The sequence below is a fragment of the Cibotium barometz genome, chromosome 38 (genome assembly GCF_041138505.1).
Source record: "Cibotium barometz isolate CiBa-2024 chromosome 38, ASM4113850v1, whole genome shotgun sequence".
Classification (NCBI taxonomy): Eukaryota; Viridiplantae; Streptophyta; class Polypodiopsida; order Cyatheales; family Cibotiaceae; genus Cibotium; species Cibotium barometz.
Window position 1 is genome coordinate 47917014 of NC_141083.1, and position 72089 is coordinate 47989102.

General features: G+C 46.4%; 1 protein-coding gene across 8 annotated transcripts; it reads left to right on the plus strand.

Annotated features, from left to right (window-relative positions):
* Positions 1–298: 298 nt before the first annotated feature.
* Positions 299–59117, plus strand: LOC147616815 (UDP-galactose transporter 1-like). 8 transcript variants are annotated; one of them, XM_086777870.1, is made up of 9 exons: positions 305–704; positions 1335–1445; positions 1842–1942; positions 57307–57458; positions 57575–57824; positions 57943–58150; positions 58238–58469; positions 58591–58756; positions 58876–59117. In XM_086777870.1, the coding sequence occupies exons 4-9, from the start codon at positions 57348–57350 to the stop codon at positions 58890–58892; spliced, it is 984 nt and encodes a 327-aa protein (XP_086633996.1). In that variant the 5' UTR covers positions 305–704; positions 1335–1445; positions 1842–1942; positions 57307–57347; the 3' UTR covers positions 58893–59117. The 8 variants fall into 8 exon arrangements, with proteins under 8 accessions (XP_086633994.1, XP_086633990.1, XP_086633996.1 ...); XM_086777868.1 differs by having other exon boundaries at positions 299–704; positions 1332–1680; positions 58591–59117; XM_086777864.1 differs by having other exon boundaries at positions 299–704; positions 1335–1680; positions 58591–59117.
* The last annotated feature ends 12972 nt before the right edge of the window (positions 59118–72089 follow it).

A 72089-nucleotide genomic window follows, 5' to 3' on the forward strand; every position in this document is an offset into this window, starting at 1 on the left:
TCAACCTTAGCAAATAACTCTTTAACGCCTTTTTGCAAAATTAATTTATGATTTTGCATTTTTCACTCATCGTAAGAGCCTTATTCCCTCTCACGTGGCCAAACAAGAGAGAGAAAAGGGGTGAAAGAAAAAGGAAGATTTTTGGATTTTTGAAATTTGAAATGAAAATATAAATTTTCAAGCTTAGGAAAGTATTTTTTTGTTGTGTGGATGGACTCGTTTAATTGAAGATACCAAGCCTTGGTTTAAACTTTATTGTTCCCAAAAAAAGGAAAAAAAGAAAAAAGAGGGCTATGCATTTTAATTATTGATTATGATGGTTTGAAACATTTCGAATACACCTCAGACGCGGAAGCAGTAGCACAACTAACTTGCCCCGACTCTCTCCTTCCCCACTTCCTACCCGCTCCAGAGCATATTTTGCATCCTACCTCCCCCGCAGCAGAATTCCTCGCACAGAGCGAATGATCTTGGCGTGACGATAAATTCCAGAGAATTGCCGCCTCCATATGCAATGCATCTGCATTTTGCATATGCTTTGCTTTAGTGAGTCGGGCGAAGTCGCAGGGTTGTTTGGGCCCCCTCTATAAAGGGGCTAGATCAAACCTCTCTATCTCTCTCTCTGTGTGTGTCTGTGTGTGCGTGCGCGCGCGCGCGCCTAGAAGGGTGATCGATCCGGCATCGCAACATTGCAGCAAAACCAGGTAAACCTTCCGTTCTAAAACTTATCAGCATTCTATAAGCTCTGCCAGGAGGTTAGTTTTATGCACTCTCAGTGTTACGTCAGGGTCTCCTGCGTTAAGATGGCACTTCTCCTGCATCGGACTGTTGTATCATTAGCAGAGCCCATGCGCTTGCCTCTGTTTCTTTTTGGGTATTTTTTTCTTATGTAAGGAAAAGAAAGGGGGAGCAGAGGGGGCGAGGGGGTGCGGGTTGTGTGTGCATTGAAAAGATGAAATCAGAGGTTCTGGGCATATGGCCCTGCGATGAATCTTTCATACGCCACGAGGTGAAGATTCTTCATGTTAAGGTGCTGCATTTATGACAGAACCTAAGATTCTGCATGTAAAGGTGCTGCATCTAATCTTGTTTGTAGTCAGCCCTAGAACAATGATTAATGGTGTTCGGATCCACATACCTTGTGCAGCCCGAAGTAAAGTTGCACAAGATAGTCTTGCTAACAGGTAGTTTATGCTATGCATAATTGAGTAGATGGCTGGAGATTTCATAAGTAGAATCTTGTAGGTTTCGCTTGTCATTATAGCGTTTGACTGAACTTTCCACCATGACTGGGAAGTTCGAAGTTTTTAAATTGCTACATGTCACTGTAGCAGGTAGCAAGCTCAGGTGGGTGCAAATTTCAACTATTGATGAGCATTAACTACGTCAGAGCTTCCTTGCATGTAAAATTAACTGGGGACAAAGGCCTGTGGAGAACTCCCTTGGTGCGTGCCTTGCAAGCGATAGACCATGAGTTTGGGAAGCTTCCTTGCTTCTATTTGAATGAGAAGGGCTAGAAACTGAAGGATTTTTAGGCCTTTTTGTGGGAATATGCCTGTCAACTGAGGGGAAAACCCCTCCACACAATTATGCAATATGCTGATCAGCAAGATTTGGGTGATTGCTGGACTGGTCATATGCTGATAAATAAAATGTTTCCAAGCTGAAGTGCCAACTTGGGTGGGCTTTTGGCTTAGCCTGCCGCCCCTCTATTGTCCATTGTGGTGCATATCTTGAGTCTTGGTGTTGTGGCTGCCTTTTCTGCCCTTGAACTTCTTGTGCTTGCTTTACTGGTACATATGTTTGCTGCCGATGCTTACCTCTTGGTTCTCACTTCGCAGTTCTTTCACATCGAGGATTGTTGTTTGCTGAAAGGGGAACAAACCTATGCAGCCTAGAATTTTTCGGGAAAGAAACGAGGATTCATCTGGCTATTGGGCTTGTAAGTTATGATGCAATGCTATGTCAAAGCTTAGATATGTGAAGTTTATGCGTGCACACTGCACAAGCCAGGAATGGCAAATGAAGGCCTGCTACTGGTGTTCAAAGGACAGTGTACATTATGTAAAATTTATATTTATATAGAAGGCCAATGCCAACCAACTATCTATTTGTTGTTAACTCAAGCTGCTGACAACGATGATTTTTCCGTCAGCATCTGATGATGCAGTGACATCCATTGACATGCCCTCCTGCTGTGGTGCAACAATGACATCAGGAACTGCAGATATGTTCTCATGAACTGGCAGCAACCACCCCTTAAGCCAAAGATTCCACCAAACTCCTTCAATGGCGTGAAGACTCTCCCTCATGTACTGGGCTGGAAAGTTCCTCCTTCCGTGGACGACTGCCGCCTTGGCAAAAACCTCCCACTGCGATCAGCTTGTGCATGCATTCCACATACTCATGGTGTTGGTTCTTGGGATTATGTGATGGTCTCGTGAGATCCCAAAACAGAGGCTCTTGTGTCCTTACGGAATCTTATACCCTTGATGTGTGACTTAACCAAGAGCGGAGACATGTGCACACGTATCTTCTCTACACTCATCCTCTGATTTTGAAGAAACTGCCTCATTAGACTGCTCCTTTGATGTGCCCTGATACCGCTTAGCTCGGATCTCCTTTGGAGAGAATAGTTTCTGTGATACTCATCTACTAGAAGTGTTCTTATCTTTTGGCACCGTCTTGCCCTTGCTGTTGGACTTTCTGTTGGAGAGAATAGTTTCTGTGATACTCATCTACTAGAAGTGTTCTTATCTTTTGGCACCGTCAGTCCCAGACTTGAAAATCTTCAGCATCTCAAGGGTTGTAGTAAGATGAACCGTTCCCAAGAGATCATAGGGCCGATGTGCATGAACATCGGCATGCAAGGATGCCTTCAAGCCATCCACAAAGCACCCAACTTGCTTTGACAGCCATATGGTACTTGGGAGCATGAGTGGAGGCTTCCAAAATGGGCCAGGTACATAGTCACAAGGGACGGGGGACGGTGACGGGGGACGGGGACGGGACGGGGGACGGCCATAAGTAGGGAACGGGGACGGGGGAGGGAACGGCACTCAAAAAATACTTTTTTTTAAAAATTTTCTACTCTGCACTTATTCTACTTTGGAAGCACATCAAAATGAGCACAAATTTACACTAAAATGCTAAGATTTTGAGTCATATTAATAATTAAGTAGATACAAAATGAGTCAGGACTCAGGAGTCAGGACTCAGGAGTCAGGACTAAGCCTTAAGGAGGCAAAATACAAGGACGGACTCAAATGAGTCAATGACAAAAAAGTGCTGAAGACTAGAGGCTAGAGGCTAGAGCTAAGTAGTAAGGCCCATGAATCATGATCCATGAATGATCATCCACGTGAAGTGCTCGCCTCATGGTCATGGGTAGCTTGTGCGGCTGCCAAAGAAGCATCAAGCTCATCCTTAGTCTCATCCTCACTGGCATGCTGCTCCTGCACCTCATCCTCCCGTTGCTCTTCTTGTTGACTCATCTCCCACTCGGTGAAGGAATCTGCCTTCTTGGTCATGCTCTTGCAAAGCATTCGCAAGTTTGCGCTGACGAAGACAAGGTCATTGGCACGCTCGACCCCGCGTCGGTTCCTCTTCCTAGAGGCAATGTGGCTGTAGGTACTCCAAAGTTGCTCCAGGCACGAAGTCTTTCAACTTCTCTATCATGCGATCCATGGCCTCGTAGACCTTGCCTATGCATGGCTGCATAGCGTCTACAATCCTCAACAGGTGGACTATGGGCCTCACCATAGCATTTGTGGTCTTCACACGCTCCCACCAAGAGGCGTCATCCGCCCGTAGCCTACACTCTTGGCCAGTGTTTGTATGGGACTGTTGCATGGCGACAAACTCGTCGCTAAGGAAAAGCCCCCTCAAAGCACCACTACAATCCTTCAACCGGCCCAACATGAGAAAGTTGTAGGCAAACCGGGTGTTGGAATATTTGAGGAGAGAGAGACAGGACCTCTTGTTGAACTCATGCCGAAGTCTTTGGTGGTTGAGGACAAAGGAGACCATGGTGTTGGCCTCCTCAATGAGCGGGCTGATCCATGGTAATGCCCCGATGTCCTTGAGGAGGTTGTTTAGGCAATGAGCCATACAAAAGGACACCGTGACATGTCCATACATACTTTGGAGAATAGCTCCCGTTGCCCTATTGGAAGGCTCCCCATCCGCAACAAAGCCCACTACATGCTCAGGGCCAACGATCTCCATGGTGGTAGCCCACTCCGCCGCAAGCACATCCGCGCTCTTCCCAGTGCCGGATGCATCATGAGATGAGATGAAGTACATCTCTCCATGGGAATATGCAACCATGCCGTGAATACTCCTCCTGCGGGTGTCACTCCATCCATCCACAATGAGGGAGACTCCGTTCCTCTCCCATTGCTGCTTTGTGTTGTCGGCCGCTTGCTCTACAAGCGCTTCTCCTTGTCGAGCAATGTAGTGCGCAAGCTCTCGGATGAGGGGGGCGTATAGGTTGAGCCATACTCCCCAATCTTCTTAACCATTACCTTGAAGTATTCCGACCTATTCAAGAAAGTAATTTACTAATGAGAAGGAGACTAGGATGATGAAAACATGAATGATGAATTGGCAATGATCGATTGCACTTACCTAGCCACTTGAAAGGCAATGTGGTCGTGGAAGAAGAAGCGGGCCACCGCCATATCCACCTCATCCTTCAACTTGGGGTTCCAATTCTCCCCAAGTGTAGATTGTCGCCGTGGGCCACGTAATGATTGAGAGGCCGTGGAGATGGAGGGTGCCGGTGTCGTGGATGGAGTAACATTCCGACTTGATGGCGAAGGTGATGGTGTGCATGATCCCGATCCACCACATGACTCCATGGTAGAGGCTTGAGTTCCTCTCCCCATCGTCGCGGGATCCACGGCCACTCGTGGTGTCCTTCTTGTCGCTTCGACCGCTTCGTAGACGCTAAGCTTGTCAAGAAGTTCCCGTCTCTTCTCGGGCGTGACATTCGTGCAAAACCTCACCTCATGCCCACTCTCATGCAAGAGGTGGGCTCGCACTTTGTCGGCGCCACCCGTTCGTCGGTACGGGCAAAGCTTGCATACCCATGGCCGAGAACCGCCTCCATGAACGGATGTGGTGTAGTTTACCTCCTCCCACCATGTCCATCCCGTTGTCCTTCTACGAGAAGCCCCGGCACGTGAGGAGGATGCCATGGTTGAAGATGGCTTGCCGCTTGACTCTTGAGCCTTGAGGAATGAGAGAGAGAGAGAGAGAGAGAGAGAGAGAGAGAGAGAGAGCCTTGAGGAATGAGAGAGAGAGAGAGAGAGAGAGAGAGAGAGAGAGAGAGAGCCTAGAGGCTTGGAAGTTGGAAGACTCAAGAGGCTCTAGGGAGAGGTGAGAGCCTAGGTCCTAGAGCTTGGAACTTGGAAGTTGGAAGAGACTCGAGAGAAGATTCAAGAAGCTTGAGCAATGAGCAATGAACTTGTGTGTGCTTGTAGTCTTGTAGAGGTGGGCTCTTATATAGATAGGCAAGAGAGAGAGGAAAGCCTCAAGGGCAAGAGAGAGAGAGGGCCAAGGCCCAACAGCCATAAACGGCTAGTAGAGCCCAAGCCCAACAGCCATAAACGGCTACGAAGGCAGGCAGGCGGCAGGCAGGCGCAACGGCCAGAAACGGGCGCAGGCGACGCAGGCGCAACGGCTATCTGCCGTCCTCGCACAGGTCGTCCCCGACAGCCGTCCCCCGTCCCTGCGCCGTCCCCTGTGCCGTCCCCTGTTTGAAACGCCCGTCGGGGGACGTCCGTCCGTCCCCGTCCCTGCGCCGTCCCGTTTCGGCGTCCCAGCGTTCCTAGGCTTCGTCCCCGCCGTCCCTTGTGACTATGGCCAGGTAGTCGGCTAGCAATTCACCCTGTTTTTGAGTAAAGCGTTCCCATTACTTCTTCAAGTTGTGATGGTAATCTAGGGGAATAGACTGCTTTGAGACGGCCTTGTGGCATTCCTCCCAACAAGTGTACCCCGGCCGCCATGGTACTATGTGATATCTACGAGTATGCACGGTAGTGCTAGACATCAGATAGCAGCCGCGGGATGGGAAGAGTTGGACAGTGTAGGTGACACCTGGCACCATAGTTGTTAAGTACAATACCGTATGAAAAAATACGGTATGATATAAAAAAATTCTTATCGTACATTCTTTAAAAAAATACTTACAAACTTTAGTATTTTCAATTTCAAAGAGAAGATAAGTTGTCACAAGACTCAAACCAAAATTCCATTAAAACCAAGTTGAAAACATACATAGATGTGAGGCTAAAGCCTAAATCATACAATGTGAGGCGCTCTAGGCGCATGTAGCCGTAGTAGTAAGTACAAAAAGTGGTGCAAAAAAAAGGAAGGCTAGAGGGTTGGGGCTAGAATCTAGATGGAGAGGTGATCACTATCAAAATCAGAGCTCTCGCTAGGATCATCTCCATTAGAAGAGTGCCCATCGGAGCGCTCGTAGAAGTCACCCTCGTTAAGGATGTTGCCTTCGTCATCAAACTCGAGCTCTCTAAGCTCCTGCGACAAGGCAATCGGAGCGTTCTCATTTGCAAGAGCGAAGGAAGAACTACCGGAACCTCATCGTTTGTTTTAAAAAATTACTTATAAACTTAGGTATTTTCAATTTCGAGGTACGGAGTATTTTATAAAGGAGGGAAGCATCATAGTACAGAGGAAAGCTCAAACAGCCATAGACAAGCAAAAACAAGACCATTACTTCAAAAAAAATTTTTTTTTTTGAAAAAACATTTTTTTGAAAAAAAAAATTTCAAAAAGAAAACTTTTTTTCCAAAAAAATACATACTGTGACACAAAGTTGGGGGTTTAATTGTGGTCACGTCTCAAATCCAAAAGTTGAAGAAGGGGAGGTGGTCTCGGTGTCAAAGAAAGCAACAGGAACAAACTCTCATCCTCTATCTTCCTAGATGAAAACAAAAATGTAGACATCGAAGGTGAGATTGTAGTCCAAAAGAGGAAATAGGAAAGGCTCTGGGAAAGCAATAATTTGAGCCAAGCGATTAGCTCCAAAAGTGAGGGCAAGTCTTTGTTGGAAGAAAATCTTTCGGCTCAATACGATGTGAATTGAAGTGAAAGGGGTATATTTATATGGCTCATTTGGACGATCGGATGGTTGGGTCGCATCATTTTCAAGAAAATAAAGATCAAAAGATTTGAAGACTTTCTCACAAACCAATAAAACTTTCTAAAGTAAATAATATGCTATGATCAAATAGCTATAACTTTTTCTATGCTACTTAGAATAGAGTCTTGAAAACATCAATGGATAGAGCTTGAAAAAACAAAGATTTTGATATAAGTTTCATCAAAGTCAGAGAAACGAGCACAAAGTTATGATTGTTTTAATGAACAGTAACCAAAATTGTCTACACTTGAGGCAACGATTTTTCCCACTGGAGAAGTAGGTTCCAAGATACATGGTGGGTTGAGGTCGCCCAAGGAAGTAGAGGATCCTCTTATAATAGATCTGGAAATAAGCTACTCATGTAGACACACTAAGCTCCGAAGCGAAGAAGGAAAAGAAGGGAAAGATCGAGAAAGAAAGCAAAAGCTTGATTCATGAAGCAAAAAAAAGACTTCCAATTGGAGAGAACTACAAGAGTAGGAGAGCCTAATGCTCAAGGGAGACGAAGAAGGCATAGGAGGAGTTGGATACAAGGCTATGGCATAGCTACAAGGAGAAAAAATGAGGTGCTTGAGAGGGAGGAGAGGCCTCTTTTATAGAGAAATTCTCACCCTCCTTCACCCTGTTACATTTCCAGCCAGTAGATTCCTTCATCCCTGGTGACATAAGGACATGGGTCACCATCAATTGTCCTTTTGGGTACATTTTGACAAGGTCTCATCTAAAGATGCACATGAATCTTTTGAAATTGAAAAAGTCAAGAGTCCTCTCACATGGAGCCCATAGGAATCCTCTTTTTTTCACATGTCAACATTCTCTATATTCCAGTTAGGATTTCTAGAAGGATTCCTCTTGATCCCACACTTTTCCACACTCTTCCATACTCCTCCACATGCCCTTCATGTGTTTGGCATGTGGTCTCCATATTATTTAAGTATCTTATTGAGTCCATGTAGACATTTGGTCCACTCTAAATACATGACTCATTTCTATTTTTCCAATACAATCTAATAATATTTTACTCTCAAACCACTCTATTCCCATACCAAGGTATTTATAATTCATACACATGGTATTTACAATGATTCACTCCACTCATACTCACATCCACAATCATTCTACTAATTATTCTAATTAGTACTAAGTCCATTTTTTCTTATTACATGAGATAAAGTAGTCGTTATCAAATGATTGACAAGCCGCAACGAGATTAGCCGCTAAAAACCGTCTCTCGCCACTAGCCTCTTCATCACACTTCTCTGTCTCTATGGCTAGCTTCTCATCACATTGTAGGCCCTGCAAGATTCTCCCACAAGTTTTCACCTTATTGTTATTTTGAAAAAAAGATATCAATTTTTGTTGTCACATCTTCCCCTCCCCTCAGATTCCCAAATTTGTCTTGGGGGTCTCTTGGCCATGGTATCCGAGAGTAAAACATCTTTAGCCGGTATTCATTGGCACGTCCAGGAACCTCTTGACCATTTGCATCTTCCAAAAGATAGATGTTGTTTTTGAATTTTTTCTTTATCCTAAAGGGACCCTCCCAACGTCGAAGAAGCTTCTTATCTAGTCGCTTGTCTACACGACCATCAAATCTCATGACTAAGCTTTCTTAAGTTCTGGCTTCTTCTTTTCTTTGTAAGAGCGTCATGTCTTGCCTTGTGCCGTTATTGGGCTGTCTTCAAATATTGAAGTGCTTGAAGCCGCTTCTCATCCAAGGTCTCAATTATACTAGGCGTTGGGTCTGAGTTTCTTCTTCATTACTTGAACGTGCAAAAGATGTGCGAAGACTTGTGATTTTCAATTCTATTGGCAAAATGGCCTCCACTCCATACACTAGTTGAAAAGGTATGAAACCAAGAGAGAGCTTAGGAGAGGTTCTATAAGGCCATAGGACCTTTGATACATGCTGTCAAATTCCCAAAGGATCTCCTCGTAGAACGTTCCTTGTATAAGACTCGAAACCTGCAAACAACCAAACAAACATGACGAGGATGTAGACCTAACTCACCTCCCAACCTCGACAGCCATGGGCAAGCCCACAAGTCTTAGCTGTCTCCACCGAGCTACGAGCTGAGCTAACTAGATGGACGAACCGTGACTAACCTTGGCCACTCTTTTATAGGCTCTTGGCCGGTCATTGGGCGTCCACACTTGGGTGCCCGCCCGTCCATACTTGGGTGCCCGCCTGTTAGTCTATCCCTAACTCAGCTCGCCAATCAGCCTGCCTAGCTCCAAGCTTCCCTTAACCTCGAAGCTAGTCTTGTGTGCGTGTAGCACACGGTAGACACACACTGTGCACATGACATACTTCCCTTCCTGTAAGAGCTCACTCCTAAGCTCACTAAAAAGCCAAGGTAATCTCTCTGAAGAGTAGTCAATGTCTCCCATGTAGCGTCCTCCTCAACACGATCCTTCCACTTGATCTTGTATTCCGTGATAAGCATATTATGCAATCTTCTTTCACGAAATCTAAGAATCTTTTTAGGTTCGTGTGAAACAAATGTCATGTCCTTGACATCTATGATTTCTTGAGGAGTAACTAACTGGTCTGTTTCTCCCAGTACTTCCTTAAGTCTACTGACATGAAGTATAGGATGAACTTTCACATGAGAAGGTAAATCCAATTCATATGCAACTGAACCAATCCGTCGTGTTGTACGAAATGGTCCCCAGTATCTAGGGGATAATTTCGGAGATCGACCTGTCCGTAAAGTCTCAGAATCTTTCGGAACTCGTAAATACACCATCGTTCCTTCAAAGAACTCTCTAGGTAAACGATGTCTATTAGAATAAAATCTGTCTCGATCTTGAGCACTTCTAATAGATTCCTTCGCAACTTGTAACATTTTTTGCATATCTTGCAAAAAATTACGTGCTGCATAACTTGCATCATGTTGAAGTCCTGAGAATCCCACTGTAACATGTGATCTAGGTTGAAAACCATACATAAGCATGAAAGGACTAAAACCTGTACTCGTATGCTTAGTATTGTTATATGCAAATTCTAACATAGGAAGATAATCCTCCCATGAACTGTGTCTTTTGGATACATATGCTCGAAGCATATCCTCCAAAATCTGATTCACTCTTTAAGTCTGGCCATCAGATTGAGGATGATATGAGGAACTTAAATTCAAAGTCGTTTCCAACTTCTCAAAAACAAGTTTCCAAAAATCACTCGTAAACTTAGTCCCTATCAATGACTGTCCTGCGGTAATCCGTATAGTCTAAACAATTGCTCGATAAACTGCCTTGCTAATTGCGTAGCTGTAATGGTTTTACGGGTCGGTAAAAATCTAGCTATTTTTGTCAAGCGATCTACCACAACCGATATAGAATCGTGGCCTTGATGTGTTCTTGGCAATCCGGTAATGAAATCCATGGAAATACTTTTCCATTTATTACTTGGGATTTGCAAAGGATGCAACAACCCAGCCTGTCTAAAGCGTTCAGCTTTATTTGCTTGACAAACTTGACACTTGAGAACATAATCTTCTACATATCCTTTCATCTTTGGCCAATAAAAAGTGTGTTTCACTAACGATAATGTCGTGTGTACCCCAGGGTGTCCAGCAGAAGGGGCGTCGTGACACTTCTTTTACGAATCTTGGACCTAATGTCTGGGATCTGTGGTACACAAATTTTGTCATTACGGAACAGTAAACCATTCCGAATCAGGCACTAGCCTCCTACACCCTGAATGGTAGGCTGCTCAGTCATCGAGTCTTGGTCAATCAACGAGCTCCCGTCTTGGATCTTGTGCCAAAATGGACCAAAATAACTATCAGTCTTGCAAAGTCCTCTCAATGACTGAAATAAGTCAATAGAAATCTCGGTGAACGACAAAGTATTCACCTCTCTAATTCGACTAAGCGCATCTGCAATACTATTCATGGACCCTTTTCTATAACGAATCTTAAAATCTTAAAATCTTGCATTAATTCAGCCCATCGAGCTTTCCTTCCTCTCAAATCATCCGCATCACACACATACTTGATTGACTGATGATCAGTCAATACCACAAACTTGGAGCCATATAAATAATGTCTCCAAACCTTGAGAGCGTGAATCACAGCATAAAGCTCCTTCTCAAGGGTTGGCCAACGAGAGGAGTGTCGTCTAGCTTTTTACTTTCAAAAGCAACAGGTCTACCATCTTGAAATAGAGTAGTCCCGATGGCATAGTCACTGGCATCAGTTTCAAGAACATAAGGCCGACTAGGATGGGGTAATGCTAAGATAGGTGCTTCCTTGACTTTATCTTTCAAAAGTCTGAAGGCTATATCCAGATCGTTATTCCAAGTGATAGGCTGATTTGACTTACGTCCACGACCTTTCAACAAGTCGGTCATCGATAGTGTGAGCTGAGAGTACTCCCGCACAGATTTCCGAAGAAAAACAACAAAACCGAGAAAAGAACGAAGTTGTTTCACTGTTCGCAGGATAGGCAGTCCAGAACCTTTTGAACTCGGTCATAGTCAATGCTCAATCCATCTCTAGTGATCTTGTGTCCCAAGTAAATGATGTCTAGCATGAAAAACTCACATTTACTTAATTTAGCATATAGTCGATTCTGTCTTAAAATAGTTAAGACAATCTTGAGGTGTCTAGATCCTCAAGAGTACGACTATATATCAAAATATCATCCAGGAACACCACCACAAATTTTCCCAAATGTTCACGAAAAAGATCGTTGATCGTTTGTTGGAAAGTAGCTGGAGCATTGGTTAACCCAAAAGATAATACGAGAAACTCGTAATGGCCATACCTAGTCCGAAAGGCGGTTCTTTTCGACATGCCTTTCATGAATACGTATCTGGTGATAGCGAGTACGTAAATCTATCTTCGTGAAATATTTCGCTCTTGCTAACCGGTCAATTAAGTCATCTGATCTATGATTCTCTATTCAACTCTAAAGTTTTTGGCTTACATGATCTTCTCCGAGTTTATGGAGAAGTGAATGGCCATAGAATCCACATTCTTTGTCACGTGCATCCCGCACTTGGATGCCACGTAGACATTTCTGTACAGAAGGTGCAGGACCTGGGATGGTGAACTGGTCCCATGTGAGCCCAGTCTGGGACGAGTCAGCCAGGGATCCATCTCAGTCGTCCGAGGTCAGGTGTGCATTGTCCTGCACAGGAGTCTAAGGTTAGGTGTGCACTGTCCTGCACATGAAACAATGCCAGTCCGCGCTGTGAGTCTCCCTCTAGAATGATGTCAGTGGTTCTGTGTATCTGGTATGGTACCGGATGCCAGATCACTGAGTAGATTATGTTTAGGACAAGGGGCCAGCCCATAGGGCTACCCCGGAGCTTAGTATGGGCATGGGAAGGGTGTGAAACCATCCCCATGAGGGCCAGGAAGGCCCAGGCTAGACCCCCCAGCCATAGAAGGGCTGTGGGACAGTCCTTGGGCAAAGATAAGGCTATTTTCAGGAGCATACAGCCTTTAAATGGCTGTAGGGCATGTATGGGGCAGCCCATACAGGCTGCCCAGCTTCGGGATTGTGGGCAAGAGGTGTGCCCAGCCCTTAAGAAGCAGGCGCCTGATGTCCAGCCAGGCAGGAAGTGATGCGCAGGATTTATGGGAATTTTTCCAGCATTTTATGGGATTTTTCAGCATTAAATGCTGAATATCCAGTCGTGGGACATATTTGATGCTGGCCGCCTGCCCTTATGCTGGCCGACTGCCCCTGAAGGGTAGTATAAATAGAAGAGAGCCATAATCCCATCATTCATCTCAGTTTTCACCAAGTGCTCAAGCCAATCAAGGGCCAGTCAAGCCAAGGAGATTGCCAAGCAAAGGGGTGGACTTCTGAAGGTCAAGGGCAGGATTTTCCAGCCAAGAAAAGGTCAAGTTTTCTGTATTTGTTTTCAGATTTACATCATTCTAATAAAGCAAATACACCATCCGTGGTGGGGGCCCTATAGAGGGTAATTGGGACCCAATACTGTGTCCTCTCCATCTCCCCCTTCTCTCTCTATTTTCTGCACATCTCCTTTCAGTTTGTGCGTTAATTCCGTCGCGAAAAGAGTGCTGATTTCTGAGTTTTGAAGTACCGATCCTTCTCCGAAGCTTCCGCATATTACAGTGGTATCAGAGCCTACTTCAAGGACAAAGATTCAGCAAAGAAAACCAGAAAATTTTTTCGCTTGTGTGGTTGGTTTTTAGACACCGGTGGACTACCCCTTTCGGAGTGACTCCTGTCCCTCGAAGGACGGTTGGTTTTTAGCCTCCGGAAGTCACCCACACAGAGTGGATGGTCAGATTGCGTTCTGGAAAGGAATTGCATTTTCCCGCTATGGCGAGTTTCGGCGACGAGAGAGAACCAGAACCATGGGACCAAAGTGCACCAGGCAGCCCAGCTAGGGCACCCGGCTTGAGTGTCACAGACATGTTCCAGCAGATGATGCGAGCAATCGTCGCAGACCAGACTGCCAAGTTGGATGAGCAGAAGGCGCGGATCTTGGCGCTGGAGGAGCGTTCTCGCTCTCCAGCGTCGCGTTTTCCATCTCCTCCTCCCTCTCCTTCCGTATCCCAGATACCAGATCCTCGTCCTCACAGGGACCCTCTCGCTGGGTCACAGCCGCAGCCAAGCTCCTTGCTTGAGATGCAGATGCGTGCATTGGAGATCCGACAACGAGAAGACGACGCCATGCGACGCGTGGAACACGAGCGTTACCTCAGAGCTTTGGACGCCAGATTGACACCGGCGGCGCCCTCGAATCATTTTCCCGAGAAAATGAATTTCAGTAAGTATAATGGTAAACTCGATCCCACAACTCTTTATTCATGGTTACATCAATTTGAAGCTTACTTTGCCGCAGTTAGGAAAACAGATACTGACAAAGTGATCTTAGCTAGTTGGTACTTGGAAGGTGAGGCCATTCCTTGGTGGACTCAGTGGGCTCATGCCCACACCAGAGCAGGTATGGCAGCCTATGTGTGGGACGAGTTCGTCCGCGACCTTAAGCAGCGGTTTCTACCGCCCCACTACCTTGAGCGACTCGAAGACGAGTTCGGGGGAGCGCATCAGAATGTGCAACCAGTTCTTCAGTTTGCCAATAAAATTTCGAGCTTGTGTCTACAATTAGGCTTATCTGATTCGGACAAGAAAGGGCAGTTTTTGTATGGCCTGGACACGCAAATCCAATGGGAGGTGCGTATGTTTAGGCCAGCCACCTTTGAGGATGCACTCTCGCTTGCGCATAGTGCAGAAATGAAACACAATGGTGGCAAGCCCAAGACTTCCCAGCCGGCTTCCCCTAAGGCTAACGCCTCGGGGGGCAAAAGCCAGAACCAGACGGGATCTTCCCTAGGACAGAGCCCGGGAGCCTCTGGCTCCAAGAACTCGAACAATGCGTCTAAGCTTACTCCAGACCAGAAAGCGGAGGCAGGCAAGACAGGTGGCAAGTTGAGTGCTGAGGAGCTTTCTCAGTACAAGAAGGAGGGTAGATGTTTCTTTTGTCACATAAAAGGACATACTTCTCGGGATTGTCCGAAGAAGCCTCCAAAGGCCGCTGCCGCCTCCACAGCTTCCGTGGTGAGCACAGCTCCCACACAGATCCCAGCGGCTAACCCTAGTTCTTCAACCCCCGGTGCTTCAGTTGGAGCAATTATTAGCCGGGAGCTCGAAGATAAGCAGAAGGGCGCCCATGACCAGGAGTATGAGCGCAACGAATTGCTCAAGTCCTTTGGCTACATAGGTGGCCAGAGAGTCGTTGTCTTGTTTGACAGCGGCAGCACGGAGGATGTGGTCACGGAACAGGCCGCTAGGCGTGCCTGTTTCGAGCTGACTCCGGTGGACAAACAGGTTGAGGGTTTTAGCACAGGTATGACAACGAGCGTCAAGTATGAAGCTCTAGGTGCTAAGTTAGTGATTCAGGGCATAGAGTTTGTGCGTGACTTTATGGTTGCCCCTCTTGTAGGAGCAGACATAATTTTGGGTATCCAGTGGTTTCACAAGTTTCTTCCTGATATGAGCTGGCCGACTGCTGTCGGACCAGCCGACTGGGCCTGAAATTCACACATCGTTGGTCGGGCTGTGTTTCTCCATGGACTGAGGTGCCGGCTGCAGCCGACGTCATCTGGCACAGCCGACATTGCCCTCCCTGCAGCCGACAGCACCTTCTGGTTCTTCTCCAAGCCTTGCTTCAACCTACACTGCCAAAAGTGCTCTGTGCTCCATCATCCTGACTCTATCTGGTTCATACTCTTTATCTGGCTGCCTCTTCTGGATCAGCGTCTGAAGATTGTCCATGGCATTGATCATGCACATGACATTCTTCTAGACCCTGGCAGCTCACACAATTTTGTTAATTACAAACTTGTACAGAAATTGGGTCTTGACACAACACCCAGCGATCATACCTATGAGGTACGCCTACCTGCGGGTCGGCAAGTATGGGATCGAAATGTGGAAATGCTACCGATCCGGATTCAGAACTACAAAGATATTCTAGAATGCTATATTATGCACCTAGAACATGTAGACTTGTTATTAGGGATTGAGTGGTTTAAGACTCTTCAAGTCCAGATAGATTGGTCTAGTCATATTTTTTCTTTCGAACATAGGAACACCCAGTATAGTATCTTAGGTGATTGTATACATCATGAACCTCTTGTAAATACAGTTGATTTTGGCAATATAATGGATTCTTCTTTGTATACTGCTTTCCATTGTGTATTGATTCCACTTTCTTCATTTCTCATACCTTCTATGGATGTCAATGAATTAAGTGTATTTAAAAGCAAAGAATTACAGAAGATACTTGATTCGTTTCAAGATGTATTTCCTAAGGAACTGCCATCGGGCTTACCACCTGAAAGGGCAGTAGATCATCGTATTGACCTGATCCTTGGTGCTCACCCTGTTAGTATTTCACCTTACAGGATGAGCCAAGCCGAGGAAGATGAGTTGGCTAAACAACTCAAAGATTATTTAAGGATGGGCCAGATCCGTCCAAGTAAATCACCTTGGGGTGCACCTATGTTGCTTAGGAGAAAGAAGGACAACACCTGGAGAATGTGTATAGATTACAAGAGATGAACCGTTATCCTCTCCCTAACATGTACTAGGACGAGAAAGTACAGTAAACTGACGTACTTGTCAAAGACAACTGGTTAGCTGTCTTTGGCTTGGGTCCTACGTTGGTCTTTGCACCCTTTTGCTTCGGGCACTCCTTACGCATGTGTTCTTTTTCTTTGCAGATGAAGCAACGTCCCTCCTTCTTGAGCTTCAAAGCCTTAAGGAGATGTTTCTTCTTTGCTGTTGTCGAAGTTGAATTCTTCGAAGGTTTGTCCGAAGACTTTTCTTCAGTCGTGCTAGCCATTGGTGCGGAGAACTTCCTTTTGTGCTTGTTCCCTTGCTCGGTAACGGGTTTAGACTTGGAAGAGACCATTGTATCATCATAGATACGAGCGGAATGAATGGCCTCGTCCAAAGTTTTGCATTTGTTGTTTTTAACTTGTAAACGGTATGAGTTGGGTAAATGGGCTACGAAAAACCCCAAAAGAGTTGTGGGATCCATCTTCGTAGCTTTCATCTGCAAGTTCTTAAATTTCTGGAGATAGACCTCATAAGTGAGGTTCTGCGAGGTCATGGTCAAAGTAGTAAACCGGGCAACATTATAGTCATCCTCTTTCTTGAGGAATTCTTTCTTGAAGATGTCTTCGAACTGTGCCCAAGTCGTTGGTTTAGGGTTGAGTTCCTTCCACCAAAGCAAAGCTTTGCCTGAGAGGAAACCTGCTGCTAATTGGATCTTTTTTCCATTGTCATATGGATGGAACTGAAAATGGACTTGCTACTTATGTAGCCAAGTGTCCACTATCTCCTTGGTATATTGCTTTTGCTCGCCCCCAAACTGTTTCGGAGTAATATTGGGGCCTAAAGCAGATGCCAAGGTATCCATACCCGAAAGAGTAGATAGGGTAGTGGTCAACAAAGAGATGGAGTTCTGTAAAGCCTGCATCTGCGTGGCGATTTGTGCTTGACGTTCCGAGGAAGAAGCTTCGAGAGCAACTTTAAACTCTTGGAAATCTGATTTTGACACATAATCGTCGAAAAGATCGGCATCGATGTCTTCCGTAGCTGGCAGGTCTTCACGTTCGATAAGGGGCTCCAACTCGGATTCTTGGGTCGACATCTTGAAGAGGGCAAGGTGAGAGAAAAAATTGATCTTGCACAAATAAGAGTGCTAGAGAACTTGAGAGCTTGAGAGCTTGAGAACTTGAGAGAGGTGTGGCAAGAAGCCCGTTTAAGGAGAATATATAGGCTTCCCCAAAAGCTAGCTTTAGCTTTTGCTTTTGTGTTTTTTTTTCAAAAAAAATAAAAATAAAAATAAAAATATAATAATAATAATAATAATATATATATATTCTGTTTTCTTTAAAAAAAAGAAAAAAAACACTTATAAAGCAAGACTTGGGTTTTTTAAACCCTTTACTAAGGTTTAGCAAAAAAAACGAAAGCAAAGGTGAATTTTTTTTTTGTTTATAAAAAAAAAAACAAAAGCAAGAAAACACCCGACTATGCTTTTCGCTTTTCGCTATTTTCTACGCCCCTATTCTTCGCCTGCCTACATGCGCCGCTTGCACCTGCACAGGTGTACCCGCTTGCAATCGGCTGTCGCTTGCGCACGTGCTTGGCCGCCTGCACCTGTGCCTTCTCATGCAGCCTGTGTACCACTTGGCTTCGCAGTCGCCCTCTTGGCGTACCTGGCCGACTGCACCTCCTTGCATGTACCAGCCCGGCTGCCAGCGCCGGTTGGAGTTTTTGCCTGTGCCTGCTTATATACGCATGCGTAAACGTGCCTGCTTATATACGCATGCCTGCGTGTACCAGATGCGCATACCAGTCTGACTGCGAGCGACTGGAGTTTGCTGCATGTGTACACCCACGTATACATGCCTGCGTATGATTGGGTCAAAGCGCTTTCGGCTACCTTCTTCCCGCATAAGGGTTGCGCAACCACTCAAGTGCTACGCATGCAGTCAATCGCCACACAGTCATAAAACTTTCTCTCTCTCTCTCTCTCAAACTGTTCATACAGTTAAAAACACACAACCAGCCTTCTTCTTTGCAAAGCAAACAACCCAAACAAGACCAAAACCTTCTTCACGGGTCCCACGATGAAAAAGCTGTCAGAATATGCAGCGGAAATGATAACCAAACTTGGGTAGACAAGAGCAAGTAGACTGCAGAAAATAAACAGCACAAGAAACACAGAGAGATAGGTGTGTAAACTCTTCTCTATACACAAGATCCCGGAAAAATTGAATGAGAAAGTGGTGGGGGTTGAGGGGCTATATATACATCCCAGATAGGGCAGTCGGCCAGCAGAAATAGTGCCCACGACTGAAGAAAAAATCCCACGACTGCATAAATGCAGTCGGCCAGCATCCAGATGTCCGCGACTGATCAAAACCAGTCGGCCAGCAGCCCTGAAGCCCACGACTGCAGTCGGCCAGCACTGGGGTGCTCCTGGCATCATCTGGCAGCCCTCCCACCACTAGGAAAAATGGGAAAAAATAGGGAAAAAATACGGGGAGTGTGGAAAAATGATAAAACACCTCATAAGGGCGGGCACACCCACAACAAAGGCCCTGGTGTATATAGACAGGAGATGACTTCTAACACCCCCTCTCAGCTCCTGGCTGTGAAACCAACCCAAGGGAGCTGGAGTGCTGCCTGAGCGTAGCCTGAGGTAGAGACTTCGTGAAGAGGTCCGCCGCATTGTCCTCCGTCGAACAATAAAGTAGCAAGATGTCACCAGCCAAGATCTTCTCACGTACAAAGTGATACTGTATCTCTATATGCTTGGTCCGGGCATGGAAAACCGGGTTCCGAGCAATAGCTATACAACTCTGGTTATCGCACTGGATGACTGTGGGCTCCCTGTGGAAACCCAATCTCGCCTAGCAGCCTCCGCAGCCATACAACCTCACAAGCAGCACCACAAGCAGCCCGATACTCTGCCTCTGTCGAAGAAAGGGCAATAGTAGGCTGCCTCTTGCTGCTCCAAGAAATTGCTCCTGAGCCGAGGGTAAAACTGTATCCTGAAGTAGATCTCCTCGTGTTTGGATCTCCTCCCCAATCTGAGTCACTCCAACCTTGGAGCTTGACTCCATTCCCTCCTGTGTAAAAGAGTCCCAGATCCTTCGTACTCTGCAGATACCGCAAGATCCGCAATCCTGCGTCCCAATGAGTCTTCAATGGCGTCTGCATAAAAGAGCTCAACAGCCCCACGGAGAAGCTCAAGTCCAATCTGGTGTTCAGCAACCAGATCAATGAACCAACCAACTTCTCGGTATTGCGAGGCATCAACTGGCTCACAAGGATCTGTAACGGTTAACTTTGTGTTCGGGTCCATCGGCGAAGTAATAGGCTTGCAGTTCTCCATCCCAAAGGCCTCAAGCAACTCATGAACATACCGCTGCTGAGAGACGAAAAATCCCCTCTGGGTCTGCCAGATCTCCAATCCCAAGAAGAAGTGGAGTAAGCCTAAGTCGGTCATCTCAAACTCCTTTGACAAGGCAGCCTTCGTCGCTCCAATGTGCTCCACATGACCGCCGGTGAGAATGAGATCATCCACATAAAGGATGATAAGTGTGACCATGCCGCGTTCCCGAAAGAGATACAGGTTCGGATCTGCAACCGATCTCTGAAATCCAGTCCGAATAAAGAAGGAATCAATCTTCTGATTCCAAGCCCTGGGAGCTTGCTTAAGACCATACAAGGCCTTACGTAACCTGTAAACCATCCCTTCCGATCCTGGAACAATAAAGCCTGGAGGTTGTTCAACGTTCACCTCCTCCTGCAGGTCACCATTAAGGAACGCAGATTTTACATCCATCTGGTACACGGGCCACCTCTGAGAAGAAGCAAGGGCAAGAACGGTCCGAATCGTGGTCATCCGTGCTGTCGGTGCAAAGGTATCCTCGTAGTCGATGCCTGGCCGCTGAGCATAACCTTTAGCCACAAGCCTGGCTTTGTGTTTGTCCACCGACCCATCAGACGCGTATTTGGTCTTAAAGACCCATTTGACGCCAAGGACTGACCGCTTCGACGGCCTCGGTACCAACTCCCAAGTGTTGTTCTTCTCGATGGCATCAAGTTCCACCTGCATGGCTTTCCTCCAAGTATCCTGTGAAAGGGCTTCCTTTACGGAAGTGGGCTCTTTGTCCTGCATGATACGAGACATCAAAGCATAGTTCACCTGAAGAAGCTCCGCCGTGTTGCTTTTATCTCGGACTCGATGTGATCTTCGAGGGCCGTCCTCTGTGGTCCACTCGGAGGGTAGCTCCGTGGCACCTGACTCCCGAAGGGTGTCTAACAACCACCTAGGTACTCGAACAGATCGTGGAGCCTCCTGTGATCACGGGGGCTCAACTCCAGCTGCGGGCTCAACCTCCTGTGATGACTGAGGTGGATCAACTGGAGTGATAGACTGGGAATCATCATCAGACTCCTCTGGATCTCCAAGAAGTGGCGGCTCCTCGACTGTGGACATGCTCGTCAAAGACCACATCCCGGCTGACAACAATCTCGTTCCTCTCTGGATCATACAACCTGTATCCCTTGGAAAGAGAGTTATACCCCACAAATACCAGCTTGCGGGACTTGGAGTCAAGCTTCCCCCTCTGCTTCTTCGGAACATGTACATACGCGTCACTCCCAAAGACACGGAAGTGCGAGACATCGGGTTTCCTGCCAAAATATGCCTCAAATGGAGTCATATGGGGTACAGAAGTCGTCGGAGAGCGGTTAATGGTATGGACAGCCGTTGCCACAGCCTCACCCCAAAGTGGACGAGGAAGATCACGATGCTCCAGCATGGTCCTCGCCATCTCCACCACAGTCCTGTCCTTACGTTCAACAACTCCATTCTCCGAAGGCGATCCAGTATTGGCCAATTCCCTTTTGATGCCATGGTCTGCACAAAATCTGAAAAATACAGTCGAGGAGAATTCACCTCCTTTATCAGCCCTGAGAGTCTTAACCTGATATCCAGACTCTTTCTCCACCATCACGTGCCAATCCTTGAACCGAGCAAAAGCCTGGTCCTTCTGGGAAAGAAAGTAGACCCACGTGAATCTGGTACAATCATCAACAAGCAGCATGAAGTAGAGAGATCCTCCCAAGGATGGAATCTGCTGTGGTCCACACAAGTCAGTGTGAATCAGCTCCAATGGTTTCGAAGCCCGCCTGGAAGCCTGCTTCGGAAAGGATTCCCTGTGTTGCTTACCACGTATGCAAGAACTGCAGCGTCCTTGCCTACTACCAACATCTGGAAAGCCAACCACCATCTGGTCCCGGAAGGCACGCCGCAAAGCATCCACATTTAAGTGGCCAAAACGAAAGTGCCACAAATCTCCGACCTGAGAGCCTGTTAGTGAGGAGAGTGCAGAGAGCTTGTAGATGCTATTCTCTACACCGCCTTCCCAAACAACTTTGCCTGTCTCACGGTCCCTTAGAGCAACTGAATGCTCCTCAAATTCCACCCGAAAGCCAGTCTTGCATACCTCATGCACTGACAGAAGATGAAAACCCAGAGCAGGGACATAAAGAACACGGGAAGCATGCTTGCCCCCCTTTCCGTTGGGAATAATCTCCATTCGGCCCTCACTATGTATCGGAATAGTGGAGTTATCGCCAATAAAGATACGACCTGACTGCCGTTTCAGATCCAGAAAGAAGTCACGGGATGGAGTCATGTGCCTGGAAGCACCACTGTCGAGAATCCATTCCCGGGTATCCTTCACGGTGAAGCCAACTGCCTCCTCGCTCGAAGATGATGAAGCATTGGAGTCCACCATCTCTAAGTGCACAAATGCCGGAGTCTTCGCAGCTGAGGCTGAGGAATCAGCACTCTTCCTTGTCCGCTTAGGGCACTTCCTCCAGTAGTGGCCTTTCTCGCCACAATCATTACAAGATCTTTCGGCCTTGAGCTTCTCTCGTTCTGGATCAGGCTTCTTCTCAGAAGACTGCTTCGGTGAAGCCTTCCCTTTGCCCTTGTTGGTATTACGGCCTTTCGACCGTTGGCCAGTTAAGGCCTCCGAACCTCCGCCGTGAGGAGGGTTCGTGAAACGTTCCTCCTGGTCCAAGACCATTGGCACAAGCTCCTCCCAAGTAATGGTGCTGAGCCTGCCACTCGTGATCAACGAGGAATAGAAAGCAGAATACTGACCAGGCAAGTGGGAAAGTAACGTGATGGCCATATCTTCGGATGATATCTCTTTCCCAGCTTGAAGGACTTCCTGTTGAAGGGCCTGCAGCTTGTTGATGTGTTCCCGCATCGTCGAAGACTTTGCAGGGTTCATAACCCGCATCTGCACTTCCAAGGATATCCGTTTCATGGGTGACACCCTGTTATACAAAGAAGCCAAGTGCTCCCATATGCCTCTCGCCAGCGTCATGTGCTTCACATGGTTGATCACTTGTGGTGTGCAATTGAGGAAAATAAACGACCGGACCCTTGCGTTGACTCGATCCCACATGTGTGCCTGTGCCTCTCGGTCCTTCCTCGTCGATAATAACTCCCCTTCCTCAGCTTCCGGCCGTGGCACCCCTATGATAATAAAATCAGCAAGGTCATATGACTCCAGAACTGACTCCATCATGATCTTCCAGATGCCGTAATTGGACCCGTCCAACTGACGATCCACTGGGAACGTGGGGAGAGTCGGAATCTTCACGTGCTTCTCAGCCATCTCTAGTAAATCTGCCATCGCGGAGAGTAACCTGAAAGGGTGGGTGGGTGGGAAAAAAAATCTGAAAATCTGCAAGTGGCTGTCCAACACCTTTGCCCGCCTTCCTCTTGCACCTTCTCTTCCCGTTCAGCCCGAAACAGTCCACCAATCAGCAACCTATTGCTCCCCCTCTTGCTCAGAAAAACGCCCAAGATCTCCTAGAGCCTAGGGCTCTGATACCATGTCAGAATATGCAGCGGAAATGATAACCAAACTTGGGTAGACAAGAGCAAGTAGACTGCAGAAAATAAACAGCACAAGAAACACAGAGAGATAGGTGTGTAAACTCTTCTCTATACACAAGATCCTGGAAAAATTGAATGAGAAAGTGGTGGGGGCTGAGGGGCTATATATACATCCCAGATAGGGCAGTCGGCCAGCAGAAATAGTGTCCACGACTGAAGAAAAAATCCCACGACTGCATAAATGCAGTCGGCCAGCATACAGATGCCCACGACTAATCAAAACCAGTCGGCCAGCAGCCCTGAAGCCCACGACTGAAGAACATCCAGTCGGCCAGCACTGGGGTGCTCCTGGCATTATCTGGCAGCCCTCCCACCACTAGGAAAAATGGGAAAAAATAGGGAAAAAATACGGGGAGTGTGGAAAAATGATAAAACACCTCATAAGGGCGGGCACACCCACAACAAAGGCCCTGGTGTATACAAATAGACAGGAGATGACTTCTAACAAAAGCTACATACTGAATCTGAAAAAACAGCAGTATGCACAGAAAAAACATCAAGCTTCTTGAACTCATACCTTTTCTTCGACCTCTTTTTCTCTACCTACCAACTTGCTCATTCATCGGGCTCGCTCTGATACCACTGTCAAATCCCCAAAGGATCTCCTTGTAAAACGCTCCTCGTATAAGACTCGAAACCTGCAAACAACCAAACAAACATGACGGGGGTGCAGGCTTGACTCATCTCCCAACCTCGACAGCCGTGGGCAAGCTCACAAGTCTTGGCTGTCCCCACTGAGCCACGAGCTGAGCTAACTAGATGGACGTACCGACCAATCTCTACCTCGTGACGTCCCATACCGCTAAATCCCTCCACTTGCTTATCTACCGAGGTCAATAGGAAACGAGTTGGCTGAGTGGCTTGTTTTGTGACCACGTCTTTCGTACTACCGTTGTCAAATAAGACAATGACTCTCTGGCCACCTATGTAGCCGAATGTCTTGAGTAATTCATTTCGCTCTTGCTCTTGGTCATGGTTGCTCTTTTTGTCAAATCCCCACGGATCTCCTCGTGATCGACCTTGGTTCGAGACTCGAAACCTGCAAACAAACGAACAAACAAACAACAAGGGGGTGCAGGCCTGACTCACCTCCCAGCCATGACACCCGTGGGCAAGCCTACAGTCTTGGCTGTCCCCACCGAGCCACGAGCTGAGCTAACTAGGATGACGTATCGACCAATCTCCTTCTCGCGATGTCCCATACCGCCACGAAGCTGCCCTCGCGGGCCTCGAGATCGCTGCCGGCCTCGGCTGCATAAAGCAGGTGCACGTCTGCACTAGATCCAGGCTCCAAGACCATAGAGCTCTCACAAACTCGCGAGACTCTCTATATCCCAATAACTAACCTTGGCCATCCTTTTATAGGCTCTTGGCCGGTCATCGGGCGTCCGTACTTGGGTGCCCGCCCGTCCGTACTTGGGTGCCTGCCCGTTAGTATATCCTTAACTCAGCTCGTCAATCAGCCTGCCTAGTTCCAAGCTTCCCCAAGCCTCGAAACTAGTCTTGCGTGCGTGTAGCACACGGTAGATACACACTGTGCACATGACACTTCTGCTCATCTTCAAGCTCACGGGTGACAATGGCACCAACTGTAGGATTGGGAGTTGGAGGACTAGTGAAGGGGTCGGCATGGGAGATTGGCTTTGTTGAGCTGGGAGTGGTGGTTTGTGTAGGGGTCTTCTAAGGGTGCCCGAGAAGTATGTCCTTTTGTATGACAAAAGAAACATCGCCGCTCCTCCTTATATTGTTTGTGCTTCTCGGGACTGAGCTTACAGTTAGAATTTGTGCATCTCAGTGTTTTGGAATTGGACCTTTTATCTGGGCATATGTATTTTCTGATATTTGTCTAGTCATGCCGGAGCTGTTCAATCTTGGTGGCAAGATGTGAGCAAGTGAGCCAGTGATCAATAAATCATCAACACATAAGACAATCAAGCAAAGCAAAGCATCCTCAGCAAAGACATAGAGATTGAAGTTTGCAAAGCATCTCTGGAATCCAAGGGAAAGAAAGAATGCATCAATCTTATCATACCACGCCTTGGGTGCATGTTTCAAACCATAAAGGGCTTTGTGCAATCTGTACACCTTACCCTCATGTCCGAGAACCTGAAGCCTTGAGGTTTTTCAACATACACCTACTCATGTAAGTCACCTTTATGAAAGCGAGACTTGACATCCATTTGGTAAACCGGCCAGTGCTCATGAGTAGAAAGAGCAAGAACTGTTCGGATGGTGGTGTATCTAGCTGTAGGAGCAAAAGTTTCCTCATAATCCACACCCTCAATTTGAGACCTGTGGCAACAATCTGCAAGGTGTTGGCATTGATGATGTCAAGGATGGAATTATCAAAGTAGACTCAATCTGAAAAACTAAGAGGAGATTGCTGGAGAGCTTGGAAACATGAAGCACATCCCGAATGGTAGAAGGTTGGCTTGGGGAAGAGTTAAGTCGCACATTACCGACCGAAGAGGCCTCCAAGTTGGAAACATCACCAATAGACGACATCGAAGAGTTGGGATGAATGTCATGAAGAATGGTCCTATCAAGAGTCATGTGAGTAGTACACTCACTATCAGCCACCCAATTTGTAAGATGTGAGGTGGAAGGAACATGAGAGTCAAAGGGGAGCTCCTCAATACCGATGAAGACAGTCTCTTTGGCGGAAGAGGATTTTTTAGTTTGGTTGGTGGATGAAGAGGTTTGATTGGGAGCAGAACCACCTTCTCTCTTCTTCTTGTCACTATCAGCCACCCAATTTGTAAGATGTGAGGTGGAAGGAACATGAGAGTCAAAGGGGAGCTCCTCAATACCGATGAAGACAGTCTCTTTGGCGGAAGAGGATTTTTTAGTTTGGTTGGTGGATGAAGAGGTTTGATTGGGAGCAGAACCACCTTCTTGTGACAATCGGGCTGAATGTGATCTTTAAGACCACAATAATGACAAGTAAGCTCCTTCTGAGCGGCGTCACCTTTCTTGCTCGTGGAAACCTTGGGTTGCCATTTGCTTTTGCCCTTAGCATGAAGAAGGGTCTCGGAAGTACCTTGGTTGGTTTTCTTTCTCATGGCTCTATCTTGAAGCATCCCAACAATGGTATATAGATCATGAGTAGAAGGAAGAAGTGATATAGTATCACAACAAGCAGAGAAAGTCTAGGGCAATTTGGCGAGGAGCCGATTGACAAAGTCCTCATCGGTAGCTTTGCTCCCGAAAGAGACCAACTGCTTCTGAATGGTTATTAACTTCGTAACATAATCCGTGATGTTAGCAGTATCGACGATCTTCAGGTTGGAGAGTTGATTCTTCAAGGCTACCTTCTGAGCAGAGTTCGATACCTCCTCTGAATGGTATCCCACAATTCTTTTGCAGTTTCCTCATCATTGTTGTCCAATTGATGAGCAATATTGGGTTTATGTTGAAGAAGATAAAGGCATGAGCCCTTGCATCTTTGTCAGCGTAGGCATCAATCTTAGCCTGAGAAGAAGTAGCATCGAGAGAGACATTAGTACCAGAAACAATATCCCATAGCCTATGATATCGAAGGAGAGTCGTCATTTGTAGTGCCCAATCAAGATAATTGGTTCCATCTAAGATGGATTCCTTTGGAAGTTAAGGAATGGATGAAGAGATGACAGTCAGACTGTCAGTGTAGAAGCCATGGAATCCCCCTCTTGAATTTACAGGAGAAAGGTTGCAAGTAGGTTTCCGGGGGTGGCCCACTCCCCCCTAGATGCTAGGTGAGGGGAAAGAAAGATGCGGAAGTGTACTCATACCGGAGATCAAGGCACACGGGTGAAGACGGGAGTTGACCCAACGCGTGATGAAGTAAGGGAGGGAGAGGCTAATGGAGCAAGCGTACGATGATGCTGCTAGTCCGGGGTAGGAGTACAACGCTGCAGAGTGCTGTTGCAGTAGAAACGCTGATTTGTGTGATGAAGTAGATCTCTGAAAACGCAAGTGCCGCCAAGGCAGTAGAGGAGAAAAAACGCAGGCTGAAAACTCTTCTTGCTGATCAGTGTAAACATAGAAGCTTTGATACCATGTGAGAATATGTGAATGTGAAGTGGAAGTAAATAAAGATCAAACAAGTGAGAGTAGACAGCCAAGAGATATCCAACACTCGAGCTAGAGACTGAAATATTGAATGTATTGAATGAATGTTGAATGAAATATGAAGGTACAATGGCCATGCTTATATACATCTCATGTAGAGCAGTCGGCCAATAGCATTGGAGGACAAATGTCCACGATAGATAAAAATGCCTAAAATAGCCTTAAAAATATGGGAGAAATCCCTAAAAATATCAAATAAATATATGGATAAAAAGGAGATAAAATGGAGTAAAAGAGAGCTAGCGATGTCATGTCCAACTCTTCTCACTATATAAAGGGCTCTTCCCTTCATCACTTGTAATCCAATTCATTCATTCAGAGGCACATATGCTCTACACCACTTGGTATTGCCATTGTAAAGCCTATTGCTACATTATATGATGTTCATTGTTCGTTTTCTCTCTCTCTTTGCCACTCTCCCTGTAATATGCGGAAGCTTCGGAGAAGGATCGGTACTTCAAAACTCAGAAAACAGCACTCTTTTCGCGACGGAATTAACGCACAAACTGTAAGACAATGTGCAGAAAATAGAGAGAGAAGGGGGAGATGGAGAAGGACACAGTATTGGGTCCCAATTACCCTCTGTAGGGCCCCCACCACGGATGGTGTATTTGCTTTATTAGAATGATGTGAATCTGAAACAAATACAAGAGTACTTGACCTTTTCTTGGCTGGAAAACCTGCCCTTGACCTTCAGTCCTTCACCCCTTAGCTTTAGCACTGTTCTTGGCTGTCCTGGCCCTTGGTTGCTTGGAGCTCTTGGTGAATTATGAGATGCTTCTAATGAAACTATGGGCTGGGCTTTTATACTTCCCAAAACATGCAGTTGGCTGGTTTACTGCTCAAAGCATCGGCCACTGGATTGGCCTTTCCTGGAAGGTACTCAATCATGCCACCAAACTGCTGGAATATCTGACTCCAGCGGTGCTGTCGATCACTCCACTGTGCACTTGGCATTGTCTGAATCCAGCGCAATGCCTGATGGTCAGTGCGAACCTCGAAGTCACGGCCATACAGAAAATGTTTCCAATGTTTCAAGGCCTGAATGACTGCTAGGAGTTCACGATCGTAGACTGAGTAATTCTTTTCGGCGGGCAGTAACTTACGAGACATGTAAGCTACTGGATGACCATTCTGTTGCAATACACCTCCAATTGCGATGTTACTCGCATCGGTGATCACCTGAAATGGTTCGTCCCACGAGGCAAGGGCTAAACAAGGCGCTTCAGACAAAGCCACCTTGAGGTTCTGGAATGCCTCCAACGCTCGTGGAGTCATTCGAATCTTTTGCCTCCTTGTTTTCACTCCCTTTAGCAGATCGGTGAGGTCTGCCGAGAGATCAGAAAACTTGTCAATGTGGGTGGAATATGCCTGGCATATACCCACGAATGATCTAATGTCATAAGCAGTCTGAGGTACTTCCCAGTTAACAATCTCGGCCACTTTAGCCGGATCAAGTCGAATGCCTTCGGCACTGATTATATATCCCAAGTAATGTACCTGGAACAGATAAAATTCTGACTTCTTTTCATTGATATAGAGCTCGTTGCTTTCCAGCAACTTAAGGACTTTCTCCACATCAATGTCATGCTGCTCAACTGTAGCTGAAAATATGAGTATGTCGTCCAAAAATATGAACACACACACTCCAATCAACTCCCGAAAAACACGCATCATCATGCGGTTAAATGTAGCTGGGGCGTTCGTCAAACCAAATGGCATGACCACAAATTCATAGTGGGCCCGTTCTGTACGGAAAGCTGTCTTGGGGATGTCCCCCTCAACAATCCGAACCTGGTGGTACCCACTCTTTAAATCCAATTTAGAGAACACCTTAGCTCCATTCAGCCTCTCGAGAATATAGTCAATTCGAGGCATCGGGAATCTGCTTTTAATAGTCAGCTTGTTGAGTGCACGATAATCGACACACAACCGAGAAGACCCATCTTTCTTCTTGACAAACAAGATCGGTGCTGCAAACGGCGACACGCTGGGGCGGATGAAGCCAGCTTGCAACAATTCTTGGAGTTGGCGGTCCAACTCCGATTCCATTGCCTTAGAAAGGCGATACGGAAACTTGCTCGGGGGTTCCGAGCCTGGGAGGAGGTCAATCTTGTGATCCTCCGGTCTGGACGGGGGAAGCTGGGGAGGGAGACTGTCCCGAAGAAAAATCTTCTGGAACTTTTCATGGAGAACCGAGTACTTCTCGGAAGCACTGGCCACCGTCTGGGCTGTCTGGATGTAAATCATCGCACACTGTGCGCCTTTCCTGACTGCTCTCTTAGCCTGCAAGTGGCTTATGAGCGGAAAGTTTGGAATACCTGGCTCACACTTAATGGTCACAGGGGTGTTTGACACATTCCGATCAATCTGGAACGTGTGCTTGTCCCACTTGACATCAGGGAGAAACTTGTGAAACCACTGGATCCCCAAAATTATGTCTGCTCCTACAAGAGGGGCAACCATAAAATCACGCACAAACTCTATGCCCTGAATGACTAATTTAGCACCTAGAGCTTCATACTTGACGCTCGTAGTCATACCTGTGCTAAAACCCTCAACTTGTTTGTCCACCGGAGTGAGCTCGAAGCGGGCACGCCTAGCGGCCTCTTCCGTGATCACATCCTCCGTGCTGCCGCTGTCAAACAAGACAACGACTCTCTGGCCACCTATGTAGCCAAAGGACTTGAGCAATTCGTTGCGCTCATACTCCTGGTCATGGACGCCCTTCTGCTTATCTTCGAGCTCCCGGCTAATAATTGCTCCAACTGAAGCACCAGGGGTTGAAGAACTAGGGGTAGCCACTGGGGTCTGTGTGGGAGCTGTGCTCACCACGGAAGCTGTGGAGGCGGCGGCGGGCTTTGGAGGCTTCTTCGGACAATCCCGAGAAGTATGTCCTTTTGTGTGACAAAAGTAACATCTACCCTCCTTCCTGTACTGAGCAAGCTCCTCAGCACTCAACTTGCCACCTGTCTTGCCTGCCTCCGCTTTCTGGTCTGGAGTAAGCTTAGACGCATTGTTCGAGTTCTTGGAGCCAGAGGCTCCCGGGCTCTGTCCTGGGGAAGACCCCGTCTGGTTCTGGCTTTTGCCCCCCGAGGTGTTAGCCTTGGGAGAAGCCGGCTGGGAAGTCTTGGGCTTGCCACCATTGTGTTTCATTTCTGCACTCTGCGCAAGCGAGAGTGCGTCCTCAAAGGTGGCTGGTCTAAACATACGCACCTCCCATTGGATGTGCGTGTCCAGGCCATACAAAAACTGCCCTTTCTTGTCCGCATCAGATAAGCCTAATTGTAGACACAAGGTCGAAATTCTATTGGCAAACTGAAGGACTGGTTGCGCATTCTGACGCGCACCCCTGAACTCGTCTTCGAGTCGCTCAAGGTAGTGGGGCGGTAAAAACCGCTGCTTAAGGTCACGGACGAACTCGTCCCACCCATAAGCTGCCATACCTGATCTGGTGTGGGCGTGAGCCCACTGAGTCCACCAAGGAATGGCCTCACCTTCCAAATACCAACTGGCTAAGATCACTTTGTCAATATCTGATTTCCTAACTGCGGCAAAGTAAGCTTCAAATTGATGTAACCATGAATACAGAGTAGTGGGATCGAGTTTACCATTATACTTACTGAAGTTCATTTTCTCGGGAAAATGATTCGAGGGCGCCGCCGGTGTCAATCTGGCGTCCAAAGCTCGGAGGTAATGCTCGTGTTCCACTCGTCGCATGGCTTCGTCTTCTCGTTGTCGAATCTCCAATGCCTGTATCTGCCTCGCAAGCAAGGAGCTTGACTGCGGCTGTGACCCCTCGAGAGGGTCCCTGTGACGAGGATCTGGTATCTGGGGTACGGAAGGAGAGGGAGGAGGAGATGGAAAACGCGACGCTGGAGAGCGAGAACGCTCCTCCAGAGCCAAAATCCGCGCCTTCTGCTCGTCCAACTTGGTTGTCTGGTCTGCGATTGCTCGCATCATCTGCTGGAACATGTCTTGTACACTCAAGCCGGGTGCCCTAGCTGGGCTGCCTGGTGCACTCTGGTCCCATGGTTCTGGTTCTCTCTCGTCGCCAAAGCTCGCCATAGCGGGAATCTGCAATTCCTTTCCGGAACGCAATCTGACCATCCACTGGCTGTGTGGGAGACTTCCGGAGGCTTCCGGAGGCTAAAAACCAACCGTCCTTCGAGGGACAGGAGTCACTCCGAAAGGGGTAGTCCACCGGCGTCTAAAAACCAACCACACGAGCGAAAAATTTTCTGGTTTTCTTTGCTGAATCTTCGTCCTTGAAGTAGGCTCTGATACCACTGTAATATGCGGAAGCTTCGGAGAAGGAATCGGTACTTCAAAACTCAGAAAACAGCAGTCTTTTCGCGACGGAATTAACGCACAAACTGAAAGACGATGTGCAGAAAATAGAGAGAGAAGGGGGAGATGGAGAGGACACAGTATTGGGTCCCAATTACCCTCTGTAGGGCCCCCACCACGGATGGTGTATTTGCTTTATTAGAATGATGTAAAACTGAACAAATACAAAGTACTTGACCTTTTCTTGGCTGGAAAACCTGCCCTTGACCTTCAGTCCTTCACCCCTTAGCTTTAGCAAACCCTTGGCTGTCCTGGCCCTTGAATGCTTGGAGCTCTTGGTGAATTGTGAGATGCTTCTAATGAAACTATGGGCTGGGCTTTTATACTTCCCAAAACATGCAGTCGGCTGGTTTACTGCAGACCCACGACTGAGTCTTGTAATTAAATGTGTTCACACTTTAATAAAGTGTTTTTCACACCTGTTTGGAGCCTGTCCAGCCTGCGCATGACCCCTGGACAGCCTCCTGGCTGCTGGGCATTCAACGCAGAGGTGTGGGACTGCCCCCCACACCTGGCCGCCTTCTGTCCAGGGCTTATACCCTCTGTCGGCTGCCTGTCCAGAGGGTCTGGAGCTGGCCGACTGCCCCTCCAGCCCTTGCCTTGGCTGGTGGGCATAGTCTTGGGCCCTCCTGGCCCCTTGGGGGTGGTTCTATGCCTCCCCCATGCCCATACTAATTATGCCAATGCAAACACCTACACTGGGGTAGCCCTATGGGCTGGCCCCATCTCTACATGCAACCTACATGCCTACAGAGGCCTGGCATCCAGTTGGAAACCAGATACTCAGCACATCTGACATCATTCCAGAGGGAGACTCACAGCGCGGACTGGCACTGCTTCTTGTGCAGGACATTGCACACCTGACCTTGGACTCATGTGCAGGACAATGCACACCTGACCTCGGACGACTGAGATGGATCCCTGGCTGACTCGTCCCGGACTGGGCTCACATGGGACCAGTTCACCATCCCAGGTCCTGCACCTTCTGTACAGAATGTCTACGTGGCATCCAAGTGCGGGATGCACGTGACATCCCCTTCTGCTTAACTTGACGGAAGCTGCATAGCCTCCAAATAATCCGTCAATAAAGCCGGATAATCTTCGAAAAATTCTTTGTCGAGCCATACCGCTTCCTGAGTTCCTCGGTCTTGAAACTTCGTGAGGAACTGTCGTAGTCTTCGGCCTGAGCCATGCTTGAAACGGTGCAGAAGGATCTGTTCTGGAACCATTACTTCGGCTTCATCAATGATGTCTGGTTCCGCTTCGTCTTTGACCTCTGAAGGGGGTGGACCTGCATATGGCTTCAACCAACTGACATGAAATACATCGTGCATAGTCCAACTCGGAGGTAGCTTTAACTGCATAGACACCTCATTAATCTTTTTCCGGATGGGGAATGGTCCGAAGCTCCTGAAAGACAACTTTGGGCATCGCTTGCCCACCTGCTTTAATCTTTGCTTCATAATCCGAAGATATACCCAATCTCCTTCCGAAAACTTCATGTCCCTTCGGTCTTTATTGGCCTGTCGAGCGTAGGCCTCTTGCGCTTTAGCCAATCTGTCTTTAACGGACTCTAGGATCTCCTGGTAAGACTCCGTCACTCTGTTCGCCTCCGGTACTGAAGACGACGTCCTGGTTAACAACGATTGGAAAGGCCTTCCAAACGCTGCCTCATATGGAGTCCTGCCAATAGCTGAAGAAAAAGAGTCATTCAGAACAGCTTGAACTAAAGGCAAAAACGATTCCCACTTACCTTGCTGATCGTGGACATAACACTTCAGCACATCGAAGGCCAACTGGTTGTATATCTCTGTCTGGCCATCTGTCTGTGGGTGGAATGCACTGGAAAAATTCAACTTAGTACCAAAATTATCAAACAATGCCCTCCAAAAGTGACTGGTAAACTTGGCATCTCGGTCTGACACTATGGTCCTAGGAATCCCACCAATCGGGTACCAATGCCGAATGAAAAGCTGGGCAACATCCTCGGCGGTCACATTGGCCCTGCAAGGAATAAGCATCACAAATTTGCTGAACCTGTCAACAATAGTCAAACACTGTGTATTACGCTTACTCGGACTGGGAGGCAGATTTGTGACAAAGTCCATCGAAATGTCTTGGAAAGGACCCTCAGGAATTGGCAAAGGCTGTAACAACCCTATCTTCTTTCCACGAGGAGCTTTCACCTTTTGACAAATGTCACAGCGTTGTACATAAGTAAACACATCACGCCTCATCTTTGGCCAATAGTATTGCCGTTCTAACTTCTCCAGAGTCGAATTCATGCCCCTATGACCACCTGTAATGGCGTCATGGGCATCATGGAGAAGAGCTGCCCGGAATGTTTTCATGACACACAGTCGGCCTTTGTAGTAAAGCCAACCATCGCGTATCAGAAAATGGCATGGTCCTGTGGCATCCAATGCCTGTTCCCACTGTGTACCGAATTCCTCGGAATCCGCGTACGTGTGCTTCATGGCTTCTAGTCCAGTACCAACAAGGTCTAGTCTAGTGGTCTGAATCGCAGCTACTTGTCCCTTCCTGCTCAAAGCATCGGCCACTGGATTGGCCTTTCCTGGAAGGTACTCAATCATGCCACCAAACTGCTGGAATATCTGACTCCAGCGGTGCTGTCGATCACTCCACTGTGCACTTGGCATTGTCTGAATCCAGCGCAATGCCTGATGGTCAGTGCGAACCTCGAAGTCACGGCCATACAGAAAATGTTTCCAATGTTTCAAGGCCTGAATGACTGCTAGGAGTTCACGATCGTAGACTGAGTAATTCTTTTCGGCGGGCAGTAACTTACGAGACATGTAAGCTACTGGATGACCATTCTGTTGCAATACACCTCCAATTGCGATGTTACTCGCATCGGTGATCACCTGAAATGGTTCGTCCCACGAGGCAAGGGCTAAACAAGGCGCTTCAGACAAAGCCACCTTGAGGTTCTGGAATGCCTCCAACGCTCGTGGAGTCATTCGAATCTTTTGCCTCCTTGTTTTCACTCCCTTTAGCAGATCGGTGAGGTCTGCCGAGAGATCAGAAAACTTGTCAATGTGGGTGGAATATGCCTGGCATATACCCACGAATGATCTAATGTCATAAGCAGTCTGAGGTACTTCCCAGTTAACAATCTCGGCCACTTTAGCCGGATCAAGTCGAATGCCTTCGGCACTGATTATATATCCCAAGTAATGTACCTGGAACAGATAAAATTCTGACTTCTTTTCATTGATATAGAGCTCGTTGCTTTCCAGCAACTTAAGGACTTTCTCCACATCAATGTCATGCTGCTCAACTGTAGCTGAAAATATGAGTATGTCGTCCAAAAATATGAACACACACACTCCAATCAACTCCCGAAAAACACGCATCATCATGCGGTTAAATGTAGCTGGGGCGTTCGTCAAACCAAATGGCATGACCACAAATTCATAGTGGGCCCGTTCTGTACGGAAAGCTGTCTTGGGGATGTCCCCCTCAACAATCCGAACCTGGTGGTACCCACTCTTTAAATCCAATTTAGAGAACACCTTAGCTCCATTCAGCCTCTCGAGAATATAGTCAATTCGAGGCATCGGGAATCGGCTCTTGATAGTCAGCTTGTTGAGTGCACGATAATCGACACACAACCGAGAAGACCCATCTTTCTTCTTGACAAATAAGATCGGTGCTGCAAACGGCGACACGCTGGGGCGGATGAAGCCAGCTTGCAACAATTCTTGGAGTTGGCGGTCCAACTCCGATTCCATTGCCTTAGAAAGGCGATACGGAAACTTGCTCGGGGGTTCCGAGCCTGGGAGGAGGTCAATCTTGTGATCCTCCGGTCTGGACGGGGGAAGCTGGGGAGGGAGACTGTCCCGAAGAAAAATCTTCTGGAACTTTTCATGGAGAACCGAGTACTTCTCGGAAGCACTGGCCACCGTCTGGGCTGTCTGGACGTAAATCATCGCACACTGTGCGCCTTTCCTGACTGCTCGCTTAGCCTGCAAGTGGCTTATGAGCGGAAAGTTTGGAATACCCGGCTCACACTTAATGGTCACAGGGGTGTTTGACACATTCCGATCAATCTGGAACGTGTGCTTGTCCCACTTGACATCAGGGAGAAACTTGTGAAACCACTGGATCCCCAAAATTATGTCTGCTCCTACAAGAGGGGCAACCATAAAATCACGCACAAACTCTATGCCCTGAATGACTAATTTAGCACCTAGAGCTTCATACTTGACGCTCGTAGTCATACCTGTGCTAAAACCCTCAACTTGTTTGTCCACCGGAGTGAGCTCGAAACGGGCACGCCTAGCGGCCTCTTCCGTGATCACATCCTCCGTGCTGCCGCTGTCAAACAAGACAACGACTCTCTGGCCACCTATGTAGCCAAAGGACTTGAGCAATTCGTTGCGCTCATACTCCTGGTCATGGGCGCCCTTCTGCTTATCTTCGAGCTCCCGGCTAATAATTGCTCCAACTGAAGCACCGGGGTTTGAAGAACTAGGGGTCGCCGCTGGGGTCTGTGTGGGAGCTGTGCTCACCACGGAAGCTGTGGAGGCGGCGGCGGGCTTTGGAGGCTTCTTCGGACAATCCCGAGAAGTATGTCCTTTTGTGTGACAAAAGTAACATCTACCCTCCTTCCTGTACTGAGCAAGCTCCTCAGCACTCAACTTGCCACCTGTCTTGCCTGCCTCCGCTTTCTGGTCTGGAGTAAGCTTAGACGCATTGTTCGAGTTCTTGGAGCCAGAGGCTCCCGGGCTCTGTCCTGGGGAAGACCCCGTCTGGTTCTGGCTTTTGCCCCCCGAGGTGTTAGCCTTGGGAGAAGCCGGCTGGGAAGTCTTGGGCTTGCCACCATTGTGTTTCATTTCTGCACTCTGCGCAAGCGAGAGTGCGTCCTCAAAGGTGGCTGGTCTAAACATACGCACCTCCCATTGGATTTGCGTGTCCAGGCCATACAAAAACTGCCCTTTCTTGTCCGCATCAGATAAGCCTAATTGTAGACACAAGGTCGAAATTCTATTGGCAAACTGAAGGACTGGTTGCGCGTTCTGACGCGCTCCCCTGAACTCGTCTTCGAGTCGCTCAAGGTAGTGGGGCGGTAAAAACCGCTGCTTAAGGTCACGGACGAACTCGTCCCACCCATAAGCTGCCATACCTGATCTGGTGTGGGCATGAGCCCACTGAGTCCACCAAGGAATGGCCTCACCTTCCAAATACCAACTGGCTAAGATCACTTTGTCAATATCTGATTTCCTAACTGCGGCAAAGTAAGCTTCAAATTGATGTAACCATGAATACAGAGTAGTGGGATCGAGTTTACCATTATACTTACTGAAGTTCATTTTCTCGGGAAAATGATTCGAGGGCGCCGCCGGTGTCAATCTGGCGTCCAAAGCTCGGAGGTAACGCTCGTGTTCCACTCGTCGCATGGCTTCGTCTTCTCGTTGTCGAATCTCCAATGCCCGTATCTGCCTCTCAAGCAAGGAGCTTGACTGCGGCTGTGACCCCTCGAGAGGGTCCCTGTGACGAGGATCTGGTATCTGGGGTATGGAAGGAGAGGGAGGAGGAGATGGAAAACGCGACGCTGGAGAGCGAGAACGCTCCTCCAGAGCCAAAATCCGCGCCTTCTGCTCGTCCAACTTGGTTGTCTGGTCTGCGATTGCTCGCATCATCTGCTGGAACATGTCTTGTACACTCAAGCCGGGTGCCCGAGCTGGGCTGCCTGGTGCACTCTGGTCCCATGGTTCTGGTTCTCTCTCGTCGCCAAAGCTCGCCATAGCGGGAATATGCAGTTCCTTTCCGGAACGCAATCTGACCATCCACTATCTGTGTGGGAGACTTCCGGAGGCTTCCGGAGGCTAAAAACCAACCGTCCTTCGAGGGACAGGAGTCACTCCGAAAAGGGTAGTCCACCGGCGTCTAAAAACCAACCACACGAGCGAAAAAATTTTCTGGTTTTCTTTGCTGACTCTTCGTCCTTGAAGTAGGCTCTGATACCACTGTAATATGCGGAAGCTTCGGAGAAGGATCGGTACTTCAAAACTCAGAAAACAGCACTCTTTTCGCGACGGAATTAACGCACAAACTGTAAGACAATGTGCAGAAAATAGAGAGAGAAGGGGGAGATGGAGAAGGACACAGTATTGGGTCCCAATTACCCTCTGTAGGGCCCCCACCACGGATGGTGTATTTGCTTTATTAGAATGATGTGAATCTGAAACAAATACAAGAGTACTTGACCTTTTCTTGGCTGGAAAACCTGCCCTTGACCTTCAGTCCTTCACCCCTTAGCTTTAGCACTGTTCTTGGCTGTCCTGGCCCTTGGTTGCTTGGAGCTCTTGGTGAATTATGAGATGCTTCTAATGAAACTATGGGCTGGGCTTTTATACTTCCCAAAACATGCAGTCGGCTGGTTTACTGAAGACCCACGACTGAGTCTTGTAATTAAATGTGTTCACACTTTAATAAAGTGTTTTTCACACCTGTTTGGAGCCTGTCCAGCCTGCGCATGACCCCTGGACAGCCTCCTGGCTGCTGGGCATTCAACGCAGAGGTGTGGGACTGCCCCCCACACCTGGCCGCCTTCTGTCCAGGGCTTATACCCTCTGTCGGCTGCCTGTCCAGAGGGTCTGGAGCTGGCCGACTGCCCCTCCAGCCCTTGCCTTGGCTGGTGGGCATAGTCTTGGGCCCTCCTGGCCCCTTGGGGGTGGTTCTATGCCTCCCCCATGCCCATACTAATTATGCCAATGCAAACACCTACACTGGGGTAGCCCTATGGGCTGGCCCCATCTCTACATGCAACCTACATGCCTACAGAGGCCTGGCATCCAGTTGCAAACCAGATACTCAGCACATCTGACATCATTCCAGAGGGAGACTCACAGCGCGGACTGGCACTGCTTCTTGTGCAGGACATTGCACACCTGACCTTGGACTCATGTACAGGACAATGCACACCTGACCTCGGACGACTGAGATGGATCCCTGGCTGACTCGTCCCGGACTGGGCTCACATGGGACCAGTTCACCATCCCAGGTCCTGCACCTTCTGTACAGAATGTCTACGTGGCATCCAAGTGCGGGATGCACGTGACATCCCCTTCTGCTTAACTTGACGGAAGCTGCATAGCCTCCAAATAATCCGTCAATAAAGCCGGATAATCTTCGAAAAATTCTTTGTCGAGCCATACCGCTTCATGAGTTCCTCGGTCTTGAAACTTCGTGAGGAACTGTCGTAGTCTTCGGCCTGAGCCATGCTTGAAACGGTGCAGAAGGATCTGTTCTGGAACCATTACTTCGGCTTCATCAATGATGTCTGGTTCCGCTTCGTCTTTGACCTCTGAAGGGGGTGGACCTGCATATGGCTTCAACCAACTGACATGAAATACATCGTGCATAGTCCAACTCGGAGGTAGCTTTAACTGCATAGACACCTCATTAATCTTTTTCCGGATGGGGAATGGTCCGAAGCTCCTGAAAGACAACTTTGGGCATCGCTTGCCCACCTGCTTTAATCTTTGCTTCATAATCCGAAGATATACCCAATCTCCTTCCGAAAACTTCATGTCCCTTCGGTCTTTATTGGCCTGTCGAGCGTAGGCCTCTTGCGCTTTAGCCAATCTGTCTTTAACGGACTCTAGGATCTCCTGGTAAGACTCCGTCACTCTGTTCGCCTCCGGTACTGAAGACGACGTCCTGGTTAACAACGATTGGAAAGGCCTTCCAAACGCTGCCTCATATGGAGTCCTGCCAATAGCTGAAGAAAAAGAGTCATTCAGAACAGCTTGAACTAAAGGCAAAAACGATTCCCACTTACCTTGCTGATCGTGGACATAACACTTCAGCACATCGAAGGCCAACTGGTTGTATATCTCTGTCTGGCCATCTGTCTGTGGGTGGAATGCACTGGAAAAATTCAACTTAGTACCAAAATTATCAAACAATGCCCTCCAAAAGTGACTGGTAAACTTGGCATCTCGGTCTGACACTATGGTCCTAGGAATCCCACCAATCGGGTACCAATGCCGAATGAAAAGCTGGGCAACATCCTCGGCGGTCACATTGGCCCTGCAAGGAATAAGCATCACAAATTTGCTGAACCTGTCAACAATAGTCAAACACTGTGTATTACGCTTACTCGGACTGGGAGGCAGATTTGTGACAAAGTCCATCGAAATGTCTTGGAAAGGACCCTCAGGAATTGGCAAAGGCTGTAACAACCCTATCTTCTTTCCACGAGGAGCTTTCACCTTTTGACAAATGTCACAGCGTTGTACATAAGTAAACACATCACGCCTCATCTTTGGCCAATAGTATTGCCGTTCTAACTTCTCCAGAGTCGAATTCATGCCCCTATGACCACCTGTAATGGCGTCATGGGCATCATGGAGAAGAGCTGCCCGGAATGTTTTCATGACACACAGTCGGCCTTTGTAGTAAAGCCAACCATCGCGTATCAGAAAATGGCATGGTCCTGTGGCATCCAATGCCTGTTCCCACTGTGTACCGAATTCCTCGGAATCCGCGTACGTGTGCTTCATGGCTTCTAGTCCAGTACCAACAAGGTCTAGTCTAGTGGTCTGAATCGCAGCTACTTGTCCCTTCCTGCTCAAAGCATCGGCCACTGGATTGGCCTTTCCTGGAAGGTACTCAATCATGCCACCAAACTGCTGGAATATCTGACTCCAGCGGTGCTGTCGATCACTCCACTGTGCACTTGGCATTGTCTGAATCCAGCGCAATGCCTGATGGTCAGTGCGAACCTCGAAGTCACGGCCATACAGAAAATGTTTCCAATGTTTCAAGGCCTGAATGACTGCTAGGAGTTCACGATCGTAGACTGAGTAATTCTTTTCGGCGGGCAGTAACTTACGAGACATGTAAGCTACTGGATGACCATTCTGTTGCAATACACCTCCAATTGCGATGTTACTCGCATCGGTGATCACCTGAAATGGTTCGTCCCACGAGGCAAGGGCTAAACAAGGCGCTTCAGACAAAGCCACCTTGAGGTTCTGGAATGCCTCCAACGCTCGTGGAGTCATTCGAATCTTTTGCCTCCTTGTTTTCACTCCCTTTAGCAGATCGGTGAGGTCTGCCGAGAGATCAGAAAACTTGTCAATGTGGGTGGAATATGCCTGGCATATACCCACGAATGATCTAATGTCATAAGCAGTCTGAGGTACTTCCCAGTTAACAATCTCGGCCACTTTAGCCGGATCAAGTCGAATGCCTTCGGCACTGATTATATATCCCAAGTAATGTACCTGGAACAGATAAAATTCTGACTTCTTTTCATTGATATAGAGCTCGTTGCTTTCCAGCAACTTAAGGACTTTCTCCACATCAATGTCATGCTGCTCAACTGTAGCTGAAAATATGAGTATGTCGTCCAAAAATATGAACACACACACTCCAATCAACTCCCGAAAAACACGCATCATCATGCGGTTAAATGTAGCTGGGGCGTTCGTCAAACCAAATGGCATGACCACAAATTCATAGTGGGCCCGTTCTGTACGGAAAGCTGTCTTGGGGATGTCCCCCTCAACAATCCGAACCTGGTGGTACCCACTCTTTAAATCCAATTTAGAGAACACCTTAGCTCCATTCAGCCTCTCGAGAATATAGTCAATTCGAGGCATCGGGAATCGGCTCTTGATAGTCAGCTTGTTGAGTGCACGATAATCGACACACAACCGAGAAGACCCATCTTTCTTCTTGACAAATAAGATCGGTGCTGCAAACGGCGACATGCTGGGGCGGATGAAGCCAGCTTGCAACAATTCTTGGAGTTGGCGGTCCAACTCCGATTCCATTGCCTTAGAAAGGCGATACGGAAACTTGCTCGGGGGTTCCGAGCCTGGGAGGAGGTCAATCTTGTGATCCTCCGGTCTGGACGGGGGAAGCTGGGGAGGGAGACTGTCCCGAAGAAAAATCTTCTGGAACTTTTCATGGAGAACCGAGTACTTCTCGGAAGCACTGGCCACCGTCTGGGCTGTCTGGACGTAAATCATCGCACACTGTGCGCCTTTCCTGACTGCTCGCTTAGCCTGCAAGTGGCTTATGAGCGGAAAGTTTGGAATACCCGGCTCACACTTAATGGTCACAGGGGTGTTTGACACATTCCGATCAATCTGGAACGTGTGCTTGTCCCACTTGACATCAGGGAGAAACTTGTGAAACCACTGGATCCCCAAAATTATGTCTGCTCCTACAAGAGGGGCAACCATAAAATCACGCACAAACTCTATGCCCTGAATGACTAATTTAGCACCTAGAGCTTCATACTTGACGCTCGTAGTCATACCTGTGCTAAAACCCTCAACTTGTTTGTCCACCGGAGTGAGCTCGAAACGGGCACGCCTAGCGGCCTCTTCCGTGATCACATCCTCCGTGCTGCCGCTGTCAAACAAGACAACGACTCTCTGGCCACCTATGTAGCCAAAGGACTTGAGCAATTCGTTGCGCTCATACTCCTGGTCATGGGCGCCCTTCTGCTTATCTTCGAGCTCCCGGCTAATAATTGCTCCAACTGAAGCACCGGGGTTTGAAGAACTAGGGGTCGCCGCTGGGGTCTGTGTGGGAGCTGTGCTCACCACGGAAGCTGTGGAGGCGGCGGCGGGCTTTGGAGGCTTCTTCGGACAATCCCGAGAAGTATGTCCTTTTGTGTGACAAAAGTAACATCTACCCTCCTTCCTGTACTGAGCAAGCTCCTCAGCACTCAACTTGCCACCTGTCTTGCCTGCCTCCGCTTTCTGGTCTGGAGTAAGCTTAGACGCATTGTTCGAGTTCTTGGAGCCAGAGGCTCCCGGGCTCTGTCCTGGGGAAGACCCCGTCTGGTTCTGGCTTTTGCCCCCCGAGGTGTTAGCCTTGGGAGAAGCCGGCTGGGAAGTCTTGGGCTTGCCACCATTGTGTTTCATTTCTGCACTCTGCGCAAGCGAGAGTGCGTCCTCAAAGGTGGCTGGTCTAAACATACGCACCTCCCATTGGATTTGCGTGTCCAGGCCATACAAAAACTGCCCTTTCTTGTCCGCATCAGATAAGCCTAATTGTAGACACAAGGTCGAAATTCTATTGGCAAACTGAAGGACTGGTTGCGCGTTCTGACGCGCTCCCCTGAACTCGTCTTCGAGTCGCTCAAGGTAGTGGGGCGGTAAAAACCGCTGCTTAAGGTCACGGACGAACTCGTCCCACCCATAAGCTGCCATACCTGATCTGGTGTGGGCATGAGCCCACTGAGTCCACCAAGGAATGGCCTCACCTTCCAAATACCAACTGGCTAAGATCACTTTGTCAATATCTGATTTCCTAACTGCGGCAAAGTAAGCTTCAAATTGATGTAACCATGAATACAGAGTAGTGGGATCGAGTTTACCATTATACTTACTGAAGTTCATTTTCTCGGGAAAATGATTCGAGGGCGCCGCCGGTGTCAATCTGGCGTCCAAAGCTCGGAGGTAACGCTCGTGTTCCACTCGTCGCATGGCTTCGTCTTCTCGTTGTCGAATCTCCAATGCCCGTATCTGCCTCTCAAGCAAGGAGCTTGACTGCGGCTGTGACCCCTCGAGAGGGTCCCTGTGACGAGGATCTGGTATCTGGGGTATGGAAGGAGAGGGAGGAGGAGATGGAAAACGCGACGCTGGAGAGCGAGAACGCTCCTCCAGAGCCAAAATCCGCGCCTTCTGCTCGTCCAACTTGGTTGTCTGGTCTGCGATTGCTCGCATCATCTGCTGGAACATGTCTTGTACACTCAAGCCGGGTGCCCGAGCTGGGCTGCCTGGTGCACTCTGGTCCCATGGTTCTGGTTCTCTCTCGTCGCCAAAGCTCGCCATAGCGGGAATATGCAGTTCCTTTCCGGAACGCAATCTGACCATCCACTATCTGTGTGGGAGACTTCCGGAGGCTTCCGGAGGCTAAAAACCAACCGTCCTTCGAGGGACAGGAGTCACTCCGAAAAGGGTAGTCCACCGGCGTCTAAAAACCAACCACACGAGCGAAAAAATTTTCTGGTTTTCTTTGCTGACTCTTCGTCCTTGAAGTAGGCTCTGATACCACTGTAATATGCGGAAGCTTCGGAGAAGGATCGGTACTTCAAAACTCAGAAAACAGCACTCTTTTCGCGACGGAATTAACGCACAAACTGTAAGACAATGTGCAGAAAATAGAGAGAGAAGGGGGAGATGGAGAAGGACACAGTATTGGGTCCCAATTACCCTCTGTAGGGCCCCCACCACGGATGGTGTATTTGCTTTATTAGAATGATGTGAATCTGAAACAAATACAAGAGTACTTGACCTTTTCTTGGCTGGAAAACCTGCCCTTGACCTTCAGTCCTTCACCCCTTAGCTTTAGCACTGTTCTTGGCTGTCCTGGCCCTTGGTTGCTTGGAGCTCTTGGTGAATTATGAGATGCTTCTAATGAAACTATGGGCTGGGCTTTTATACTTCCCAAAACATGCAGTCGGCTGGTTTACTGAAGACCCACGACTGAGTCTTGTAATTAAATGTGTTCACACTTTAATAAAGTGTTTTTCACACCTGTTTGGAGCCTGTCCAGCCTGCGCATGACCCCTGGACAGCCTCCTGGCTGCTGGGCATTCAACGCAGAGGTGTGGGACTGCCCCCCACACCTGGCCGCCTTCTGTCCAGGGCTTATACCCTCTGTCGGCTGCCTGTCCAGAGGGTCTGGAGCTGGCCGACTGCCCCTCCAGCCCTTGCCTTGGCTGGTGGGCATAGTCTTGGGCCCTCCTGGCCCCTTGGGGGTGGTTCTATGCCTCCCCCATGCCCATACTAATTATGCCAATGCAAACACCTACACTGGGGTAGCCCTATGGGCTGGCCCCATCTCTACATGCAACCTACATGCCTACAGAGGCCTGGCATCCAGTTGCAAACCAGATACTCAGCACATCTGACATCATTCCAGAGGGAGACTCACAGCGCGGACTGGCACTGCTTCTTGTGCAGGACATTGCACACCTGACCTTGGACTCATGTACAGGACAATGCACACCTGACCTCGGACGACTGAGATGGATCCCTGGCTGACTCGTCCCGGACTGGGCTCACATGGGACCAGTTCACCATCCCAGGTCCTGCACCTTCTGTACAGAATGTCTACGTGGCATCCAAGTGCGGGATGCACGTGACATCTGTAATATGCGGAAGCTTCGGAGAAGGATCGGTACTTCAAAACTCAGAAAAACAGCACTCTTTTCGCGACGGAATTAACGCACAAAACTGAAAGACGATGTGCAGAAAATAGAGAGAGAAGGGGGAGATGGAGAAGGACACAGTATTGGGTCCCAATTACCCTCTGTAGGGCCCCCACCACGGATGGTGTATTTGCTTTATTAGAATGATGTAAAACTGAACAAATACAAAGTACTTGACCTTTTCTTGGCTGGAAAACCTGCCCTTGACCTTCAGTCCTTCACCCCTTAGCTTTAGCAAACCCTTGGCTGTCCTGGCCCTTGAATGCTTGGAGCTCTTGGTGAATTGTGAGATGCTTCTAATGAAACTATGGGCTGGGCTTTTATACTTCCCAAAACATGCAGTCGGCTGGTTTACTGAAGACCCACGACTGAGTCTTGTAATTAAATGTGTTCACACTTTAATAAAGTGTTTTTCACACCTGTTTGGAGCCTGTCCAGCCTGCGCATGACCCCTGGACAGCCTCCTGGCTGCTGGGCATTCAACGCAGAGGTGTGGGACTGCCCCCCACACCTGGCCGCCTTCTGTCCAGGGCTTATACCCTCTGTCGGCTGCCTGTCCAGAGGGTCTGGAGCTGGCCGACTGCCCCTCCAGCCCTTGCCTTGGCTGGTGGGCATAGTCTTGGGCCCTCCTGGCCCCTTGGGGGTGGTTCTATGCCTCCCCCATGCCCATACTAATTATGCCAATGCAAACACCTACACTGGGGTAGCCCTATGGGCTGGCCCCATCTCTACATGCAACCTACATGCCTACAGAGGCCTGGCATCCAGTTGCAAACCAGATACTCAGCACATCTGACATCATTCCAGAGGGAGACTCACAGCGCGGACTGGCACTGCTTCTTGTGCAGGACATTGCACACCTGACCTTGGACTCATGTACAGGACAATGCACACCTGACCTCGGACGACTGAGATGGATCCCTGGCTGACTCGTCCCGGACTGGGCTCACATGGGACCAGTTCACCATCCCAGGTCCTGCACCTTCTGTACAGAATGTCTACGTGGCATCCAAGTGCGGGATGCACGTGACATCCCCTTCTGCTTAACTTGACGGAAGCTGCATAGCCTCCAAATAATCCGTCAATAAAGCCGGATAATCTTCGAAAAATTCTTTGTCGAGCCATACCGCTTCATGAGTTCCTCGGTCTTGAAACTTCGTGAGGAACTGTCGTAGTCTTCGGCCTGAGCCATGCTTGAAACGGTGCAGAAGGATCTGTTCTGGAACCATTACTTCGGCTTCATCAATGATGTCTGGTTCCGCTTCGTCTTTGACCTCTGAAGGGGGTGGACCTGCATATGGCTTCAACCAACTGACATGAAATACATCGTGCATAGTCCAACTCGGAGGTAGCTTTAACTGCATAGACACCTCATTAATCTTTTTCCGGATGGGGAATGGTCCGAAGCTCCTGAAAGACAACTTTGGGCATCGCTTGCCCACCTGCTTTAATCTTTGCTTCATAATCCGAAGATATACCCAATCTCCTTCCGAAAACTTCATGTCCCTTCGGTCTTTATTGGCCTGTCGAGCGTAGGCCTCTTGCGCTTTAGCCAATCTGTCTTTAACGGACTCTAGGATCTCCTGGTAAGACTCCGTCACTCTGTTCGCCTCCGGTACTGAAGACGACGTCCTGGTTAACAACGATTGGAAAGGCCTTCCAAACGCTGCCTCATATGGAGTCCTGCCAATAGCTGAAGAAAAAGAGTCATTCAGAACAGCTTGAACTAAAGGCAAAAACGATTCCCACTTACCTTGCTGATCGTGGACATAACACTTCAGCACATCGAAGGCCAACTGGTTGTATATCTCTGTCTGGCCATCTGTCTGTGGGTGGAATGCACTGGAAAAATTCAACTTAGTACCAAAATTATCAAACAATGCCCTCCAAAAGTGACTGGTAAACTTGGCATCTCGGTCTGACACTATGGTCCTAGGAATCCCACCAATCGGGTACCAATGCCGAATGAAAAGCTGGGCAACATCCTCGGCGGTCACATTGGCCCTGCAAGGAATAAGCATCACAAATTTGCTGAACCTGTCAACAATAGTCAAACACTGTGTATTACGCTTACTCGGACTGGGAGGCAGATTTGTGACAAAGTCCATCGAAATGTCTTGGAAAGGACCCTCAGGAATTGGCAAAGGCTGTAACAACCCTATCTTCTTTCCACGAGGAGCTTTCACCTTTTGACAAATGTCACAGCGTTGTACATAAGTAAACACATCACGCCTCATCTTTGGCCAATAGTATTGCCGTTCTAACTTCTCCAGAGTCGAATTCATGCCCCTATGACCACCTGTAATGGCGTCATGGGCATCATGGAGAAGAGCTGCCCGGAATGTTTTCATGACACACAGTCGGCCTTTGTAGTAAAGCCAACCATCGCGTATCAGAAAATGGCATGGTCCTGTGGCATCCAATGCCTGTTCCCACTGTGTACCGAATTCCTCGGAATCCGCGTACGTGTGCTTCATGGCTTCTAGTCCAGTACCAACAAGGTCTAGTCTAGTGGTCTGAATCGCAGCTACTTGTCCCTTCCTGCTCAAAGCATCGGCCACTGGATTGGCCTTTCCTGGAAGGTACTCAATCATGCCACCAAACTGCTGGAATATCTGACTCCAGCGGTGCTGTCGATCACTCCACTGTGCACTTGGCATTGTCTGAATCCAGCGCAATGCCTGATGGTCAGTGCGAACCTCGAAGTCACGGCCATACAGAAAATGTTTCCAATGTTTCAAGGCCTGAATGACTGCTAGGAGTTCACGATCGTAGACTGAGTAATTCTTTTCGGCGGGCAGTAACTTACGAGACATGTAAGCTACTGGATGACCATTCTGTTGCAATACACCTCCAATTGCGATGTTACTCGCATCGGTGATCACCTGAAATGGTTCGTCCCACGAGGCAAGGGCTAAACAAGGCGCTTCAGACAAAGCCACCTTGAGGTTCTGGAATGCCTCCAACGCTCGTGGAGTCATTCGAATCTTTTGCCTCCTTGTTTTCACTCCCTTTAGCAGATCGGTGAGGTCTGCCGAGAGATCAGAAAACTTGTCAATGTGGGTGGAATATGCCTGGCATATACCCACGAATGATCTAATGTCATAAGCAGTCTGAGGTACTTCCCAGTTAACAATCTCGGCCACTTTAGCCTGATCAAGTCGAATGCCTTCGGCACTGATTATATATCCCAAGTAATGTACCTGGAACAGATAAAATTCTGACTTCTTTTCATTGATATAGAGCTCGTTGCTTTCCAGCAACTTAAGGACTTTCTCCACATCAATGTCATGCTGCTCAACTGTAGCTGAAAATATGAGTATGTCGTCCAAAAATATGAACACACACACTCCAATCAACTCCCGAAAAACACGCATCATCATGCGGTTAAATGTAGCTGGGGCGTTCGTCAAACCAAATGGCATGACCACAAATTCATAGTGGGCCCGTTCTGTACGGAAAGCTGTCTTGGGGATGTCCCCCTCAACAATCCGAACCTGGTGGTACCCACTCTTTAAATCCAATTTAGAGAACACCTTAGCTCCATTCAGCCTCTCGAGAATATAGTCAATTCGAGGCATCGGGAATCGGCTCTTGATAGTCAGCTTGTTGAGTGCACGATAATCGACACACAACCGAGAAGACCCATCTTTCTTCTTGACAAATAAGATCGGTGCTGCAAACGGCGACACGCTGGGGCGGATGAAGCCAGCTTGCAACAATTCTTGGAGTTGGCGGTCCAACTCCGATTCCATTGCCTTAGAAAGGCGATACGGAAACTTGCTCGGGGGTTCCGAGCCTGGGAGGAGGTCAATCTTGTGATCCTCCGGTCTGGACGGGGGAAGCTGGGGAGGGAGACTGTCCCGAAGAAAAATCTTCTGGAACTTTTCATGGAGAACCGAGTACTTCTCGGAAGCACTGGCCACCGTCTGGGCTGTCTGGACGTAAATCATCGCACACTGTGCGCCTTTCCTGACTGCTCGCTTAGCCTGCAAGTGGCTTATGAGCGGAAAGTTTGGAATACCCGGCTCACACTTAATGGTCACAGGGGTGTTTGACACATTCCGATCAATCTGGAACGTGTGCTTGTCCCACTTGACATCAGGGAGAAACTTGTGAAACCACTGGATCCCCAAAATTATGTCTGCTCCTACAAGAGGGGCAACCATAAAATCACGCACAAACTCTATGCCCTGAATGACTAATTTAGCACCTAGAGCTTCATACTTGACGCTCGTAGTCATACCTGTGCTAAAACCCTCAACTTGTTTGTCCACCGGAGTGAGCTCGAAACGGGCACGCCTAGCGGCCTCTTCCGTGATCACATCCTCCGTGCTGCCGCTGTCAAACAAGACAACGACTCTCTGGCCACCTATGTAGCCAAAGGACTTGAGCAATTCGTTGCGCTCATACTCCTGGTCATGGGCGCCCTTCTGCTTATCTTCGAGCTCCCGGCTAATAATTGCTCCAACTGAAGCACCGGGGTTTGAAGAACTAGGGGTCGCCGCTGGGGTCTGTGTGGGAGCTGTGCTCACCACGGAAGCTGTGGAGGCGGCGGCGGGCTTTGGAGGCTTCTTCGGACAATCCCGAGAAGTATGTCCTTTTGTGTGACAAAAGTAACATCTACCCTCCTTCCTGTACTGAGCAAGCTCCTCAGCACTCAACTTGCCACCTGTCTTGCCTGCCTCCGCTTTCTGGTCTGGAGTAAGCTTAGACGCATTGTTCGAGTTCTTGGAGCCAGAGGCTCCCGGGCTCTGTCCTGGGGAAGACCCCGTCTGGTTCTGGCTTTTGCCCCCCGAGGTGTTAGCCTTGGGAGAAGCCGGCTGGGAAGTCTTGGGCTTGCCACCATTGTGTTTCATTTCTGCACTCTGCGCAAGCGAGAGTGCGTCCTCAAAGGTGGCTGGTCTAAACATACGCACCTCCCATTGGATTTGCGTGTCCAGGCCATACAAAAACTGCCCTTTCTTGTCCGCATCAGATAAGCCTAATTGTAGACACAAGGTCGAAATTCTATTGGCAAACTGAAGGACTGGTTGCGCGTTCTGACGCGCTCCCCTGAACTCGTCTTCGAGTCGCTCAAGGTAGTGGGGCGGTAAAAACCGCTGCTTAAGGTCACGGACGAACTCGTCCCACCCATAAGCTGCCATACCTGATCTGGTGTGGGCATGAGCCCACTGAGTCCACCAAGGAATGGCCTCACCTTCCAAATACCAACTGGCTAAGATCACTTTGTCAATATCTGATTTCCTAACTGCGGCAAAGTAAGCTTCAAATTGATGTAACCATGAATACAGAGTAGTGGGATCGAGTTTACCATTATACTTATTGAAGTTCATTTTCTCGGGAAAATGATTCGAGGGCGCCGCCGGTGTCAATCTGGCGTCCAAAGCTCGGAGGTAACGCTCGTGTTCCACTCGTCGCATGGCTTCGTCTTCTCGTTGTCGAATCTCCAATGCCCGTATCTGCCTCTCAAGCAAGGAGCTTGACTGCGGCTGTGACCCCTCGAGAGGGTCCCTGTGACGAGGATCTGGTATCTGGGGTATGGAAGGAGAGGGAGGAGGAGATGGAAAACGCGACGCTGGAGAGCGAGAACGCTCCTCCAGAGCCAAAATCCGCGCCTTCTGCTCGTCCAACTTGGTTGTCTGGTCTGCGATTGCTCGCATCATCTGCTGGAACATGTCTTGTACACTCAAGCCGGGTGCCCGAGCTGGGCTGCCTGGTGCACTCTGGTCCCATGGTTCTGGTTCTCTCTCGTCGCCAAAGCTCGCCATAGCGGGAATATGCAGTTCCTTTCCGGAACGCAATCTGACCATCCACTATCTGTGTGGGAGACTTCCGGAGGCTTCCGGAGGCTAAAAACCAACCGTCCTTCGAGGGACAGGAGTCACTCCGAAAAGGGTAGTCCACCGGCGTCTAAAAACCAACCACACGAGCGAAAAAATTTTCTGGTTTTCTTTGCTGACTCTTCGTCCTTGAAGTAGGCTCTGATACCACTGTAATATGCGGAAGCTTCGGAGAAGGATCGGTACTTCAAAACTCAGAAAACAGCACTCTTTTCGCGACGGAATTAACGCACAAACTGTAAGACAATGTGCAGAAAATAGAGAGAGAAGGGGGAGATGGAGAAGGACACAGTATTGGGTCCCAATTACCCTCTGTAGGGCCCCCACCACGGATGGTGTATTTGCTTTATTAGAATGATGTGAATCTGAAACAAATACAAGAGTACTTGACCTTTTCTTGGCTGGAAAACCTGCCCTTGACCTTCAGTCCTTCACCCCTTAGCTTTAGCACTGTTCTTGGCTGTCCTGGCCCTTGGTTGCTTGGAGCTCTTGGTGAATTATGAGATGCTTCTAATGAAACTATGGGCTGGGCTTTTATACTTCCCAAAACATGCAGTCGGCTGGTTTACTGCAGACCCACGACTGAGTCTTGTAATTAAATGTGTTCACACTTTAATAAAGTGTTTTTCACACCTGTTTGGAGCCTGTCCAGCCTGCGCATGACCCCTGGACAGCCTCCTGGCTGCTGGGCATTCAACGCAGAGGTGTGGGACTGCCCCCCACACCTGGCCGCCTTCTGTCCAGGGCTTATACCCTCTGTCGGCTGCCTGTCCAGAGGGTCTGGAGCTGGCCGACTGCCCCTCCAGCCCTTGCCTTGGCTGGTGGGCATAGTCTTGGGCCCTCCTGGCCCCTTGGGGGTGGTTCTATGCCTCCCCCATGCCCATACTAATTATGCCAATGCAAACACCTACACTGGGGTAGCCCTATGGGCTGGCCCCATCTCTACATGCAACCTACATGCCTACAGAGGCCTGGCATCCAGTTGGAAACCAGATACTCAGCACATCTGACATCATTCCAGAGGGAGACTCACAGCGCGGACTGGCACTGCTTCTTGTGCAGGACATTGCACACCTGACCTTGGACTCATGTGCAGGACAATGCACACCTGACCTCGGACGACTGAGATGGATCCCTGGCTGACTCGTCCCGGACTGGGCTCACATGGGACCAGTTCACCATCCCAGGTCCTGCACCTTCTGTACAGAATGTCTACGTGGCATCCAAGTGCGGGATGCACGTGACACTCCCTCTCTCCTTGTTTTGCTTCTGCATTGTGCAACTTTATCATGGTATCAATCGCTTAGGTACTGGCTTCAACACGGCGATCCTCCCCTCCTGCAAGAAGGTTTGCATTTTTTTCTGGAGTAGAGAGGTACCTGCGTTTTCCATCTTGGTGCTGCATTTTCTCTAAGAAGGCTGCATTTTCATCAAGAGGCTTTGTTTTCCTTGGTGGCTGTGTTTTTTCAGCGGGCGGCTGAATTTTTGCTTGGTACCTGATTTTTTTTTCTTCTCCTCTGCTTCCTTTTCTATCAGTGATTGGTTGCTGGTGGTGTGTGGGCTGCATTTTCAGCCCTAGACAGCAGTTGGTGGTCCTCTTCATCGCGTGCACAGCGCTACAGACTTGTGGCATCTTCAGCCTACCTCTTCTTCAATGGTTCTACCTATGTTGTGGGTGTTTTCCAGCAAGTTTTGGTGGTCTGTTTGCTACTGTCCAGCCCCTTTCTCTCTTAGTTTTAAGAGGGGGCTGCTTGATCCTTGTACCTCGTTCCGTTGGAGAAGTGTTGGAGATTGTGGAGTGCTGAGATCATGAGTGGCGCAAAGGCTTGCTTGCAAAGGTGTGCTATTGCCGTGGATATGGGTTCCCTCTTGGAGGAGGCATCTATCCTTGTTTCTCAAGAGCAGGTAAGGTTCCCTCCTAGTGGACAGGATCAGGTACTTGCTACAGTGCAATAGGCAGGACAGTGTCACTGCTACTCTTGTGCAAAGTAGGCTCATTTGGCTAAGGATTGCAAGACCAAAGGTACAGCCCAAGCCATGGCCAAGTTTTCAAAGACGGGCAATGATCATATACAAGATTATGACTCTGATACTTCTAGTGTCACCAAGGTTGCACAAGCCAGGGAGGACTTGGATGATCAGCTTCTATAGTTATACAGATAGTTTTTCCCCATGTGCTTCTAGCCAGACGAGGCTTGTGGAGCTGTTAGCAGCTCCATTTCTGGTGCATGGGAATCGTGAGTTGCAGTTCCAAGCATGAAAAATATCTGGTGAGACAAGTTCATTTTTTGGAGCTATGGATTGGATGTGTTCCACGTATATTGCTTGGTGTAGCAGAGATTATGGACTGGATGAGTTCTAAGTTCATTGTTCGAGGTTTTCTAGGATGTAATGTGTTCACCATTGACTATTGAGGTGAATGGAGTTCATTGTACGGTGGTGTGGGAATCAGGAGCCAAGTAGATTTCTTTGTTGTTCAGGGTGGCATTTTGTTTTGAAGAGATAGGTTTGCAGGTGCATCTTCTGCGGTGCATTCAATATCTGGCCGGTATTGGGGTGCCCATGGTCGCATCTTTTTATCAATTTTCTTCTTTCGACTTTTGCACACTATGAGCTGCAGAGGGGGTATTAGAATTTGTGCATCTCAATGTTTTGGGATCTGGACCTTTTATTTGGACGCACGTGTATTTTCTCATATTTGTCTAGTCGTGGCTATTTTTGCTGCAGTCGGCCAGCTCTGTGAGGGCAGTCGGCCAGCTTCACTTCTCACTATATAAAAGGCTCTTCCCTTCATCACTTGTAATCCAATTTATTCATTCACATGCACATATGCTCTATACCTTCTATTGGTTGGTCTTGCCATTGTAAAGCCTATTGCTACATAATATGATGTCCATTGTCTGATGTCTCTCTCTCTTTGCCACTCTCCCTTTCTCCTTTGTTTTGCTTCCGCATAGTGCAACGTTATCACTTACCACTTGTCCTGCCGTCGTGAGCCTTCTGGTCTGGAGTAAGGTGAGGTGCATTGTTTGAGTTCTTGGAGTCGAAGGCTCTTGGGGTTGACCTTGATTGGGTCTAGTTTTGGCCCTTGCCATTGGCAGCTGCTGCCTTGGTCACTCCGGGCTGGGAGGTCTTTGGTTTTCCACCATTACATTTCATCTCGGCACTTTGCACAAGCGAAAGTGCTCGATCAAAAGTGTGTATACGCACATCCCGTTGGATTTGCGTGTCTAAACCGTACAAGAATTGACTTCTTTTGCCTCTAATAATTTTTGCAACTGTAAAGCCATGCGAGTGACTTTATTGGCAAACTGGAGGATTGGCTGTGCGTTTTGGTGTAATCCCCGATACTCATTCTTGAGACGCTCAAGATAGTGGGGTTCTTGACGATTGCACAAAGTAGTGGAGAGAGAAATAAAGAAAGAAAGAAAGATATATTAACGTCTACGAGAGGCCAAAGTCGGCCTATGAGACAAAAAATAATACAACTGTGTTCTTCCGGTCATCGGAAGAAAAGAAACAAAAGAAAAAGTGTGCATGTGTCTGGATACAACTGTGAATCATCATGGATTGGTGGAGCCCATATACAAACAATATAAGGGGGGTGGGGATGTGGATGGAGAGAGAGAGAGAGAGAGAGAGAGAGAGAGAGAGAGAGAGAGAGAGAGCAAAGACAAGTGCACTCGATTGGGTCCCAAATACCCTTTGAACGGCCCCCACCAAGGACTTGTGTATTTGCTTTATTGAATGATGAAAAAGATTGACTTCTTGGAGATCTTCGTTGGCTGGAATCTGCAGCCTGAAGATGACCTATTCTTGACCTTCAAGTTCACCTTTGCTTCAAACTCCCCTTGATTGCCTGTTTGCTAGGCGATTGGGGTCTGGCCGTTCCCATGGGCTGGCGGGCTGGCCGACCATGGCACTAGACCCCATGAGCTGGCCGACTGGCTGGAGATGCCCCCCAACAGGCTGCCGCCTGGTTGCCCAGCCCTCCTAGGCTGGTTGCTTGGGCATGGGGGCCTCTTGGCCCCTAGGGTGGCCCACAAAGGCTGCCCACCTTGTAGGCAAGGCTTTGAAGCCTTAATGGCTATGGGCCACCCCTTTGTCTACCTGCCCACATACAAGTGTATGTATGCAACAAGCTCCTATTCCTAACACTTTACCCCATGCAAAGCCCGATACACCTCTACATCATTCCAAAGGGTGACTCACAATACGGACTGGCATTGCTCCATGTGTGGGACATGCACACTTGACCATGACCATGTATGAGACTTGTACACCTAACCCTAGACGCTTAGAGTAATCCTTGGCTGACTTGTCTTGGACTAAGGCTCACAAGGTGCTAGTAACCACTCTAGGTCCTGCACCTGTTGTATAGATATGTCCACGTGGCATCCTAGTGCGGGATGCACGTGACACCTCCAACTTCAAACACGAATGCCGTACAACTATTACATTCTTTGAATCTAGTACCCCAGTGGTATTTGATGATAAGTAGGAGGGCGAGGCTAAAGGGTAGACGAAAGCTCTCATCCACGCTTATGGCACAACAATGACATAGGCAGCTTTGAGGATGCCATCTCTTCGGAGTTGGCTGCAAAGATGAGTTGTACATTAGTGTCTCATAATCTAGTCGTGGATAGGTTCACACCTGGTCTCCGCACACTCATAAAGCTCAACGGTTTAAGTTCAAAAGGCCACATTCAAGCGAGATTTCATTGTTTCACCACTTTTGAGGTGTGACATGATTCTCGGTATCTAGTAGAAAGAAAGATACAATACTCGAGAGAGATGTTTGCACGACTCAATGTGATTGATGACGTCATGGTTGAAAGCTTCAGCAAGTACAATGCTTTTATAGCCTTAGAGGCTCCTTTGAGTGACATCATAGCTTATGTCAAACATGTATATAATATCTAGATATTATTCCACTCTAAGAGTGGGTTCACACACTAACTCACATAAGTGAGTAGTCACACACATAAAAGAACAATAGCCTTTTTAGGGATTGTTCACACACAAACACACGGGGGTACACACTGAGACTCCAATATACGCAACATTATCACCTGGACGTTGACAAGGTTTGTAGCACCTCTTACAAATCTGCTGAAGGACGTGAAGATGCATCACCAAAAAGTCTCTCTTACGGGCAAAGCGCTTGAGGCCTTTTATGCATTACATAAAGAAGCCTCGAAAGCACCACTCCTCAAGTTGGTATCATGGGATGACCCATTCGAGGTTACACTGACGTTAGCAACCTTGGCATTGGCATTGGCATTGTGTTATAGCAAGAAGGCAGACTAAAGTCTTATTACAGCCGCAAGCGGAATGACTCTGAGAAGAATTATTCGGTGTATGATAAAGAGCTTTTAGGGGTGATCACAGCTCTCAAGCATTGGAAACCTTTCCTTTACGGAAGGGCAACAATTAGGACATATGATTGAATACGTCCCTGGCAAGATAACCTTGTTGTCGAAGCTCTTTGTTGTAAGTCAACCATTTAGACTTTGTAGGGGTCGACTATGCTAGAATTTCAAGGAAAAGATTTGGATAGCATGAAGGCATAGTACGCGGATTGGGTAAAATTTAGGTCTCCCTACATTTTCGCCCTCAATTCAGAATCGTGTCATTATATAGTCCTCGATGGCTTGTTATTCTACCAAAACTAGCTATGCATACTAAGGGAGAAAAGAAAGGTACTTCTTCATGATGCCCATGATTCTCATGTTGGGAGTCATCAAGGTATCAACAGTACCTTGGAGAAGTTAAAGCGTTTATTCTATTGGCCAAAGATGAGAAGAGATGTCTCTACAAGTATGTCCAGGCTTGTCAAATCTGTCAAAAAGTGAAGGTTCCACACTTAGAAGGCCAGGTGGCTACAACCTTTGTCTATTCCCGGGGGACCTTTTCAGGACATTAACATGGACTTCGTAGGTTCTCTTTCAACAGCTATGGGAACCAGGAGTACACAGTGTTTGACCATTGTTGGCCGGTTCATATTCTCAGCCAAGCACCTTAGTGCTTCAGTCCCAAGGCAACCCAAAGCTTGCTTCAGCATTCAGCCTTCGGTAGTGCATCTCCCTCAACAGATCTAGGTATGCATGAGGCTCTTGGAAGTGGCTTCAAAGTTGTCTTCAACCCATTTGATGGTTCAGCAGACGTTTGGTCTACATCTCCTTGCGTTCGGCATTCTCCATCATCATTCTCAGTAAGTTCGAAGCTAATGACAAAAGTGTTTCTTTGTTCGAGTCTCAGAACAAGTCCGCTCGTCTCTTACCCCGGCTTGAAAAACAAAAAATTCTCAATAAGTTTTTTTGCATTGTAACAAAAGTTCTCCAAAGTAATAAAGCAAATACTCCTGCTTGCGGGAGGGGGCCCTAAGTGGGTAGATTGGGACCCAATCTGGTGTCGTCTGTGCATTCTCTCTCTCTTCAGCCTTAACTCCTGCGAATAAAGATAAAAGTTGCGTTAATGATCGTACCATGTAACATGTTACAACATCTTGCCTCCAAAACTCTAGGCACTCTTGACCACTTGGATCTTTTCGGGGAAACCTTTTGCTGCAGATACTTTTTAATTACAAGCATTTCATGTTTAAAAAATTGGCTACTTGGTGCAGGCATGTGAGAGAACATCAGATATTTACTTCTTACAAGCATAATGGAAGAAAAGCCTACAAATGGCTTGGGACATATTGGTGCAGTTGCAGCAGTTCTCCAATGGTGGTGTTTCAATGTTGTTGTCATTGTGATGAACAAATGGATATTTCAGGTTTATTATTATAAAGACTATTGTCATGTTTATGTTTTGATACAACACACATTTGTTCGTTCTTGGTCACAGTTTGGGCCTAATGAGCTGTCTCTCTTTGATCTTGCTGTAAGCAGAAGCTTGACTTCAAGTACCCTCTTACCGTCTCTTCAATACACTTCATATGCTCAGCAATTGGAGCTTATGTTGCCATTAAGGTTTTGAAGCTGAAGCAATTGATCGAGGTTGATCCTGCAGATCGTTGGAGTCGCATTTTCCCAATGTCCTTTGTATTCTGCATCAATATCGTTCTTGGCAACGTGAGCCTGCGCTATATTCCTGTGTCCTTCATGCAGACAATCAAGTCCTTCACTCCAGCTACAACAGGTTCACGTGTTGTCTCGTGTTTCCTCTTGTTCAAAGGGTAGTTTCTTCCTCCTTTGTTACTCTGGGTTAGTTTCTTATAGACTGCAATGGTGCTAAGAAGAGTGATGGTTGAATGCAGTGATTTTGCAGTGGTTTGTTTGGGGTAAGAGCTTCGATCGACGCGTATGGTTATCGTTAGTGCCCGTGGTAGGCGGCATTATGTTGACCTCAGTCACAGAGACAAGCTTCAACATATTTGGATTCCTTGCAGCCTTCTTTGGGTGCATGGTCACCTCAACCAAGACAATACTGGCAGAGTCTCTGCTGCATGGATACAATTTTGATAGGTATGTAATGTACATCCGTCTCTCTGGGCATATACCTTTGTCAACATTTGGATTTACTAATAATCTGCCTAGTTTTTTTCTCCCCAGCATCAATACGGTGTATTACATGGCTCCGTATGCAACCATGATACTGGCCTTTCCGGCACTTATTTTTGAAGGGCCTGGTGTCTTGGGATGGATGGCCACACAGGAGTCGCTCTTCAAGCCATGGATGATCATTTTTAGCTCAGGAGTATTTGCATTTTGTCTCAACTTTTCCATCTTCTATGTCATCAAGACAACCACTGCCGTCACCTTTAATGTTGCAGGCAACATGAAGGCAAAGATCAGATTATATATATATATATTTTTCAAGTTTTTTAAATTTTTGGGCAGTTTAGATCTATACCTAATTTTGTTGTGTATACTCATAATTATTATGTTTTTTCTTTTAAAAACAGGTTGCAGTGGCTATCATCATATCTTGGCTCATCTTTCGCAATCCTATATCCCTTTTGAATGCACTTGGGTGCTCTGTCACCCTTTTAGGTTGCACGTTTTATGGCTATGTCAGGCATAAGCTCTCTGAGGATGCCAAGGCTATCAGTCTTCAGGCCCTAGAAAAGAGTGATGATCTGCTTTCTGAGAAACTCTAAAAAGTTCTTCTATAAAATTAAAAACAATTTTCCAACATGATGGTCAGATTATAGAATTCATGCATTATCTGCCTTTTTTTGACTGTTCAGGTAAATGGACCACATAGAAGTGGTAAGTTACACACAATGGAAGCTTAATCCTAGGTGACTCTTCGTCGAAGCCCTGCATTCTGCTTGTGGTGGCATGTTAATGTGATTGGTTCACATTATCAACAAGAGAGTCAAGGTTGCCCTAGAAGGCAAGCAAATCATCTCAATTTTTAGCAATGGTGGACTATTATCCACCTCTTTATCTTTTTTATGTTAATAGAAGATAGACTGTACTCCACTGCTATATGGATGCATTGAAATATTAGGAGATCTTGTATGTAGGATTGATCACGGTTTCATCGTCAAGAACCCATTAATTAAATGTCTTCTACAAGTGAGTACTACCACATTGAGGCACTTAACGTGGGGAATGATTCAAAAGATATAGTGATTTATCAATAACGTGTCTTCAATGAAGCACTAACAAGTACTCCAATCAAGTGCAGGTTCTAAGATTACTCATACAGCATCTGTTCATGTACATTTTAAGATTTGCAAATTGGCTTGTGTGTGTAAGCTGTCACTTGTTTATAAGCTCATTAGGTATTAACTCCACTCTCAATCAATAAGCAGTGCCTTGAAAGTGGGCTTTACAAATACTGAGAGAGTGACAATGCCATCATAGGAAAATTACTAGAGAAATCAAGTAGGGTTACTCCAATTAATTTCTCCAGCAATTGAGTTGGCCTACTCAATTTAACTAATTGCTCTTGAAGTGGAGCACTTCGTCAATGAATAAAGTTGCAGAGGAAGATTTAGAACACACTATTCCACAATCACGACCACCACATCGGTAATTTTTGTGTTGAGTATATTGGATTCAAAGCTTGGCTCCTTTTCCTTGAAGCACTTCCCACAATGTCTGTGGTTTCCTGATAACTCCTTGAGACACATTGCTATGAACACATTGATGATCTGGTACCTTGTGAAAGGATGGAAAACACGGCCTAGAGGTTAGTATGTTTGTTTCTTAGTTCAAAACTCCCTCTCTTCATTTTGCTCTTTTTTTGATAAGTTCATCACAAGAGTCTATAATTACTTTGATTCTTAGAATGGCATTTCATATTAGAGTGCTTTGTAAAACTTGACACTTGTAGAGTGAGTTCGTGAACTATATTTTAACTTCTTTTGGTGGTAAAATGGTGCCAGACAATGAATTGCTTTTTTTTTTTCCTCTCTTTTTCTAATCAATTAATCATTCTATAGGTTAACATGGTTTTACTCGCTCAACTTACTATAAGGCACTTTGTCATCTAACTCGCTCGAACGAACACTTTTATTTTATAAGACGGTGTTGGAACATATAAAGTGGCCTTACCTTGTGCTTAATGTCAAATAGGAAAAGTCTAAGGACTTTGTGTACATACTTTGATTAAGACTAGTAATGGAGGTCATACCATTTTAAAGTTTGGTCAGTCTAGTGTGAAAGCTAGTCCCTTGTACATGTCATTTTTTATAATAAAGAATACATAATTATTTCCTTGCAATACAATACTTGTGAGTCCTTTCTCTTCTCTCTTTTAGCTTGCTAGACAGAATTGGTTGTAGGTCTTTTTATTGTATTCGCTTTCTTTTCATCTCTCATCTTTTATTAGAGAGAATTGTCATGAAGGATCCTTTCTATTTGTCTCCATCTAGGCAAAGAGAGTTCTCTCTTCACCCCATCAACAATAAGGAACATTCCAGTGTGATAACAGAGTGAGAATGGGACGGATGAGCTAGGGCACCTACATTTGAAAGTTGTGATTGCGGCTCAAAGGCAAGGACCAACGACATATGCTTTGACAAGGTTAAGGTAATCTCTTGACATGAATATTTTTGGTGTCACTATTGAGGACTAACCTAGGACTTAGCTCCGCTCATCCATTCATTTTAAGCTATTAGGATTACCCAATATTGCTCGGCATTGATCAAGAGATCACATTCTGAAATACATACAATTTTGGAGTCTTGGATGTATTTAGGTTATTGATTTTGATTTTGATTTGAAGTTCATTTACTTTAGGGCATTCTATTTTCATACCTTGGAAGGATAAAACCTTGATTTCATTAAGCTTTTGTATGATTTTGGAGTCCAAAAGGTTTAGATTTCATTGCATTAAATCAAAGAATAGCTTAACAATTATGATTAGGAGTGGAATCCACTCTAAAAATATCAGCATTAAGCATCATTAAATATGGATTAGAGTGGGATAGGTAATTTTTGTTTATGCATTTTATGTTTTTTCATGCATTGCTTTGAGTTCATTAAGCTTTTGCATGATTTTGGAGCTCAAAAGGTTTAGATTTCATCGCATTGAATCAAGGAATAGCTTAACAATTATGATTAGGAGTGGAATCCATTCTAAAAACATTGGCATTAAGCGTCGTTAGATATGGATTAGAGTGGGATAGATAATTTTTGTTTATTCACTTTATATTTTTTCATGCATTGTTTGAATTGATAGCTTAGAAGCATGCAAAACCAACAAAAAACAATCATTAAACACCTACATGAGTATCATTAACTAAGATTAGGATTCTTAATCAAGTCCAAAAAACCTCCAAAAACTTTAAAAATGAGGCTAATTGAGCTCTTGGGTTAAAACATATGAGCCCATAGTCTTATAGAAAAAGAGTCAAGTCAAACATGTGAGTCTATACACATGAGCATAGAGATAAGAGTCAACAAACATGAGTTAAACACATGAACCGTGAATCTAAACATGTGAATTGTGAGTTTGGAGACAAGAGTCAACAAATATGAGTCAACTAGACGTAAGTCTAGAGGTAAGTATACCTAATATTGTACCAACCAATTATTAATGCCTTAAAGACTTATAAGGATATACTTACTCATGTCTTTTAAGGATTTTCTTGTCATACCAGCTACAATTTTCAAGGAAATTACTATTCTTGTAATTAGTAGGGCATTAATATAATGTCCCTATAGTTACACACTAACCATGTCATAGGCCTATTACTTGAAAGTTTGTGCGTAGGTAGGCCTATTTCATAAAAATTATGAAAAAGATGTGAGTCCACAAGCATGAGTGTGGAGACGTGAGCTTGGACACGAACTTGTAGATGTAAGCCTAGATATGTGAGTCTGGAGGTATAAACCTAGGGATGTGAGTATGACAAAAAAACAATAGAAAAAAAGAAGAGGGTTCCAAAAACTAACTAGAAAAAGAACCTATTTTTTGTGTTAAAAACACTTTTCTCAAAAATAGCTTGAGTAGAATAGATGTGTTTGAAATCAGTTTGAGACTTGCTTTAGAAAGCACTAGAGATCGTTTTACTAGAGTGAAATCTTTGATGCAAACCTTATCTAGACTAATTATTGAAAATGACAATATAGTTGACTATAGTGCATTAAACCACACCAAACAAGCAACTAGCAGTTAACAGAGTGCTTTTCCCTGTTAAGAAGGCAAAACTCCTTCGAATCCACTATAGCAAGGATCTTTGGAACGAAATGAGCCAACTAAATATAAACGTGAGCAGAGGAAGAACGGAACTTAGTCACCAAACAACGGTCCTTCGAGTCCGAGATTCACTAATTGACTCTGTAAACAATGCCCTAAATTCATGAAAAGTATGTTATACTGTTCCAATGAAAGAGCATGAGCACAGACAAGAACCTCAAGGTTTGCTTCCTTAGAAAGTGGTCAAACCATGTTAAATGAAAGAGCGTGAGTAGGAACAAGAACCTCAAGGTTTGCTCTCTCAAGAAATGGTTAAGCAATGTTGGATGTTTCAAACATTTGGTGTCAATCTTGAGTTGGAATTATCTTGATTTGTCCATGACCACCAAGCAACTCAACAACTACAATTGGGACATGTCTCCTTTGTTGTACCATTTGGAGTAAGTGTTCCTCAAAACAAACAGCAATAAGCACACATAATGCAAGCATAGGTCCCACTCTCCACAAAGGCATTAGATAGTCTTTGGACATCTTTTGGGCCTTGTAAGGATTCCTCATTTTTAGGGATTAAGGCTATTTTTTAGCATTCTTAAGGAGATAAGGGCAATAAAGAGGCCTACTTGGAGCCTATACTTTGCTCTATCTAGCCTATAATTTTAGGGTCTAAAGTAGTCATTTTCTCTCTCTTGTAGCAAGCACTTTCCACATTACTAAGCTCGTAACTAAGAGGGGGCCCAAAATAGTGATTTTTTTTAATTTTGCAAGTTTTTTTTGGCTTTGAAACTTATCCTAGACCCTTATATATATATATATATATATATATCAAAAATTCAAATTTCAACCTACATTTCCCCCCAAAACCTCCTCTATCCCCTTAAATGTGACATCTTTTTCTCCCTCATTTATTGCCTCCACTTCCCCCACCTAATCACCCTCATTAAATGTCTCCAAATTATCTCATCACTTTTGTCATCATCATTCTCGCAACTAGCTGGGGGTCAAAAATAGTGATTTTTTTTCCATCTTTTTTGAATTCTCATGCTTTAAAACTTAACCCAAATCTATATACATATATAAAATTTATTTTTTAAACTCAATTTCTACCTAAAACAATCTCTACCCTACCTTTTTCCCTCCAAATCAGTGTCATCAAGGCGCACAAGTAGAGGGGAAGCACTAGGATTTTGAGGGTCTAGGAAGTTTTGCCATTGATTGGCATCTGGGTGGGGACCTAAAGACAATAAAGTGTATGCTTAGTTGCAGTCAAGGTGCAAATAATGCTCATCCATGACCTTGGTGCACGGATGGAATGAAACAAAAAGGCAAGAAGAAATGCAGGGGGAGGGACATTGGTGAAGAGGAATGTGACAAGATGGGCACTTGCGAGGGTGAATGGGATGGTGGTGTACTTTCATCACCTATGTTGGCGCCTCCAACGAGGGATTTGCAAGATAATCGTTGGAACCCCATTCTTCCTTTTCCTCTCAAGAATGTTCACTTTTGTACTTTGCATGCTTTCATGTGTATCTTTGACCGCCTCATAAAGTGTCACATAGACGGCTTTCACTATGCCTGGTAAAGCTCGACAAGATGAGGCGATTACAAAAGTAGAGAACATTCTGAATGAGATTGGTTGTCATGGTGGTAACGTGGAGATTTGAGTGAACAAAAAAAGCTCAAGAGGTTCTCATATGGTTGCGTAGAAGGTTTCAATGAGTGGCGTAAAGGCCAGAAGGTTTCTCCAACGGCCTGCAAAGGTAAGATGGTTCTAGAAAATGCACACAGGGAAGGTGTGGAAATCATAGCTCCAAAGAGATGGGAGATGTGGAAAGACCTTTGTGCTTGCACTACCTCTCGGACTGCTTGGATGTAAATATTGTTGTTTTGCATGAGCAGGTGTGGGTAGATTTCAACAAGGTTGTGCGGTTGATGAATCTAAGCAGCACAATTGAGGAGCAACGCAAACAATTTCAAGCGGAGTTGCAAAGCTTCATTAAAGTGGTGGTCAACACATGGGGTGAATTGAATATCATGCATTACATGGTATTCGATAGATTTCTAAGCTTTGCAGCACTAAAGATATCTTCTATTAATGCATTTTATAGAAATGTGGTTTTGTTCTTTGACTACAGCACATATTGTATGCTCATGGTGCATGGTTCATGAACACATATGGCTCCTCTGAGATGTGGAGTACCCAAGGAATGGAAAAGAGTCATTACCGTGCAAGAGGAGTGTCCTTCAAGAACACACGACATGGAGGCGGTAAAACTCGCACAAACTATCTCAAGGAAATGTTTGATTGGTTCTTTCGATACACCTTTGGCAGAAACATTTCAAGGGAGAGGGCTCAAAGGTCCAAATTGGCCCATCTTGCCAAGCGAACAGGGAAGGGAAAGAAAGCACCACATTGGAGAGCGGCGACAGGACCCTCATGCAATGCTGTTGCATGGAGGATAACATGAAGGAGAATTGAAAAAGTTTGGGCCCTTATTGATGTCTAGGGTTTTGGTTTTATGCTCTAGGGTAATTAGGGACCCCTCTCTCATTTTCCATTCCATTGCTGCTCTGAGCGCTCCTTGTCTCATGGAAACCATGAGCGTTGAGGAGCTTGCACAATATTTGGAGCTACCCGTTCTAACTGAAAAGGAGGATGCCTCCTTATCCCAGAAAGCACGCTTGGAGAGAGGGAGATTGCGTTCCCACATCCAAGATTTGCAAAACCTTGGTGGCCGCATTGGCCATACTACTTGGGTAAGTAATGTGTAAGAGCCTTAGAGCATCATTTGTTTCATGGTGTAAATTTTGATGATTGAACAACTTGTTTTGCAGGTTTGCAGTGTAAACCGAAGTGCATTTCGCCATGTCACAGGTGGTAGAGCCACCCCGCAGTGCCACAAACAAGACCAAGCTGCAAATATTGCAAAACATTGAGAAGCTATGGTTCATAACATTGTCCAAGTACTAGAGTCCCCTGTTGTTTCAAGCACAATTAAGTCTAGTGTAGCTCTAAGCTTGCTCCGAATGATCTATTTTCCTAGTTAGGATCTTGTAAGGGATGGAATTTTGATGGCAAATTTTGGGTTGTAAAACTTCTACCCTTTATGTAATATAATACCAATAAATGATAATTTTATTTTTTACCATTTATGGAGTCAAGTGTCATTTTGCCACAATTTTTGTTTTTAGTTTTTCCAACAGTCATTTAATGTCAAAATTGTGGATTATCAAGCGAGGGAGATTGTCAAGTATTGTAGAATTGAGTTTTTTCAACAACAAAAAAATGCAGGCCTAAAGGGTATGAAAATGCCCTGTACGAGGTGCCGAGATTGGGCATTTTCGCACCCTAGTGGCCTATGCAAAAATGCCTTGTGTGTGAGGTGCTTGGATTGGGCATTTTTGCACCCTAGTGGCCCGTGCAAAACGCCTCCTAAAATTAGGGTTTCTTGCAATGATGACGTATTTTTGAGCTCTATATAAGGAGATTTCCCTCTTTTGGCCATTTCATACATTCGAGAGCATACATCCTCTTTAAGCCTTTCATACATTCAATGCCATGGTGCACACTAAGCCAACTGTGAAGAAACTCATAGAAGAGAACATAGGGAGGAGGGAAGCAGCTGGCCAAGGACATTGTGGAGGAATTTAATGCCTCCAGCACAATAAAAAGAAAAGGAGGGTGCTTGTTGATTATGATGACACCGCCGACAGCAATAGTGATAGCACATAGAGCAGTGACTCCGATTTGGAGAGGGCTCAGTCGGACGACAACAGGCCGTTGGGGGAGTCCTCATGGGCTGGCATAGAGATTCCAACACACCTGGCCAGTAGTAGCCATGAAGACTCTGCCCAGAGGTCAGGCCCCTCCTAGACAGCTAGAGGCCACCGAGACTACCCAAGAGCTCGAACGGCCAGAGGCCTCTCCACAACACCGCCACCATAGGAGCACGTTTTTCAGGCCCCCCACATGCATGGCCCAACCCCCCCAATCTCTTCCGTGTGGTCCATGATGCAAAACGCGCTCCAGCTTCAAAGTATTCTAGGAGATATGCCACTATCAGAAGTCGATGGAGCTACTAATCCGAAGGCTTCATTTGCACAGACATGCAAGGAAATTCTATGGATTACAAGATGGAATGTCGCATGCAGTCTGTTGCCCTCGAAGCATTGTAGGGGATGACAGAAGCCCTACTTGGTCACTCTGTTTGAGGACACTAAGCTCTGCACAATTCATGCGAAGCGAGTGACCATCATGATGGACATGTAGTTAGCGCGGTGAATTCGCGAAAAGAAAAGGGGCCACAAAGATAGACCATTTGATTTTTAATGTAATTGGCCTATCAACAAGTACAAATGTAACATTTTTGCAATTGTCAATGCAATATATCTTTTCTGTCTTTGTTTCATAGTCTACGATTGTGTTTGATGCGATTGATTGGTTTTTTTTTAAATTGTACCAAACAAGTGGGCCAGAAGGGTGCGAAAAAGGCCTATGCGGGAGGCCCGCACAATGCATTTTTGCACCACTCTAGCCCCTTCGGATTTCGATGTTTTCCTGCAATGTTTGAGTTTTTTTAAAGCAATGTCACATAAGCCACATGATAATTGAGGTTTTACTAGCAAGACCTGTCCAATTGATGGGCCAAAAGGGTGCAAAAAGGCCTGTGTGGGAGGCCTGCACATGGCATTTTTGCACCCCTCTAGCCCCTTTGGATTTTGATGTTTTATGCAAGACTTAAATAACTCAAAATCTCATGTCAATTCTATTCATATTCCCAAAATCTTAGGTTTAAATACATATCCCTTCATTGAGAATGGTTTAAAATTTTACTTGTACTATAAGGGTTCATTCTCTCTCTAGAATTTGCTAGGGTTCACTGGTGTTTAGCCCTTAATTTATTCAAAAAATTATCAAATTATATCTAAGTTCAAGGAATTTATAGGTTGTTTTGATGAGTAAACAAATATTAAATAGATGAAAAAACAAGTGGCCCAAAAGGGTGCGAAAAAGGCCTATAAGGGAGGCCAGCACTGGCATTTTCGCACCCCTCTAGCCCCTTTGGATTTAAACCTGACACTGTAAATTTTCAAAAATATTTAAACCTAAGACACAAAATGTTAATTTTTATAGTATGAATAATTTAATTGATTCACCCAAAAATTTATGAGTTAAACTAAAGTTAACAAATTAAACCAATTAAATCCAAGTCAATTTGAAGGTTGTTTTGAGAGTAAACAAATATCAAATAAATGAAAAAACAAGTAAGCCAAAAGGGTGCAAAAAAGGCCTGTGCAGAAGGCCCACACAGGGCATTTTCATACCCCTCTGGCTCCTTTGGATTTTAACCTAAGACACAATGTCAATTTTTAGAAATAAGAAAAAAATGACATGTAAAAGGGGCCTCGGGGACGCTAGAGATTCCTCGCATATATTATTTTATCAGATAATTTGGGCTCAAGATTGCTGCCTTGTTAACATTACTTGGCATGTTGACCTCAACACTCAAAGACAATCTCATTTTTTTTTTGGCTTTACTTGAAGTTGTCGTGTAGGCATTCTCCACATAAACTTCTTTTATCTATAGTCTGCATGTTTTGATGAGTGTAATCTCATCGGCATTTTTACTTGTTGATATCTTTAGAGTTCAAAGAGTTTTTCTTGTTGTACCACAATTTCAATAAACCAAAATGCCTATTCATTAAACCAAATTACCGTAGAAAATAAATTGTTGATATCTTTAGAGTTCAAAGAGTTTTTCTTGTTGTACCACAAAACCACAATTTCAATAAACCAAAATGCCTATTCATTAAACCAAATTACCGTAGAAAATAAATATATTTATAAAACTCTATAACATAAGTGAGATTATAGAACAACTCCAAAATGGAGTGAGATTACAAAACATTTGCCCAAAAAGCAGTGAGATAACGAAATGGACACTTCTAGTTTAGGTCCCTTAAGCCAAAGTGACATCATCCTTCCCCCAATCTGAGGACACCTTGGTGCTTTCTTCTAGCTGCTTTCCAACCTATCCAAACACACCTCATTGTAAGTGAACTATGATAGTTATGAGCAAACACATTTATTTAAAGAGGAAACAACCCCCCTTACCTTCCTACCTTGCAATTTGAAGCAAGCATTGCTGATTCCCTCGTATCCCAAGATGTGTAGGTGATCACAAACATTCAATAGGCTCCAATGCTTGCTTGCTTGGACAATCTCTACCCCCACATTTGGTAAGCATGTCGAGAGAGCTATGGGCTCCGCAACCTCCTCTTGAGCTTGTAAGGGAATCCATGCTCCCTTGAACTTCCTCATCCACCGCTTATAACAAAAGTGAATGCACAAAGTGTCACGTGCTCGCAAAGAATCGAAAGGAGACATTGGACTGTACTACATTGCACTTGAAATTCTCCCCTTTGTGCTCCCCCTCCACAAGGTCCCACCCTTGGCCAATTAAATTGACCATCTCTTCAACACACCCACAACCTTGCACATCTACATGGTGGGCGTTTGTTTGTACTAAAAGGCTTGAAACATGTGGGCAAACACATGCATAGGGCATGCCCAAGTAAGACCCACTAATCTTGAGGCCTTGGTGTACTTCAAAGAGGCTTGTATATCACTAGCCATCTTTGCCTTAAGAGCAATTGTAGTCCAAACATCAGGCATTGGCCATTCAGTGCTAGAGAGAGGAGGGGAGGGATTTCTTCAAGCTTACCAAACCCATTGGCCTGTGTGGGCACTATATAGTTATGTGTCTAGAAGAAAACTTTCCGACGAGAGAGCAAGGTTAGAAGGGGCAATGTTGGAGAGTATTCCATCCCCTGTATGAGCATGAATGGCATAAAATGTTCCTATTAGGTTTCGTACTACTACAAGCTGCTCCTCAATGAAGTTGGAAGGGTAAAATGTTCCTATTAGGTTTCGTACTACTACAGGCTGCTCCTCAATGAAGTTCGTACTACTACAGGCTGCTCCTCAATGAAGTTGGAAACAAACAAACCCATCAAATGAGGTTGAAAACAAGAGCCCATGTAAACCAACCTACTAGAGAGAAATACATACAGTTACAAGGAAAAAGAGTAGTGTGCCATTGGGGCCGTATGAAATATCCGTTTGCTAAGTACACATTGTACAAGGGCCACTAATCCATCATGCCTTGAGTCCTTGAAACCTAGTAGACTCCCCTTCCAATGGTGCTTAACAACATCTCAACTTCGACGAACTTGATGGGGTCCAGTGGCAATGGGTTGCAAATAGACCCAATCTCCCTTCGAAAAATGCATCCCAAACCAAGCATCATGCTCATCCCTCAGATTGTGTAAGAGCATAGACTCTATTGTGCCTCTTGGCCTTCTCCTCGACGAAGATGCATCTCCCTCCATGGTTTTTTATGCTGCAATAATTGGAGAGAGAGAGAGAGAGAGAGAGAGAGAGAGAGAGAGAGAGAGAGAGAGAGAGAGAGAGAGAGAGAGAGAGAGAGAGAGATTATTGTAGGCATGAATAAGCTACAGTACTACACACAAGAGAGAGAGAGAGAGAGAGAGAGAGAGAGAGAGAGAGAGAGAGAGAGAGAGAGAGAGTTATGGAGATTTGAGTTGCTAGTTTTGGGGGGAATGTAGGGTGATGTTGGAGGGGAGAACGGAGTGTAGAGAGAGAAGATGGGGGCCAAAAAAGCTCTTTTTTGATACAATATGGTTTGGTTTGGGTTTTTAGGGGAGGGGAATCACTTTTTGAATTTTTTTTAAAAAAAACCCATTTTTAAGGGTTTTTTGACCCACGAGATTGATGGGGGCTGAAAATGATGGAGCCCTTCTACTTTTAGTTCTCCTCCCCACCCCCCCTCCCCCAATTTATGAAGGCCAACCCCTACTTTTTGAACCCCCACATTTGTATTAATGAGGAAGACAAGCCTACTTTCCCCCCTACTTTTGGAGGAGACCAAATGTGCACACTGCTTTCTTCCCATTAGTCCATTGCTAATGAGGGTCAAAGTTCCTCAAGCACAACACCCACATGTATTTCTATGGAGAGATATAGTTTGGTGTGCAATCTTGAAACTATACTATTGAAGCCTAGATAACAATAATTTTGTGCTCATTGTTGCCAATAGTTCTATGGGTGTGCTAGAGAAACCATACACCACAACCCATACTCCTAGTGCCAAAGTAACCACTAGACCTACCACCTATACCAAATGCTTCTCAACTGGTGCATAATCCAGTGCCCATTTTTCAAAACCCTATAAGGAGAGTTATGTATAGACCGCCACCCCCAATGGCATACCCACCTCTGGTATTAGTAACCCAACTAGTTCCTCCTGGAACTGCACTAGTACAATAACAATACTTGGTGACAATGCCATACCCACCTCCAGTATTACCATCCCAGTTGGTTCCTCCTAGAACTGCATCATCGGTACAATAGTGCTCACTAATATTGCTAACTTTTAATGTCATCCTACTTTTTATAGCATTCCATTGCTACATGGCCTGGTTTGACATAATAATAGCACTCCATGCTATTTCCACTTTGATTTCTTTGCCATCCACCTCGACCTAACAGATCTCCCCGCCTCTAGAGTGGCCTCTTCCACCTATCCATTAAATTCATGTGGTTGCTAACCATAATTTTTGTTTTCAAATCGGCATGTACCTTGGTCTCTAGATGAAGCTCTACCTTTACCTCTACCTATGTCCATGTGGAAGGCCTGATCTTGCATATTTTTAGAAGATGATTTACTCTCAAAATTTATCTCCTTAAATATTAGAAGGGATATAAGGTCCTCAAAATTTGGGAAGTTTTCTCGAGTTCGGATAGATCTCCAAAACTGTTCATACTCTTTGCCAATCCATTATTCAATATGATCGACACTGAGTCGTTCGTCATCAAACTGGAGCTCCAATAGAGGGCAAGGGCATCTACAAGCCCTTTCAATTTCAATGAGTAATCACTAATACTCAACTTATTCATGTTTTCATTATGCAACTCTTACTTTCATTGCATCTTTCTTGCCTTGGTACTTGTGCTATACAACTTCCCCAAGGTATCCCATGCATCCTTAGGTATCATTGTTGCATCTTGTATATGATTGACCATAGAATCCGACACGCACAGACATCGAATACATCAATTTGTTGGATTTCTCATGCCGTGCGTTAAAGACCTGCACCTATTTAAGAGTGACATTTCCTTCTGGAAGCTCTAGCTTCTTCTCGTCACCTCTGAAAATAGTCTTTTTCCATGAAGAAGTTTCTCATCCTGAACTTTCATGCTTGGAAGTTGTTCATGTCTAACTTCTTGCTCACAATCTAGGATAGACTATCTAACGTGTATCTGTAGAAACTTACCAAATAGTATTTGTAGAAACTTCTACACTTACCAACAAACTTGCAATCTCTAACATAGTCACCCCTTGTGGTACTGTAGGCTTCTTATATAGTACCACTATATGTGAACCGATCACATAAACATACATCCACCAATAACCTACAAATCTTTGAATGACCTGCAACAACCCAATTCTACTGCAAATTATGCACTCAACAAAAAATTTAGTATACACAATCAATATCGACACTTCCATAGAGTGCATTGTTAAAGGCAAAACCCTTCAACTTAATTCATAAAAACATAGAAAGTTATTGCCAGAGAAACTTCATCTATTCATTGTCTTAATCTATAGTTACATGAGAGTATGCAGTGAGATACATTCACGATGGTGGTGGTTATTGAGAGTGGGATGCAAAAAGGTGGAAATGAAAAGACACCTCCTAAGAGTGTGTTCACACATGTTACGATAG

Bases quoted from the DNA above. Each gene is read 5' to 3' on its own strand.
- LOC147616815 (XM_086777868.1), top strand. From the start codon at position 57,348: ATGGAAGAAAAGCCTACAAATGGCTTGGGACATATTGGTGCAGTTGCA. The intron at 57,459-57,574 runs GTTTATTATTAT...TGCTGTAAGCAG, and splicing joins TGAACAAATGGATATTTCAG to AAGCTTGACTTCAAGTACCC. The intron at 58,470-58,590 runs GCAAAGATCAGA...TTTTAAAAACAG, and splicing joins ATGTTGCAGGCAACATGAAG to GTTGCAGTGGCTATCATCAT.